This window comes from Chiloscyllium punctatum, chromosome 34, assembly GCF_047496795.1.
Source record: "Chiloscyllium punctatum isolate Juve2018m chromosome 34, sChiPun1.3, whole genome shotgun sequence".
Lineage (NCBI taxonomy): Eukaryota > Metazoa > Chordata > Chondrichthyes > Orectolobiformes > Hemiscylliidae > Chiloscyllium > Chiloscyllium punctatum.
Genome location: NC_092772.1, coordinates 57,597,782 through 57,660,991, shown reverse-complemented (window position 1 = coordinate 57,660,991; position 63,210 = coordinate 57,597,782). Strand labels below are relative to the sequence as shown.

The 63,210-nt window shown below is 43.5% G+C and overlaps 1 long non-coding RNA gene across 1 annotated transcript; it reads left to right on the top strand.

The window, feature by feature from the left end:
* Positions 1 to 46,666: 46,666 nt before the first annotated feature.
* On the top strand, positions 46,667 to 51,354 carry LOC140459023 (uncharacterized). The gene is made up of 2 exons (XR_011953823.1): positions 46,667 to 47,002; positions 50,969 to 51,354. It is a non-coding gene; the product is annotated as an uncharacterized lncRNA (long non-coding RNA).
* Positions 51,355 to 63,210: the final 11,856 nt, after the last annotated feature.

The following is a 63,210-nucleotide window of genomic DNA, read 5'->3' as shown; positions in this document are numbered from 1 at the left end:
GTCATTGAGGGTAGGGGATGGAGGAAGTTGGGGGGGAGGTGTCGTTGAGGGGTGGGGGGGCAGGAAGTGTGGGAGGGAGGTGCCGTTGAGGGTGGGAGGGGGAGGAAGTGTGGGAGGGAGGTGCTGTTGAGGGTCGGAGGGGGAAGGAAGTGTGGGGGGCAGGTGCTGTTGAGGGTGGGGGGGCAGGAAGTGTGGGAGGGAGGTGCCGTTGAGGGTGGGAGGGGGAGGAAGTGTGGGAGGTGCCATTGAGGGTCTGGCGGGCAGTGGAGGAAGCATGGGAGAGTGGTGCTGTTGAGGGTGGTAGGGAGGTGCCGTTGAGGGTGGGAGGGGAAGGAAGTGTGGGAGGGAGGTGCTGTTGAGGGTGGGGATGGAGGAAGTGTGGGGGGGGTGCTGTTGAGGGTAGGGGATGGAGGAAGTTGGGAGGGAGGTGTCGTTGAGGGTAGGAGGGTCAGGAAGTGTGGGAGGGAGGTGCCATTCAGTGTGGGGTTGGAGGAAGTGTGGGGGGGAGGTGCCGTTGAGGGTGAGAGGGGAAGGAAGTGTGGGAGGGGAGGTTCTGTTGAGGGAGGGGGATGGAGGAAGCGAAGGGGGGAGGTGCCATTGAGGGTGAGGAAGTGTGGGAGGGAGGTTCCGTTGAGGGTAGGAGGCTGGGGATGAGGGTTCAGTCCCCCGCCTTGCACCAGGAGGAAGAGGAGGAGGATTTGGTCGGTCTCGGTTTGAGGTAGTAGGTTGTATAGTTCAGAATAACACCAACAGGAGATAACTGTACAACCTGCTAGCTTTCCCTGAGGCCGGACGGTCCTCTAAACTGTTTTGGCCGCTGTACCAGCACTTCGACAGCAGAAGCATCGCACCGTTCCAGTGGGAGCTCCTGGACAAATGCTGGGAATGAACGAGTTTGATTTCTCCAAACCAGCAGCTGGTGTGGGAGTGGGAAGTGGGGCAGTTGCATGCAGTGGAGTCTGTGTGGTTGTGGGATTGGTGGCGGGGGGGGGGAGAGTGGGTATTACAATGCACGTTACTGCAGTAAATAGATGCACTTGGAACTTTACAACAGAAGGAATAGCGATCATAAAACGATGTCAGGGTCATTCGTGTCATTTTGGGAGAAAATCTTTGGCCTCCATGTGACTCCAGGCTCCACAAGCGATTGTCGACTAAATGCTCTCAAGTAGGGCCAGGCAAGTCCCTCAGTTTGAGGGCAATTAAGGACAGGCAGCTGGCCTCGTCAGTGACACCCACATCCCAGTGCACGATTAGTAGAAAGTTAGCGTGCTGCTGAAGCAAGTCATCATGAAAGTTGCGGTTCATCACCAGAAGATTCGGCAATTGAAGAGTCCGTGTCAGACCCACCATTGTGCCAAAGAAGATTCGGCGTACCCTGCCCTGAATTGAATCCAGCAAGTTCGCCAGAGCAGGTAGTCAGCCTAGTTTAGGGAAAAGTTAACTTAGTTAGTTGTGTAGGAGTTGTTTCTTTAACTTTCTACAGAGCTGAGATTGATGAGACTATCTGAGAGTGACCGCAGTGGAGCACTGACCAAGAAGGGCCATAACATTAGAGATGTTTCCTTTATTCTTCTGCCTTGATGCTCTATGTTTTGGTTTCTTTTTTCTGTCTTTAGAAGCGGTGCCAGAGAGTGGTGACACTTTTCATTTTGCAACAAAATACATGTGACGTTGCATTTAGAATACTGTGTACAGTTCTGGTCACCACATTACCAAAAGGATGTGGACGCTTTGGAGAGGGTGCAGAGAAGGTTTACGAGGATGTTGCCTGGTATGGAAGGTGCGAGCTATGAAGAGAGGTTGAGTAGGTTAGGTTTATTTTCATTAGAAAAAAGGAGATTGAGGGGGGGGACCTGATTGAGGTTTACAAAATCATGAAGGGTATAGACAGGGTGGATAGAGATAAGAATTTTCCCAGAGTGAGGGATTCAGTAACAAGAGGTCACACTTTCAAAGTGAGAGGTGGAAAGTTTAAGGGGGATACACGCGGCAAGTACCTCACACAGAGGGTGGTGAATGTTTGGAACACGTTGCCAGCAGAGGTGGTAGAGGCAGGCAAGGTAGATTCATTTAAGATGCATCTGGACAGATGCATGGGTAGGTGGGGAGCAGAGGGATACAGATCCTTAGGAATTGGGCGACAAGTTTAGACAGTACATTTGGATCGGCTCAGGCTTGGAGGGCCGAAGGGCCTGTTCCTGGGCTGTACATTTTCTTTGTTCTTTGTGCCGTAAAAGAATCAAATCAAATCTGTTGGGGTTTGAATCCAAAAGTAGGGAGGTTATTGCTTCATAGTGTTATACATGGCAGTGGTAAGATCTGGTACTGTACATTGCAATACTGGTCTCTCTATTATATAAAAAAAAAGGATGGAGTAAATGAGGTCTGCAGATGCTGGAGATCAGAGCTGAAAAATGTGTTGCTGGAAAAGCGCAGCAGGTCAGGCAGCATCCAAGGAGCAGGAGAATTGACGTTTCGGGCATAAGCCCTTCTTCAGGAATGAGGAGGGTGTGCCAAGCAGGCTAAGATAAAAGGTAGGGAGGAGGGACTTGGGGGAGGGGCGTTGGAAATGCGATAGGTGGAAGGAGGTCAAGGTGAGGGTGATAGGCTGGAGAGGGGGTGGGGGCGGAGAGGTCAGGAAGAAGATTGCAGGTCAAAAAGGCGGTGCTGAGTCCGAGGGTTGGGACTGAGACAACGTGGAGGGAGGGGAAATGAGGAAACTGGAGAAATCTGAGTTCATCCCTTGTGGTTGGAGGGTTCCTAGGCAGAAGATGAGGCGCTCATCCTCCAGGCGTTGTGTTGCCATGGTCTGGCGATGGAGGAGGCCACCAGGACAGAACCCCACTGGTCCTCACCTACCACCCCATCAACCTCCAGATACATCGTATCATCCTTCGTCATTTCCACCACCTCCAAACAAACCCCACCACCAAGGATATATTTCTCTCCCCTCCCCTATCAGCGTTCCGGAAAGACCACTCCCTCTGTGACTCCCTCGTCAGGTCCACACCCCCCACCAACCCAACCTCCACTCCCGGCACCTTCCCCTGCAACCGCAAGAAATGCAAAACTTGCGCCCACACCTCCCCCCTCACTTCCCTCCAAGGCCCCAGGGGATCCTTCCATATCCGTCACAAATTCACCTGCACCTCCACACGCATCATTTACTGCATCCGCTGCACCCGATGTGGCCTCCTCTACATTGGGGAGACAGGCCGCCTACTTGCGGAACATTTCAGAGAACACCTCTGGGATACCCGGACCAACCAACCCAACCACCCTGTGGCTGAACACTTTAACTCCCCCTCCCACTCAGCCAAGGACATGCAGGACCTTGGCCTCCTCCATCGCCAGACCATAGCAACACAACACCTGGAGGAAGAGCGCCTCATCTTCCGCCGAGGAACCCTCCAACCACAAGGGATGAATGTAGATTTCTCCAGCTTCCTCATTTCCCCTCCCCCCACCTTATCTCAGTCCCAACCCTCAGACTCAGCACCACCTTCCTAACCTGCAATCTTCTTCCTAACCTCTCCACCCCCAACCCCACTCCAGCCTATCACCCTCACCTTAACCTCCTTCCACTTATCGCATTCCCAACACCCCTCTCCCAAGTCCCTCCTCCCTACCTTTTATCTTCACCTGCTGGACACACCTTCCTCATTCCTGAAGAAGGGCTGATGCCCGAAATGTCGATTCTCCTGTTCCTTGGATGCTGCCTGACCTGCTGTGCTTTTCCAGCAACACATTTTTCAGCTTAAAAAAAAAGGATGTCAAGGCATAGGAAGTGGTTTAGGATGAAGAGGAGGTACTGTTTCAAGATCAGTTCTCTCGCATTAAACATAGAGACAGGGTGGAAAGAATTTCTATCTGAGGATGGTGTGTCTTTTGAAGACTCCCAGCAAATGTCAGAGGCAGAGCCTTCAATATGGACATGATTTGGAGATGCTGGTGTTGGACTCGGGTGTATAAAGTTAAAAATCACACAATGCCAGGTTATAGTCCAACAGGTTTATTCGGAAGCACCAGCTTTCGGATGAAGGAGCATCCGAATGAAGGGTCCACATCCCCTACAACCCAACCTCCACTCCCGGCACCTTCCCCTGCAACCGCAAGAAATGCAAAACTTGCGCCCACACCTCCCCCCTCACTTCCCTCCAAGGCCCCAAGGAATCCTTCCATATCCGTCACAAATTCACCTGCACCTCCACACTCATCATTTACTGCATCCGCTGCACCCGATGTGGCCTCCTCTACATTGGGGAGACAGGCCGCCTACTTGCGGAACGTTTCAGAGAACACTTCTGGGATACCCGGACCAACCATAACCTGGACTATAACCTGGCGTTGTGTGATTTTTAAAAAAAGTATGGACACGTACAATGGTACGGATAGATAAATATATGTCGAAACACATATGGACTGATAGAAACAGAGACATCGATGGGGGGAGGGGATATAGAGTGTGAGATACAAAAGAGAGAGGTAGAAGGGGGCAAGGGAGAGAGAGAGAGGAGGGGGAGAGAGACAGAATAAGGTGGGGGAGAGGGAGCTGTGAAGTGGCGGGGGAGGGGGGAAGAGAGGGAGGAAAAGAGAGGGGGGCAAAGTTGGGTGGGTGAGAAAGGTGCGGGGGGGGTGAGGAGGGTCAAGATGCAGGAGAGAAAGACATTGAGAGTGGAGGGGGGTGGGGGGGGGGGTTGTGGAGGGGGAGCATGAGACAGAGGCACAGAAGGTATTGTCATGAGGTAGCCTGGGCCCTGACTGTTATATTGAATCTAAAGGCAAATGGAAGGTGCCATGTTCCAAATGTGATTTGATTAATTCACCATATGGCTTCAGTCAATTCTTCCAACACTCTATTCTTCCAACACAGTAAAAATACCCGAAAGGAATGGCACAACTTCAGTGGAATAGTTAATCAACTCTTCCAGCATAGACTCCTTTTCCTAAACACACCCCTTTAGCAAAAATGCAGTTCAGTAAAACCCCCATTCTGGTTCTTATGTGCTGTCCCTCTCCAGTCCAGGGAAAGGAAACAATCTGACCCTTGTGAGTTTGAAGAGGAAACCTTCGCTATTTAAGATGCTCTAGCGGCTGGGAGCTCCAGCTTTTAATTACGGCAGAAGCTGAAAACAAAACAAATCAGCCTTCCAGGGTCTGTGTGAGCCCTCACCCCACCCAGTCTTTTATTACTTCAACCGAACACCCAGGGAGGACTCAAACTGTTACCCACCTGCCTGCCTGAATCAGACATTCCAGCACCACTGTCCAGACAGCCCACTGCAAGAGAATCAGAACAGAACACCTCTCTCTTAAAGGTACAGTACAGTCACGGAGAGGGGGAGAGGGTAGATGAGAGACAGAGAGAGAGATAGAGACTGAGAGGGGCAAAAGAGAGACTGAGGATAGAGAGAGAGGGACTGAGGTCAAAGATAGAGATAGACTGAGAGGACAGAGAGAGACACAAGCAGAGACTGAGACAGAGAGAGAGGGAGAGAGACGCACACACCGACTAAGGACAGAGAAAGAGAGACACAGAGAGTGATATACACACACAGCAGGTCGAGACGGAGACACACATACACACACAGAGCCGAGACGGACAGAGGGAGACACACAGAGAGCTGCAACGAGAGAGGGACATACACACATACACACAGAGCCAAGACGGGCAGAGGGAGACACACACACACAGTTGCAGAGAGAGGGACAGAGAGAGACACACACACGCAGAGCCGCAGAGAGACAGAGAGAGAGAGACACAGCTGTAGGGAGAGAGAGACACACACACGCAGAGCCGCAGAGAGACAGAGAGAGAGACACACAGCTGTAGGGAGAGAGAGACACACACACGCAGAGCCGCAGAGAGACAGAGAGCTGAGAGGTACAGAGAGAGAGACACACACACACAGAGCTGTAGGGAGAGAGCTGAGAGTGAGCTAAGAAAGACGGAGAGAGACGCACAGAGAGAAGCAAAGAAAGAGATACAGAAAGATGCTGAGAGGGACAGAGTGAGAAACACAGAGAGCGAGAGATACAAAGGGAGAGAGAGAGAGACGCAGACAGCTGAGCAACTGCCTCAGAGCAATACTCGGTGTTTCTGTGGGAAAAGCAATCAGCGACAGGACAACAGTCTACTTCTCTTGCAGCTTTATTAATTTATTGAGAATAACCTCCGTACGTATATCGAGGTGCTGTATTGAGGGAGGGGTGAGAGGGTTCGGGGAGGTGGTGGTGCAGAGGGAACTCGTCAGACAGTGCTGCTCTCTACATCATCGTTCCTATGAAGCTGTTGTCGTGGTAGATAAAGTACCGTCTCAGCGCCATCTTGGCGAGGGTCTTTGCCCGGCGTGGCCTCCTCCTGTGCACGCTGGCCGTGTGGCGGGTGACCCTCGGCCTCAGGCAGTTCCCTCGCTTGTTCCTGTTCCTCTTCCTGAAGTGTTTCGCGCCCTTTCGCTGACTCGGGGAGTTGTACCGGCGTGACATGACTGGTTTGGAGAGGGGGGGGGGTCACTGCTGGACGTCCGTCTGTCTGCAGGGGGGATGGGGGTGAGATGTCTTGGGGGGGGGGGGTAGTGGGGGTGGTTGGGGTGAGGTTTAGACTTCTTTGGGCACTATCTGGTCTTCTCACTCTCTCTCGCTCTCTCTCTCTCTCCTCCCTCTCTCGGCTATGTGCGGACAGAGGCAGGAATGTAATGGCAGGCAGTTGTTGGGATGGGGGGGGGGTGTGGTATTTTTGGTAGGGTGAGGGGGAGTCACACCCTCTCTGTCGCTCTCCTGGCTCCTGTGTCTGTCCTGGACTGGTACTGACCCTGTGCCCGGTGCGTTGATGGGACGGCCTATTGGACTCATTGTGACACCCTCTGCCCATGCCCTGGCCTGGCCTTATTGGGGCATCCTCTTCATCGGGGGTGGGGGGGAGGTGGGATTGTGAGGGGGGGGTGCTAGGCAGCACCCCTCCCTCGGCTGCCCCTCCCCCCCCATTGTGACAGAGCCATGATGCCACTCCCAGTCCAAGTGCCCCTGCTGTTTCCCATCGATCCTCACCCACCTCCAATACCTCATCCTGAAACTCTGCTTCCCCATCCTGCAGCCTTCTTCCAGTCCCCCCCAACCCCGCTCTCTCTCTCTCTCACCCTCACCCTCTTTTGCTCTCAATCTCTCTCACACACATTCTCACTATTTCTCACACTGTCGCTCTCAATATCTCATGAGTTCTCGCTATTTCTCACACTCGCTCTCAATCTCACATGCATTCTCGTTATTTCTCACACTGTCGCTCTCAATCTCTCTCACACTCTCGCTATTTCTCACAGTCTCCATCTCACATGCATTCTCGCTAATTCTCACATTGTTGCTCTCAATCTCGCACGCATTCTCCCTATTTCTCTCAGTCTCTCTTTCGTTCTCAATCTCTCACATGCATTCTTGCTCATTCTCACTTTCTCGCTCTCAATGTCTCTCATGCATTCTCATTGTTTCTTACACTCTCATTCTCACTCTTACTCTCACACACATTCTCGCTATTTCTCATACACTCTGTCTTTTGGGGCTTCGAGTAGTGTTGTCGAACAGAGACCTAGGGGCTCAGGTACATAACGTTTTGAAGTTTGCGTCGCATAGAGATATGACCATTAAAAAGGTGTTGAGCACATTTGGTTTCATTGCTTGGTCCTTTGAGTACAGGACGTTGTGTTGAGGTTGTACAGGACATTGGTTAGGCCCCTCTGGATTACTGTGTGCAGTTCTGGTCACCCTGTTACAGGGAGGATGTTATTAAACTGGAGAGGGTTTGGAAGAGTCATGCGTACTGCCATTCTCTGTAATATACATAGAGGCTGTTATTCTCTGTAATAAAGTTAAAAATCACATAACACCAGGTTATAGTCCAACAGGTTTATTTGGAAGCACTAGCTTTCGGAGCGCTGCTCCTTCGTCAGGTAGCTAGTCGGCAGGATTATGTGATACAGAATTTATAGTATAAGATCAAAGGGTCACAATTGATGCGATCTATTGAACAAACCTAGATTGCTGTAAGGCTTTTATCTTTTAGAATGGGTTGCAGGTTTCAATTCATGAATATGTAAATCCCAGAACTTTGTTCAAGGCACATTCCTGAGACAATTTAAGGTTTTATATTTTAAAAAAGTGACACCTCAGCTCAGACAATGCTTTAAAGGTGTGAGGTTAGAGTCTCTGTGTATTCCAAACTTGAGTCAGACTGGTTCGATTTCCAAAGTAGGAATTTATAAAATGTCACATACACTGACTGCCTATTGTGTGCTTTTTGAACACTGACACCTCAACATCATGGCTACCATCAACTTTATAATACACAGTGACTGCAAGTCTTGCTAATATACACAGGGACTGCTATTCTCTATAAAATACATAGGGACTGCTGTTATCTACAAAACAGACAATGACTACTATTGTCTACAATACACACAGGGACCGCTATTCTCCATAATACACAGAGGTCTGTTATTCTCTATTATACACACTGGGGCTGCTATTCTCCATAATACACAGAGGGACTGCATTTCTCTATAATATACACAGGGACTGCTATTCTCTATGATATACACAGGGGATGATATTCTCCGTAATATAAACAGGGACTGCAGTACTCCATAATACACACTGGGATTGTTATTCTCTATAATATACACAGGGACTGCTATTCTCTATAATATACACAGGGTCTGCTATTCTCTACAATACACACAGGGACTGCGATTCTCTATAATATACACAGGGACTGCTATTCTCCATAATATGCACAGGATTGTTATTCTCTATAATACACACAGGGAATGTTATTCTCCGTAATATACACAGGGAATGTTATTCTCCGTAATATACACAGGGAATGCTATTCTCTACAATACACACAAGGACTGCTACTCTCTACAATACACACAGGGAATGCTATTCTCTATAATACACACTGGGAATGCTATTCTCTACAATACATACAGGACAGTTATTTTCTACAAAACATACATGGAATGCTATTCTCTATACTACACACAGGGACTGCTATTCTCTATAATACACACAGGGACTGCTATTCTCTATACTACACACAGGGACTGTGAGTCTCTATAATATAAACTGGGACTGCTATTCTCTATGATCTACATGGGAATGCTAGTCTCTGTAATATACACAGGGAATGCTATTCTCTATAATACACACAGGGACTGCTATTCTCTATACTACACACAGGGACTGTGAGTCTCTATAATATAAACTGGGACTGCTATTCTCTATGATCTACATGGGAATGCTATTCTCTGTAATATACACAGGGAATGCTATTCTCTATAATATACACAGGGACTGTTATTCTCTATAATATACACAGGGACTGTTATTCTCTATAATACTCACAGGGACTGTTATTCTCTATAATATAGCCAGGGACTACTATTCTCTATAATACTCACAGGGAATGCTATTCCCCATAATACACACAGGGACTGTTATTCTCTGTAATACACACAGGGACTGTTTTTCTCCATAGTATACACAAGGACTGCTATTCTATGTAATACACACAGGGACTGCTATTCTCTATACTACACACAGGGACTGCTATTCTCTATAATATACACAGGGACTACTATTCTCCACAATACACACAGGGATTGCTATTCTCTATAACATACACAGGGGCTGATATTCTGCATAATATAAACAGAGACTGCAATACTCCATAATATACACAGGGACCGCTATTCTCCATAATACACACAGGAGCCTTTGTGCTATTCTCTATGATACACACAGGGACTGCTGTTCTCTATAATATACATAAAGACTGGTTTTCTCTGTAACAAACATAGGGACTGTTATTTGCTCTAATATGCACTGGGACTGCTATACTGTATTATATACACAGAAACTGCTATTATCTGGAAATACACAGTGACTGCTATTCTCTGTCATGTGCATAGGGACTGTGATTCTTTGTAATGAACACATTAGCTGCTATTTGCTGTTCACTATAATATACTCAGGGACCGATGTTCTCTGTAATAAACACAGGGATGTCTATTCTCTGTAAGTTACACAGGGACTGTTTTTCACCATAATATACACAGGAGCTGCTCTTAGCTGTAATATACACAGGGACGGATATTCTTTATAATATACACATGGACTGCTACTCTCTATAATACACACAGGGACTGCTGTTCTCAATAATATGCACAGATGCTTCCATTCCCTGAAATATACACAAGGACTGATGTTCTCTATAATATACACAGGGACTACTGTTCCCTATAATATATACAGGGACTGATATTCTGTATAATATACACAGGGCCTGATATTCACTGTAATATATACAAAGGCTGCTATTCTCTATAATATACACAGCGACTGATATTCTCCATAATATGCACAATGACTGCTCTTCATAAGATTCACATGGACTGCTATTCTCTATAATATGCACAGTGATTGCTACTCTCTATAATATACACAGGGACTGCTATTCTCTATAATATACATGAGAGCTGCTATTCTCTATAATGTACACAGGGACTGATATTCTGTACAATATATACGTGAGCTGCCATTCACTGTAATATACATTGAAACTGCTATTCTCTATAATGTCAATAGGGGCTGCTATTGTCTATAATATGCACTGGGACTTCTATTCACTGTAATATACACAGGGACTGCAGTTCTCTATAATATACACAAGGTTTGCTATTTTCTATTATATACTCAGGGACTGCTGTTCTCTGTAACAAATACAGGGACTGCTATTCTCTGTAATTTACGCTGGTACTCTTTTTCACCATAATATATATAGGGGTTGCTTTTCTCTACAATAAACACAGGTGCTGCTATTCCCTCTAACATAAATAGGGGCTGCTATTCTCCATATTATACAGAGGGACTGCTATTTTCAATAATATATGCAGGGATTGAAATTCTCCATAGAGGCTGGTATTCTCTCCAACATAAATAGGGGCTGCTATTCTCCATATTACACAGAGGGACTGCTATTATCTGAAGCAGACAAAGGGACTGCTATTTTCTATAATATATGCAGGGATTGCAATTCTCCATAATATACACAGAGGCTGCTATTCTGTATGATATACACAGAGACTGCGATTCTCTGCATTTAACCAAAGGAATACTATTCTCTATAGTTACACAGGAACTGATATTCTCCATAGTATACACAGGAACTGGTATTCTCCATAATATACACAGTGACTACTATTCTCTATAATGTACACAGGGACTGCTATTGTCTATAAGACACACAGGCACTGCTATTCTCTATAATATACACAGGGACTGCTATTCTCTATAATATACACAGGGATTGCTGTTCTCCATAATATACACAGGAGCTGCTATTCTGTATAACGTACACAGGGACTGATATTCTCTATAATATATACTGGAGCTGCTATTCTCTATAATGTCAATAGGGGCTGCTATTCTCTACACTGGTACTGCTATTGGCTGTAATATACACAGGGATTGCTGTTCTCTATAATACACACTCGGACTGCTGTTCTCTGTAATATACACAGGGATTGCTATTCTCTATAATATACACAGGGACTGCTGTTCTCTATAATATACACATGGACTGCTGTTCTCTATAATATACATTGGGCTACTATTCTCTATAATATACACAGACTGCTGTTCTCTATAATATACACTGGGGCTACTATTCTCTATAATATACACAGGGACTGCTATTCTCTATAATATAAACTGGGACTGCTGTTCTCTATAATATACACAGGGACTGCTGTTATCTATAATATACACTGGGGCTACTATTCTCTATAATATACACAGGGACTGCTATTCTCTATAATATAAACTGGGACTGCTGTTCTCTATAATATACACAGGGGACTGCTGTTCTCTATAATATACACAAGGACTGATATTCTCTATAATATACACAGGGACAGCTATTGTCTATCATATATACAGGGACTACTGTTCTCTATAATATACACAAGATCTGCTATTCTCTATGATATACGTAGAACTGATTTTCTCTGTAACAAACACAAGGTCTGCTATTCTCTGTAATTTACACTGGTACTCCTTTTCACCATAATATATACAGTGGCTGCCTTTCTCTATAATATACACAGGTGCTGCTATTCAGTACAATATACACAGGGGCTGGTATTCTCTCTAACATAAATAGGGGCTGCTATTCTCCATATTATACAGAGGGACTGCTATTGTCTGTAGCAGACAAAGGGACTGCTATTTTCTATAATATATGCAGGGATTGCAATTCTCCATAATATACACAGAGATTGCTATTCTCCATAATATACACAGGAACTGCTATTCTCTATAATATACTCAGGAACTGCTATTCTCCATAATATACACATGGACTGCTGTTCTCTATAATATACACTGGGACTGCTATTGTCTATAATATACACAGGGACTGCTATTCTCTATAATATGCACAGGGACTGCTATTCTCTATAATATACACTGGGGCTACTATTCTCTGTAATTTACACAGGGACTGCTATTCTCTATAATATACACAGGGACTGCTGTTCTCTATAATATACACAGGGACTGCTATTCTTTACAATATACACTGGGACTACTACTCTCTATAATATACAGTGGGACTGCTATTGTCTATAATATACACAGGGACTGCTATTCTCTAACAATACACACTGGGACTGCTATTGTCTATAATATGCACATGGACTGCTGTTCTCTATAATATATTCAGTGTAATATACACAGGGGCTGGTATTATCTCCAACATAAATAGGGGCTGCTATTCTCCATATTACACAGAGGGACTGCTATTATCTGAAGCAGACAAAGGGACTGCTATTTTCTATAATATATGCAGGGATTGCAATTCTCCATAATATACACAGAGGCTGCTATTCTGTATGATATACACAGAGACAGCGATTCTCTGCATTATACAAAAGTAATACTATTCTCTATAGTCTACACAGGGACTGATATTCTCCATAATATACACATTGAGTGCTATTCTCTGTAATATACACAGGGTCTGCTATTGTCTATAATATAGATATGGAATGCTGTTCTCTATAATATACACTGGGACTGCTGTTCTCTCTAAGATACACATGGACTATTATTCTCTATAATGTACACAGGGACTGCTATTGTCTATAATACACACAGGGACTGCAGTTCTCTATAATATACACTGGGGCTGCTATTCTCTATAATATACACAGGGACTGTTAATCTCTATAATATACACAGGGTCTGCTATTGTCTATAATATACACTGGGACTTCTATTCACTGTAATATACACAGGGACTGCTATTGTCTATAATATACACATGGACTTCTATTCACTGTAATATACACAGGGACTACTGTTCTCTATAATATACACAAGATCTGCTATTCTCTATGATATACGTAGGACTGATTTTCTCTGTAACAAACACAAGGCCTGCTATTCTCTTTATTTTACACATGTACTCCTTTTCACCATAATATATACAGTGGCTGCCTTTCTCTATAATATACACAGGTGCTGCTATTCACTACAATATACACAGGGGCTGGTATTCTCTCTAACATAAATAGGGGCTGCTATTCTCCATATTACACAGAGGGACTGCTATTGTCTGTAGCAGACAAAGGGACTGCTATTTTCTATAATATATGCAGGGATTGCAATTCTCCATAATATACACAGGGACTGCTGTTCTCTACAATACACACCGGGACTGCATTGTCTATAATATACACAGGAACTGCTATTCTCTATAATATACACAGGGACTGCTATTCCCTATAATATACACTGGGACTGCTATTCTCTATTACACACACATGGACTGCTATTCTCTATAACATCTACAGGGACTGCTATTCTCTATAATAAACACTGGGGCTGCTATTCTCTATAATATACACTGGGGCTGCTATTCTCTATAATATACACTGGGACTGCTATTCTCTATAATATACACTGGGACTGCTAATCTCTATAATATACACAGAGACTACTATTCTCTATAATATACACTGGGACTGCTATTCTCTATAATATACACAGGAACTGCTATTCTCTATGATATACACAGGAACTGGTATTCTCCATAATATAAACAGGGGCTAATGTTCTCTATAATATATACTAGGACTGCTATTGTCTATAATAAAGACAGAGACTGCTATTCCATGTAATATACACAGGTATTGCTATTCTCTATTATGTACACTGGGACTACTATTCTCTAAAATATACACAGGGACTGCTATTCTCTGTAGTATACACATGGACTGCTATTCTCTATAATATACACATTGACTCCTTTTTCTCTATTATATACAAATGGACTGCTATTCTCTATAACATCTACAGGGACTGCTATTCCCTATAATATCGACTGGGACTGCTGTTCTCTATAATATACACCGAGACTACTATTCTCTAAAATATACACAGGAACTGGTATTCTCCATAATATACACAGGGTCTAATGTTCTCTATAATATACACTGGGACTGCTATTGTCTATAATATACACAGGCACTGCTGTTCTCTACAATACCCACTGGGACTGTTATTGTCTATAAGATACACAGGGACTGCTATTCTCTGCAATATATGCACGGATTGCTATTCTCCAAACATATACAGGGAGTGCTTTTCTCTATAATATATACAGGGACTGCTAATCTCTACAGTACCCACTGGGACTGGTATTGTCCATAATATACACAGGGAGTGCTATTCTATATAATATACACTGGGACTGCTATTGTCTATAATATACACAGGGACTGCTATTCTCTATAATATACACAGGGACTGCTATTCTATATAATATACACAGGGACTGCTATTCTCTATACTATAAACAGGGACTGTTATTCTCTATAATATACACATGGACTGCTATTCTCTATAACATACACATGGATTGCTGTTTTCTACAGTACCCACTGGGAATGCTATTCTCTATAATATACACAGGGACTGCTATTCTATATAATATACACAGGGACTGCTACTCTATATAATATACACAGGGACTGCTATTCTCTATAATATACACATTTGGACTGCTATTCTCTATAATATACACAGGGACTGCTATTCTATATAATATACACAGGGACTGCTATTCTCTATAATATACACATTTGGACTGCTATTCTCTATAATATACACAGGGACTGCTATTCTATATAATATACACAGGGACTGCTACTCTATATAATATACACAGGGACTGCTATTCTATATAATATACACAGGGACTGCTACTCTATATAATATACACAGGGACTGCTATTCTCTATAATATACACATTTGGACTGCTATTCTCTATAATATACACAGGGACTGCTATTCTATATAATATACACAGGGACTGCTACTCTATATAATATACACAGGGACTGCTATTCTCTATAATATACACATTTGGACTGCTATTCTATATAACATAGACAGGGACTGCTATTCTCTATAATATAAAGAGGGACTGTTATTCTCTATAGTATACACATGGACTGCTATTCTCTATAACATATACATGGACTGCTGTTCTCTATAATATACACTGGGACTGCTATTCTCTATAATCTACACAGGCAATGCTGTTCTCTACAATACCTACTGGGACTACTATTGTCTATAATATACACAGGGACTCCTATTCTCCAGAACATACTCAGGGACTGCTATTCTCTATGATATACACTGGAGCTGCTATTGTCTATAATGTACACAGGGACTGATATTCTGTACAATATATATGGGAGCTGCCATTCACTGTTATGTACATAGGGACTGCTATTCTCTATAATGTCAATAGGGGCTACTATTCTCTATAATGTACACAGGGACTGCTGTTCTCTATAATATACACAAGGTCTGCTATTCTCTATAATATACACGGGGGCTACTATTCTCTATAATGTACACAGGGACTGCTATTCTCTATAATATACACTAGGACTGCTATTGTCTATAATATAGACAGAGACTGCTATTCCCTGTAATATACACAGGGATTGCTATTCTATTATATACACTGGGACTACTACTCTCTATAACATACACTGGGACCTCTATTCTCTATAATATACACAGGCACTGCTGTTCTCTACAATACCCACTGGGACTGATATTGTCTATAATATACACAGGGACTGCTATTCTATATAATATACACTGGGACTGCTATTCTCTATAATATACACTGGGACTGCTATTCCCTGTAATATACACAGGGAGTGCTATTCTCTATAATATACACAAGGTCTGCTATTCTCTATAATATACACTGGGGCTACTATCCTCTATAATGTACACAGGGACTGCTGTTCTCTATAATATACACAAGGTCTGCTATTCTCTATAATACACACATGGACTGGTATTCTCTGTAACATACACAGGGACAGCTATTCTCTATAATATACACATGGACTGCTGTTTCTACAATACACACTATGATTGCTATTGTCTATAATATACACAGGGATTACTATTCTCTATTATATACACGTGGACTGATGTTCTCTGTAATATGCACATGGACTGCTATTCTCTACAATACCCACTGGGACTGTTATTGTCTATAAGATACACAGGGACTGCTATTCTCTGTAGTATACACAGGGTCTGCTATTCTCTGTAATATGCACAGGGACTGCTAATCTCTACAGTACCCACTGGGACTGGTATTGTCCATAATATACACAGGGAGTGCTATTCGCCAAAATATAAACAGGGACTGTTATTCTCTATAGTATATACATGGACTGCTGTTCTCTATAATATACACTAGGAATGCTATTGTCTATAATATAGACAGAGACTGCTATTCCCTGTAATGTACACATGGATTGCTATTCTTTATTATATTCACTGGGACTAGTATTCTCTATAATATACACATGGACTGCTAATCTCTATAATACACACAGGGACTGCTATTCTCTATAATATTACGGGAGCTGCCATTCACTGTAATATACATAGAGACTGCTATTCTCTACAATGTCACTAGGGGCTGCTATTCTCTATAATATACACTGGGACTGCTATTCCCTGTAATATACACAGGGACTACTGTTCTCTATAATATACACAAGGTCTGCTATTCTCTATAATATACACTGGGATTACTATTCTCTATAATGTACACAGTGGTCTGCTGATCTCTGTAATATACATAAGGTCTGCTGTTCTGTATAATATACACTGGGGCTACTATCCTCTATAATGTACACAGGAACTGCTGTTCTCTATAATATACACCGGGACTGCAATTCTCTATAATATACACATGGACTGGTATTCTCTGTATCATACACAGGGACAGCTATTCTCTATAACATCCACAGGGACTGCTATTCTCTATAATATACACTGGGACTGCTATTCCCTGTAATATACACAGGGACTACTGTTCTCTATAATATACACAAGGTCTGCTATTCTCTATAATATACACTGGGACTACTATTCTCTATAATGTACACAGTGGACTGCTGATCTCTGTAATATACATAAGGTCTGCTGTTCTGTATAATATACACTGGGGCTACTATCCTCTATAATGTACACAGGGACTGCTGTTCTCTATAATATACACCGGGACTGCAATTCTCTATAATATACACATGGACTGGTATTCTCTGTATCATACACAGGGACAGCTATTCTCTATAACATCCACAGGGACTGCTATTCTCTATAATATACACTGGGACTGCTATTCTCTGTAATATACACGGGGACTGCTATTCTCTATAACATATACAGGGACTGCTATTCTCTGTAATATAAACATTGTCTGCTGTTTCTACAATACACACTGGGGTTGCTATTCTCTGTAATATGTACAGAGATTGCTATTCTCAATTATATACAGGTGGACTGATGTTCTCTGTAATATGCACATGGACTGCTATTCTCTACAATACCCACTGGGACTGTTATTGTCTATAAGATACACAGGGACTGCTACTCTCTGCAATATATGCACGGATTGCTATTCTCCAAACATATACAGGAACAGCTGTTCTCTATAATATACACAGGGACTGCTAATCTCTACAGTACCCACAGGGACTGCTATTCTCCATAATATGCACAGGGACTGCTAGTCTCTATAATATACACTGGGGTTGCTATTCTCTATAATAGACACATGGACTGCTATTCTAAATAATATAAATAGGGACTGTTATTCTCGATAGTATACACATGGACTGCTATTCTCTATAACATACACATGGACTGCTGTTCTCTATAATATAAATAGGGACTGTTATTCTCTATAGTATATACATGGACTGCTATTCTCTATAACATCCATAGGGACTGCTGTTCTCTATAATATACACTGGGACTGCTATTCTATATAATATACACAGAGACTGCTTTTCTATATAATATACACAGGGACTGCTATTCTCTATAATATACACATGGACTGCTATTCTCTATAACATACACAGGGACTGCTATTCTCTACAATATACACTCGGACTGCTGTTCTTTATAATATACACATGGACTCCTATTCTCTATAACATACACAGGGACTGCTATTCTCTATAATATAAACAGGGACTAGTATTCTCTATAATATACACATGGACTGCTATTCTCTATAACATACACAGGGACTGCTGTTCTATTTAATATACACATGGAGTGCTGTTTCTCCAACACACACTGCGATTGCTATTGTCTATAAGATACACAGGGACTGCTACTCTCTGTAATATACACAGGGATTGCTATTCTCTATTATATACACGTGGACTGATGTTCTCTGTAATATGCACATGGACTGCTATTCTCTACAATACCCACTGGGACTGTTATTGTCTATAATATACACAGGGACAGATATTCTCTGTAATATATGCACGGATTGCTATTCTCTGTTATATACACAGGGACTGCTAATCTCTACAGTACCCACTGGAACTGGTATTGTCCATAATATACACAGGGACTGCTATTCTCTGTAATATACACATGAACTGCTGTTGTGTATAATATACACTGGGATTACTATTCTCTATAATATACACTGGGACTGCTGTTCTCTATAATATACACAAGGACTGCTATTGTCTATAATATAGACAGAGACTGCTATTCCCTATAATATACACTGGGACTGCTATTCTCTATTATATTCACTGCGACTAGTATTCTCTATAATAGACGCAGGGACTGCAATTCTCAAGAATATACACAGGGGAGTGCTATTGTAGATAATAAACACTGGGGCTACTATTCTCTATAACATACACAGGGTCTGCTATTCTCTATAATACACACATGGACTGCAGTTCTCAATAGTATACAGAGGGACAGTTGCTCGCTATAATAAACACTGGGGCTACTATTCTCTATAATATACACAGGGACTGCTATTCCATATAATATACACAGGGACTGCTGTTCTCTATAATATACACTGGGGCTACAATTCTCTATAATATACACAGGGACTGCTATTCTCTATAATATACACAGTGATTGCTGGTCTCTATACTATACACTGGGACTGCTATTGTCTGTAATATACACTGGACTGCTATTGTCTATAATATATACTGGGAGTGCTATTCTCTGTAATGTACACATGGACTGCTAATCTGCATAATATACACTGGGATTGCTATTCTCCATAACATACTCAGGGACTGATATTCTCTATAATGTACACATGGATTGCTATTCATTATTATATAAGCAGGGCCTGTTATTCTCTATAGTATACACAGGGACTGCTATTCTCTATAACATACACAGGGACTGCTATTCTCTATAATATACACAGGGACTGCTGTTCTCTATAATATACACAGTGACTGCTGTTCTCCATAATATACGCAGGGACTGTTATTCTCTTTAATATAGACTGGGGCTGCTATTTTCTATAATATACTTAGGGACTGCCAGTCTCGATAATCGACACAGAAACTGCTATTCTCTAGAATATTTGCAGGGACTGCTATTCTCTACAATATTCACAGGGGACAGCTATTCTCTGTAAAATACATAGGGACTGCCATTTGTATAATATACAGAGGGGCTGTTATTCGTTATAATATCCACAGGGGCTACTATTCTCTATAATATACTCGGGGATTGCTATTCTCTATAATATAAACATGGACTGCTGTTCTCTATAATACACACAGGGACTGCTGTTCTTTAAAATACACACAGGGTCTGCTTTTCTCTATAATATACACAGAGACTGCAATTCTGTATAATAGACGCAGGGACTGCTATTCTCTATAATATACACAGGGACTGCAATTCTCTATAATAGACGCAGGGACTGCTATTCTCAAGAATATACACAGGGGAATGCTATTCTCTATAATATACACAGGGACTGCTATTGTCGATAATAAACACTGGGGCTACTATTCTCGATAACATACACAGGGTCTGCTATTCTCTATAATACACACATGGACTGCAGTTCTCAATAATATACACAGGGACAGTTGCTCGCTATAATAAACACTAGGGCTACTATTCTCTATAATATACACTGGGACTGCTATTCTCTATAATATACACAGTGATTGCTGGTCTCTATACTATACACTGAGACTGCTATTCTCTGTAATGTACACATGGACTGCTGTTCTCCATAATATACACAGGGACTATTATTCTCTTTAATACAGATAGGGGCTGATATTCTCTGTAGTATACACAGGGACTGCTGTTCTCTATAATATGCACAGGCACCTCTGTTCTCTATAATATGCACAAGGCCTGCTATTCTCTATAATATAAACTGGGGTTACTATTCTCTATAATATACGCAGGGACTGCTATTCTCTATAAAATACACTGGGGCTACTATTCTCTATAATATACACAAGGACTGCAATTCTCTATAATATACACTGGGGCTACTATTCTCTATAATGTACACAGGGACTGCTATTCCATATAATATACACAGGGACTGCTATTGTCGATAATAAACACTGGGGCTACTATTCTCTATAATATACACAGGGACTGCTATTCCATATAATATACACAGGGACTGCTGTTCTCTATAATATACACTGGGGCTACAATTCTCTATAATATACACAGGGACTGCTATTCTCTATAATATACACAGTGATTGCTGGTCTCTATACTATACACTGGGACTGCTGTTCTCCATAATATACGCAGGGACTGTTATTCTCTTTAATACAGACTGGGGCTGCTATTTTCTATAATATACTTAAGGACTGCCAGTCTCGATAATCAACACAGAAACTGCTATTCTCTAGAATATTTGCAGGGACTGCTATTCTCTACAATATTCACAGGGGACAGCTATTCTCTGTAAAATACATAGGGACTGCCATTTGTATAATATACAGAGGGGCTGTTATTCGTTATAATATCCACAGGGGCTACTATTCTCTATAATATACTCGGGGATTGCTATTGTCTGTAATATACACTGGACTGCTATTCTCTATAGTATATACTGCGAGTGCTATTCTCTATAATATACACAGGGACTGCTATTCTCTATAAAATACACTGGGGCTACAATTCTCTCTAAATTACACAGGGACTGCAATTCTCTATTACATACACTGGGGCTACTATTCTCTATAATATACGCAGGGACTGCTATTCCATATAATATACACAGGGACTGCTATTGTCGATAATAAACACTGGGTCAACTATTCTCTATAATATACACAGGGACTGCTATTCTCTATAAAATACACTGGGGCTACAATTCCCTCTAAATTACACAGGGACTGCAATTCTCTATAACATACACTGGGGCTACTGTTCTCTATAATGTACACAGGGACTGCTATTCCATATAATATACACAGGGACTTCTATTGTCGATAATAAACACTGGGGCTACTATTCTCTATAATATACACAAGGACTGCAATTCTCTATAATATACACTGGGGCTACTATTCTCTATAATATACACAGGGACTGGTATTCCATATAATATACATAGGGACTGCTGTTCTCTATAATATACACTGGGGCTACAATTCTCTATAATATATACTGGGGCTACTATTCTCTATAATACACACAGGGACTGCTATTCCATATAATATACATAGGGACTGCTGTTCTGTATAATATACACTGGGGCTACAATTCTCTACATTATACACAGGGACTGCTATTCTCTATAATATACACAGGGACTGCAATTGTCGATAATAAACACTGGGGCTCCTATTCTCTATAATATACACAGGGACTGCAATTCTCTATAATATACACTGGGGCTACTATTGTCTATAATATACACAGGGACTGCTGTTCTCCATAACATACTCAGGGACTGCTATTCTATATAACATACACAGGGACTGCTATTCAGTATTATATAAGCAGGGACTGTTTTCCTCTATAGTATACACAGGGACTGCTCTTCTCTATAACATACACAGGGACTGCTATTCTCTACAATATACACTGGGACTGCTATTCTCTGTAATGTACACAGGGACTGCAATTCTCTATAACATACACTGGGGCTACTATTCTCTATAATATACACAGTGACTGTGTTCTCCATAATATACACAGGGACTGTTATTCTCTTTAATACAGACAGGGGCTACTATTCTCTATAGTATACGCAAGGAACTGTTATTCACTATAATATGCACAGGGACCTCTGTTCTCTATAATATGCACATGGACTGCTATTCTCTATAATATAAACTGGGGTTACTATTCTCTATAATATACACTGGGACTACTATTCTCTATAATATAAACTGGGGCTACTATTCTCTATAATATACACAGGGACTGCAGTTCTCTATAATATACACAGGGATTGCTATTCCATATAATATACACAGGGACTGCTGTTCTCTATAATATACACTGGGGCTACTATTCTCTATAACATCCACAGGGACTGCTATTCTCTATAATCTACTCAGGGACTGCAATTCTCTACAATAGACGCAGGGACTGCTATTCTCTATAATATGCACTGGGACTGCTATTCTCTATAATAGACACATGGACTGCGATTATCTATAATATACACTGGGACTGCTGTTCTCTATAATATACACAGGGACTGCTATTCTCTGTAATATACACTGGGGCAGCTATTCTCTAGAATATACACAGACTGCTGTTCTCTATAATATACACTGGGACTGCTGTTCTCTATATTATACGCAGCGACTGCTATTCTCTATAACATACACAGGGACTGCTTTTCAGTATTATATAAGCAGGGACTGTTATTCTCTATAGTATACACAGAGACTGCTATTCTCTATAATATACACAGGGACTGCTATTCTCCATAATATACGCAGGGACTGTTATTCTCTTTAATACAGACCGGGGCTGCTATTTTCTGTAATATACTTAGGGACTGCCAGACTAGATAATTGACATAGAAGCTGCTATTCTCTAGAATATTTGCAGGGACAGCTATTCTCTACAATATAAACAAGGGACAGCTATTCTCTGTAAAATACATAGGGACTGCCATTTGTATATTATACAGAGGGGCTGTTATTCTTTATAATATACTCGGGGATTGCTATTCTCTATAATATAAACATGGACTACTATTCTCTATAATATACACAGGGACTGCTATTCTCTATAATAGACACATGGACTGCGATTATCTATAATATACACAGGGACTGCTGTTCTCTATAATATACACATGGACTGGTATTCTCTATAATATACACAGGGGCTACTATTCTCTATAATATACACAGGGACTGCTATTCTCTACAATATACACATGGACTGCTATTATCTATAATATACACAGGGACTGCTGTTCTCTATAATATACACATGGACTGGTATTCTCTATAATATACACAGGGGCGACTATTCTCTATAATATACACAGGGACTGCTATTCTCTATAATATACACTGGGACTACTATTCTCTATAATATACACAGGGACTGCTATTCTCTATAATATACACATGGACTGCTATTATCTATAATATACACAGGGACTGCTGTTCTCTATAATATACACATGGACTGGTATTCTCTAAAATAAACACAGGGGCTACTATTCTCTATAATATCCACTGGGGCTACTATTCTCTATAATATACACAGGGACTGCTATTCTCTATAATATACACTGGGACTACTATTATCTATAATATACACAGGGACTGCTGTTCTCTATAATATACACATGGACTACTATTCTCTATAATATGCACAGGGACTGCTGTTCTCTATAATATACACAGGGACTGCTATTCTCTATAATATACACTGGGACTACTATTATTTATAATATACACAAGGACTGCTGTTCTCTATAATATACACAGGGGCTACTATTCTCTATAATATACACAGGGACTGCTATTCCCTATAATATCGACATCAGACTGATATTCTCTACAATATACACTGGGGCTACTATTCTCTATAATATACGCAGCGACTTATGATATCTATAATATACACTGGAAATGTTATTCTTTATAATATACACAGGGGCTACTGTTCTCTATAATATACACAGGGACTGCTATTCTGCATAACGTACACAGGGACTGCTATTCTATATAATATACACAGGGACTGCTATTCTCTATAATATACACTGGGACTGCTATTTTCTATAATGAACACTGGGACTACTATTCTTTATAATATACGCAGGGACTGCTATTCTCTATAATATACACTGGGAATGTTATTCTCTATAATATACAGTGGGATTGCTATTCTCTATAATGTACACAGCGACTGCTATTATCTATAATATACACAGGGACTGCTATTCTCTATAATATGCCCATGGACTGATTTTCTCTATAATATACACATGGACTGCTATTCTCTATAATATCCACAGGGATTGCTATTCTCTATAATATACACATGGACTGCTGTTCTGTATAATATACACAAGGACTGCTATTATCTATAATATACACAGGGACTGCTGTTCTCTATAATATACACATGGACTGCTTTTCTCTATAATATACACATGGACTGGTATTATCTATAATATACACAGGGACTGCTGTTCTTTATAATATACACATGGACTGCTATTCTCTATAATATACACTGGGACTACTATTCTCTATAATATACACAGGGACTGCTGTTCTCGATAATATACACTGGGGCTACTATTCTCCATAATATACACAGGGACTGCTGTTCTCTATAATATACACTGGGGCTACGATTCTCAATAATATACACTGGGACTGGTATTCTCTATAATATACACTGGGTCTGCTATTCTTTATAATATACACTGGGGATACTATTCTCTATAATATACAGAAGGACTGCTATTCTCTATCATATACACAGGGACATCTGTTCTCTATAATATACACAAGGACTGCTATTATCTATAATATACACAGGGATTGCTGTTCTCTATAATATACACATGGACTGGTATTCTCTGTAATATACACAGGGGCTACTATTCTCTATAATATACACAGGGACTGCAATTCTCTATAATATCCACTGGGTCTACTATTCTCTATAATATACACTGGGACTGCTATTCCCTATAATCTCCACATGAGACTGATATTCTCTGCAATATACACTGGGGCTACTATTGTCTATAATATACGCAGCGACTGCTGTTATCTATAGTATACACTGGGGCTACTATTCTCTATAATATACACAGGGACTGCTTTTCTCTATAATATACACATGGACTGTTATTATCTATGATATCTACAGGGACTACTATCCTCTATAATATACACAGGGACTGCTATTGTCTATAATATACACTGGGACTTCTATTCTCTATAATATCCAGAGGGACTGCTATTCTCTATAATATACACTGGGACTGCTGTTCTCTATAATATACACAAGGACTGCTATTATCTATAATATACACATGGACTGCTATTATCTATAATATACACATGGACTGCTATTATCTATAATATACACATAGACTGCTGTTCTCTATAATATACACAGGGACTGCTATTCCCTATAATCTGCACGAGACTGATATTCTCTACAATATACACTGGGGCTACTATTCTCGATAATATCCGCAGCGACTGCTGTTCTCCATAATAAACACTGGGGCTACTATTCTCTATAATATACACTGGGACTGCTATTCTCTATAATATACGCAGCGACTGCTGTTCTCTACAATATACACTGGGGCTACTATTCTCTATAATATACACAGGGACTGCAATTCTCTATAACATACACTGGGGCTACTATTCTCTATAATATACACAGCGACTGCTGTTCTCTATAATATACACATGGTCTGCTATTCTCTATAATAAACGCTGGGACTACTATTATCTATAATTTACACAGGGACTGCTGTTCTCTATAATCTACACATGGACTGCTATTCTCTATAATATACACAGGGACTGCTGTTCTCTATAATATACACATGGACTGCTATTCTCTATAATATACACTGCGACTACTATTATTTATAATATACACAGGGACTGCTGTTCTCTATAATATACACAGGGGCTACTATTCTCTATAATATACACTGGGGCTACTATTCTCTATAATATACGCTGCGACTGCTGTTCTCTATAATAAACACAGGGACTGCTGTTCTCTATAATATACACAGGGACTGCAATTCTCTATAATATACACTGGGGATACTATTCTCTATAATATACACTGGGACTGGTATTCTCTATAATATACACTGGGGATACTATTCCCTATAATATACACAGGGACTGCTATTCTCTATAATAGACACATGGACTGCGATTATCTATAATATACACAGGGACTGCTGTTCTCTATAATATACACATGGACTGGTATTCTCTATAATATACACAGGGGCTACTATTCTCTATAATATACACAGGGACTGCTATTCTCTATAATATACACATGGACTGCTATTATCTATAATATACACAGGGACTGCTGTTCTCTATAATATACACATGGACTGGTATTCTCTATAATATACACAGGGGCTACTATTCTCTATAATATACACAGGGACTGCTATTCTCTATAATATACACTGGGACTACTATTCTCTATAATATACACAGGGACTGCTATTCTCTATAATATACACATGGACTGCTATTATCTATAATATACACAGGGACTGCTGTTCTCTATAATATACACATGGACTGGTATTCTCTAAAATAAACACAGGGGCTACTATTCTCTATAATATCCACTGGGGCTACTATTCTCTATAATATACACAGGGACTGCTATTCTCTATAATATACACTGGGACTACTATTATCTATAATATACACAGGGACTGCTGTTCTCTATAATATACACATGGACTACTATTCTCTATAATATACACTGGGACTACTATTATTTATAATATACACAAGGACTGCTGTTCTCTATAATATACACATGGACTGCTATTCTCTATAATATACACTGGGACTACTATTATCTGTAATATACACAGGGATTGCTGTTGTCTATAATATACACATGGACTGGTATGCTCTATAATATACACAGGGGCTACTATTCTCTATAATATCCACAGGGACTTCTATTCTCTATAATATACACAGGGACTGCAATTCTCTCTAATATCCACTGGGGCTACTATTCTCTATAATATACACAGGGACTGCTGTTATCTATAATATACACTGAGGCAACTATTCTCTATAATATACACAGGGACTGCTGTTATCTATAATATACACTGGGGCAACTATTCTCTATAATATACACAGGGACTGCTGTTCTCTATAATATACACATGGACTGCTGTTCTCTATAATATACAGAAGGATTGCTATTATCTATAATATACACATGGACTGCTTTTCTCTATAATATACACATGGACTGCTATTATCTATAATATACACAGGGACTGCTGTTATCTATAATATACACAGGGACTGCTGTTCTTTATAATGTACACATGGACTGCTATTCTCTATAATATACACTGGGACTACTATTCTCTATAATATACACAGGAACTGCTATTCTCCATAATATACACAGGGGCTACTATTCTCTATCATATCCACTGGGGCTACTATTCTCTATAATATATGCAGCGACTGCTGTTCTCTATAATATACACTGGAGCTCCTATTCTCCATAATATACACAGGGACTGCTGTTATCTATAATATACACTGAGGCAACTATTCTCTATAATATACACAGGGACTGCTGTTCTCCATAATATACACTGGGGCTACTATTCTCTATAATATACACAGGGACTGCTGTTATCTATAATATACACTGGGGCAACTATTCTCTATAATATACACAGGGACTGCTGTTCTCCATAATATACAGTGGGGCTACTATTCTCTATAATATACACAGGGACTGCTGTTCTCTATAATATGCACATGGACTGCTTTTCTCTATAATATACACATGGACTGCTGTTCTCTACAATATACACAAGGACTGGTATTCTCGAAATATACACTGGGACTACTATTCTCCATAATATACACAGGGACTGCTAGTCTCTATAATATACACATGGACGGCTATTCTCTATAATATACACAGGGGCTACTATTCTCTATAATATACACAGGGACTGGTATTCCCTATAATCTCCACGAGACTGATATTCTCAACAATATCCACTGGGGCTACTATTCTCTATAATATATGCAGCAACTGCTGTTCTCCATAATAAACACTGGGACTACATATTCTCTATAATATACGCAGGGACTGCTGTTCTCTATAATATTCACAGCGACTGCAATTCTCTATAATATACACTGGGGCTACTATTCTCTATAATATACACTGGGACTGGTATTCTCTATAATATACAGAGAATATATATAGTCTCTGGGACTGGTATTCTCGATAATATACACTGGGACTGCTATTCTGTATAATATACACTGGGGATACTATTCTCTATAATATACAAAGGACTGCTATTCTCTATAATATACACAGGGACTGCTGTTCTCTATAATAAACACTGGGACTGCTATTGTCTATAATATACACAGCGACTGCTGTTCTCTATAATATACACAAGGACTGCTGTTCTCTATAATATACACAGGGACTGCTGTTCTCTATAATATATACTGGGACTGCTATTATCTATAATATACACAGGGACTGCTGTTCTCTATAAGATACACATGGACTGCTTTTCTCTATAATATACACATGGACTGCTATTATCTATAATATACACAGGGACTGCTGTTCACTATAATATACACAGGGACTGCTGTTCTCTATAATATACACATGGACTGCTATTCTCTGTAATCTACACTGGGACTGCTGTTCTCTATAATATACACATGGACTGCTATTCTCTATAATATACACTGCGACTACAATTATTTATAATATACACAGGGACTGCTGTTCTCTATAATATACACAGGGACTGCAATTCTCTATAATATACACTGGGGATACTATTCTCTATAATATACACTGGGACTGGTATTCTCTATAATATACACTGGGGATACTATTCCCTATAATATACAGAAGGACTGCTATTCTCTATAATATACACATGGACTGCTATTCTCTATAATATACACTGGGACTACTATTATCTGTAATATACACAGTGATTGCTGTTGTCTATAATATACACATGGACTGGTATGCTCTATAATATACACAGGGGCTACTATTCTCTATAATATCCACTGGGGCTACTATTCTCTATAATATACACAGGGACTGCTGTTCTCTATAATATACACATGGACTGCTATTCTCTATAATATACACAGGGACTGCTGTTCTCCATAATATACACTGGGGCTACTATTCTCTATAATATACACAGGGACTGCTGTTCTCTATAATATACACATGGACTGCTGTTATCTATAATATACACTGGGGCAACTATTCTCTATAATATACACAGGGACTGCCATTCTCTATAGTATACACAGAGACTGCTATTCTGTGTTGTATACACAGGGACTGCTGTTCTCTATAATATACACAGGGACTGCTATTCTCTATAATATACACAGGACTGCAGTTCTCTATAATATACACATGGACTGCTGTTCTCTATAATGTGCACAGGGACTGCTATTCTCTATAATATACACAGGGACTGCTATTCTGTATCATATACACAGGGACGGCTGTTCTCTATAATATACACAGGGACTGCTATTCTCTATCATATACACAGGGACTGCAGTTCTCTATAATATACACGTGGACTGCTATTCTCTATAATCAACACTGGGGCTACTTTTCTCTATAATATACACAGGGACTGCTGTTCTCTATAATATACACATGGACTGCTGTTCTCTATAATATACAGAAGGATTGCTATTATCTATAATATACACATGGACTGCTTTTCTCTATAATATACACATGGACTGCTATTATCTATAATATACACAGGGACTGCTGTTATCTATAATATACACAGGGACTGCTGTTCTTTATAATGTACACATGGACTGCTATTCTCTATAATATACACTGGGACTACTATTCTCTATAATATACACAGGAACTGCTATTCTCTATAATATACACAGGGGCTACTATTCTCTATAATATCCACAGAGACTGCCATTCTCCATAATATACACAGGGACTGCAATTCTCTATAATATCCACTGGGGCTACTATTCTCTATAATATATGCAGCGGCTGCTGTTCTCGATAATATACACTGGTTCTACTATTCTCTATAATATACACAGGGACTGCTATTCCCTATAATCTCCACGAGACTGCAATTCTCTGTAATATACACTGGGGCTACTATTCTCTATAATATACACTGGGACTGGTATTCTCTATAATGTACACTGGGTCTGCTATTCTTTATAATATACACTGGGGATACTATTCTCTATAATATACAGAAGGACTGCTGTTCTCTATAATATACACTCGGACTGCTATTGTCCACAATATACACAGCGACTGCTGTTCTCTATAATATACACAAGGACTGCTGTTATCTATAATATACACAGGGACTGCTATTGTCTATAATATACACAGGGACTGCTGTTCTCGAGAAGATACACATGGACTGCTTTTCTCTCTAATATACACATGGACTGCTATTATCTATAATATACACAGGGACTGCTGTTCTGTATAATATACACATGGACTGCTGTTCTCTATAATATACACTGGGACGACTATTATCTATAATATACACAGGGACTGCTGTTCTCTATAATATCCACAGGGACTGCTATTCTCTATAATATACACAGGGACTGTAATTCTCTATAATATCCACTGGGGCTACTATTCTCTATAATATACACAGGGACTACTATTCTCTATAATATACACAGGGACTGCTGTTCTCTATAATATACACTGGGACGACTATTATCTATAATATACACAGGGACTGCTGTTCTCTATAATATCCACAGGGACTGCTATTCTCTATAATATACACAGGGACTGTAATTCTCTATAATATCCACTGGGGCTACTATTCTCTATAATATACACAGGGACTACTATTCTCTATAATATAAACAGAGACTGCTATTCCCAATAATCTCCACATGAGACTGATATTCTCTGCAATATCCACTGGGGCTACTATTGTCTATAATATACGCAGCGACTGCTGTTATCTATAATATACACTGGGGCTACGATTCTCTGTAATATACACAGGGACTGCTGTTCTCTAAAATATACACTGGGGCTACTATTCTCTGTAATATACACAGGGACTGCTGTTCTCTATAATATACACATGGACTGCTATTATCTATAATATATACAGGGACAGCTGTGCTCTATAATATACACATGGACTGCTATTCTGTATAATATACACTTTGACTACTATTCTCTGTAATATACACAGGGACTGCTATTCTCTATAATATACACAGGGACTGCAATTCTCTATAATATCCACTGGGGCTACTATTCTCTATAATATACACAGGAACTGCTATTCCCTATAATCTCCACGAGACTGATATTCTCTGCAATATACACTGGGGCTACTATTCTCTATAATATACACAGGGACTGCTATTCTCTATAATATACACATGGACTGCTATTATCTATAATATACACAGGGACTGCTGTTCTCTATAATATACACTGGGGCGACTATTCTCGATAATATACACAGGGACAGCTGTTCTCTATAATATACACATGGACTGCTATTCTCTATAATATACACTGGGGCTACTATTCTCTATGATATACACAGGGACTGCTATTATCCATGATATACACAGGGACTGCTGTTCTCTTAAATATACACATGGACTGCTATTATCTATAATATACACAGGGACTGCTGTTCTCTATAATATACACATGGGCTGCTATTCTCTATAATATACGCTGGGACTGCTATTTTCTATAATAAACACTGGGACTACTATTCTTTATAATATACACAGGGACTTCTATTCTCTATAATATACACCGAGACTGTTATTCTCGATAATATACAGTGGTATTGCTATTCTCTATAATATACACATGGTCTGCTATTCTCTATAATATACACAGGGACTGCTGTTCTCTATAATATACACATGGACTGGTATTCTCTATAATATACGCAGGGGCTACTATTCTCTATTATATCCACAGAGACTGCTATTCTCTATAATATAAACAAAGACTGCAATTCTCTATAATATCCACTGTCGCTACTATTCTCTATTATATACACAGGGACTGCTGTTATCTATAATATACACTGGGGCTACTATTCTCTATAATATACACAGGGACTGCTGTTCTCTATAATATACACATGGACTGCTATTATCTATAATATACACAGGGACAGCTGTTCTCTATAATATACACTGGGGCTACTATTCTCTATAATATACACAGGGACTGCTGTTCTCCATAATATACACATGGACTGCTATTATCTATAATATACACAGGGATAGCTGTTCTCTATAATATACACAGGGACTGCTATTCTCTATAATATACACAGGGACTGCTGTTCTCCATAATATACACATGGACTGCTATTATCTATAATATACACAGGGATAGCTGTTCTCTATAATATACACATGGACTGCTATTATCTATAATATACACTGGGACAGCTGTTCTCTATAATATATACATGGACTGCTATTCTCTATAATATACACTGGGGCTACTATTCTCTATAATATACACAGGGACTGCTATTATCTATGATATACACAGGGACTGCTGTTCTCTATAATATACACATGGACTGCTTTTCTCTATAATATGCAGATGGACTGCTATTATCTATATTATACACAGGGACAGCTGTTATCTATAATATACACATGGACTGCTATTCTCTATAATATACACTGGGACTACTATTGTCTATAATATTCACAGGGACTGCTATTCTCTATAATATACACTGGGACTGCTATTTTCTACAATATACAGTGGGATTGCTATTCTCTATAATATACACAGGGACTGCAATTGTGTATAATATACACAGGGACTGCTGTTCTCTATAATATGAACATGGACTGCTTTTCTCTATAATATACACATGGACTGCTATTATCTATAATATATACAGGGACTACTATTCTCTATAATATAAACAGGGACTGCTATTCTCTATAATATACACATGGACTGCTATTCTCTATAATATACACATGGACTGCTGTTCTCTATAATATACACAAGGACTGCTATTATCTATAATATACACAAGGACTGCTGTTCTCTATAATATACACATGGACTGCTATTCTCTATAATATACACTGGGAGTAATATTCTATATAATATACAGAAGGACTGCAATTCTCTGTAATATACACAGGCACTGCTGTTCTCTATAATATACACATGGACTACTATTCTCTATAATATACACAGGGGCTACTATTCTCTATAATATCCACAGGGACTGCTATTCTCCATAATATACACAGGGACTGCAAATCTCTATAATATCCACTGGGGCTACTATTCTCTATAATATACACTGGGACTGGTATTCTCTATAATATACACTGGTTCTGTTATTCTTTATAATATACACTGGGGATGCTATTCTCTATAATATACATAAGGACTGCTATTCTCTATAATATACACAGGGACTGCTGTTCCCTATAATATATACAAGGACTGCTGTTATCTATAATATACACAGGGACTGCTATTATCTATAATATACACTGGGACTACTATTATCTATAATATACACCGGGACTGCCATTCTCTATGATATACACAGGGACGGCAATTCTCTATAATATCCACTGGGGCTTCTATTCTCTATAATATACACAGGGACTGCTGTTCTCTATAAGATACACATGGACTGCTTTTCTCTATAATATACACATGGACTGCTATTATCTATAATATACACTGGGGCTACTATTCTCTATAATATACGCAGCGACTGCTGTTATCTATAATATACACTGGGGCTACTATTCTCTATAATATACACATGGACTGCTATTCTCTATAATATACACAGGGACAGCAATTCTCTATAATATCCACTGGGGCTACTATTCTCTATAATATACACTGAGACTGCTGTTCTCTATAATATACACTGGGGCTACTATTCTCTATAATATACACAGGGACTGCTGTTCTCTATAATATACACTGGGGCTACTATTCTCTATAATGTACAAAGGGACTGCAATTCTCTATAATATACACTGGGGCTACTATTCTTTATAATATACACTGGGACTGGTATTCTGTATAATATACACTGAGACTGCTATTTTTTATAATATACACTGGGGATACTATTCTCTATAGTATACAGAAGGACTGCTATTCTATATAATATACACAGGGACTGCTGTTCTCTATAATATACACTGGGACTGCTATTGTCTATAATATACACGGGGACTGCTGTTATCTATAATATACACTGGGGCTACTATTCTCGCTCATATACGCAGGGACTGTTATCCTCTTTAATACAGACTGGGGCTGCTATTTTCTATAATATACTTAGGGACTGCCAGTCTAGATAATTGACTCAGAAGCTGCTATTCTCTGGAATAGTTGCAGGGACTGCTATTCTCTACAATATTCACAGGGGACAGCTATTCTCTGTAAAATACGTAGGGGCTGCCATTTGTATATTATACAGAGGGGCTGTTATTCTTTATAATATCCACAGGGGCTACTATTCTCTATAATATAAACATGGATTGCTGTGTCTCTCTAATATACACAGGGACTGCTATTCTCTATAATATACACAGGGACTGCAATTCTCTACAATAGACGCAAGGACTGCTATTCTCTGTAATATACACTGGGGCTGCTATTCTCAAGAATATACGCAGGGGAGTGCTATTCTCTATAATATACACGGGGACTGCTATTCCATATATTATACACAGGGACTGCTGTTCTCGATAATATACACTGGGGCTACTATTCTCTATAATATACGCAGCGACTGCTGTTCTCTATAATAAACACTGGGCCCACTATTCTCTTTCATATACAAAGGGACTGCTGTTCTCGATAATATACACTGGGGCTACTATTCTCTATAATATACGCAGCGACTGCTGTTCTCTATAATAAGCACTGGGGCTACTATTTTCTATAATATACACTGGGACTGGTATTCTCTATAATATACACTGGGGCTACTATTCTTTCTAATATACACTGGGAATACTATTCACTATAATATACAGAAGGACTGCTATTCTCCCGAAGAAACGCAGGGACTGTTATTCTCTTTAATACAGACTAGGGCTGCTATTTTCTATAATATACTTAGGGACTGCCAGTCTAGATAATCGACAAAGAAGCTGCTATTCTCTAGAATATTTGCAGGGACTGCTATTCTTTACAATATAAACAGGGGACAGCTATTCTGTATAAAAGACATAGGGACTGCCATTTGTATATTATACAGAGGGGCTGTTATTCTTTATAATATCCACAGGGGCTACTATTCTCTATAATATACTCAGGGATTGCTATTCTCTACAATATAAACATAGACTGCTGTTCTCTATAATACACACAGGGACTGCTGTTCTCTGTAATATACACTGGGGCTACTATTCTCTATAATATACACAGGGACTGTTGTTCTCTATAATACACACAGGGACTGCTGTTCTCTATAATATACACAGGGACTGCTATTATCTATAATATACACAGGGGCTACTATTCTCTATAATATACACAGGGACTGCTATTCTTTATAATATACACAGGGACTGCTGTTCTCTATAATATACACTGGGGCTACTATTCTCTATAACATACACAGGGACTGCTAATCTCTATAATATACACAGGGACTGCTATTCTCTATAATATACACATGGACTGGTATTATCTATAATATACACAGGGACTGCTGTTCTTTATAATATACACATGGACTGCTATTCTCTATAATATACACTGGGACTACTATTCTCTATAATATACACAGGGACTGCTGTTCTCGATAATATACACTGGGGCTACTATTCTCCATAATATACACAGGGACTGCTGTTCTCTATAATATACACTGGGGCTACGATTCTCTATAATATACACTGGGACTGGTATTCTCTATAATATACACAGGGACTGCTGTTCTCTATAATACACACAGGGACTGCTATTCTCTATAATATACACAGGGACTGCTGTTCTCTATAATATACACAGGGACTGCAATTCTCTATAATAGACGCAAGGACTGCTATTCTCTGTAATATACACTGGGGCTGCTATTCTCAAGAATATACACAGGGGAGTGCTATTCTCTATAGTATACACAGGGACTGCTGTTCTCTATAATATACAAAGGGACTGCTATTCCATATAATATACACAGGGACTGCTGTTCTCTATAATATACACTGGGGCTACTATTCTCTATAATATACACAGGGACTGCTATTCTCTGTAATATACACTGGGGCTACTATTCTCTATAATATACACAGGGACTGCTGTTCTCGATAATATACACTGGGGCTACTATTCTCTATAATATACACAGCGACTGCTGTTCTCTATAATAAACACTGGGACTACTATTCTCCATAATATACAAAGGGACTGATATTCTCTGTAACATACACAGGGACTGCTACTGTCGATAATAAACACTGGGGCTACTATTCTCTATAATATACACAGGGACTGCAATTCTCTATAATAAACACTGGGGCTACTGTTCTCTATAATATACACTGGGACAGGTCTTCTCTAAATTACACACAGGCACTGTTGTTCTATATAATATACACAGGGACTGCTATTCTCTATAACATACACTGGGACTGCTATTCTCTATAATATACACAGGGACTGCTATTCTCTATAACATACACTGGGACTGCTATTCTCTATAATATACACAGGGAATGCTGTTCTCTATAATATACACAAGGACTGCTATTATCTATAATATACACAGGGACTGCTGTTCTCTATAATATACACAGGGACTGCTGTTCTCTATAATATACACAGGGACTGCTGTTCTCTATAATATACACAGGGACTGCTATTCTCTATAATATACAGTGGGATTGCTATTCTCTATAATATACACAGGGACTGCTGTTCTCTATAATATACACAGGGACTGCTATTGTCTATAATATACACATGGACTGCTTTTCTCTATAATATACACTGGGGCTACTATTCTCTATAATACAAACAGGGATGGCTATTCTCTATAATATACACAGGGATGGTTATTCTCTATAATATACACAGAGACTGCTATTCTGTGTTATATACACAAGGACTGCTGTTCTCTATAATATACACAGGGACTGCTATTCTCTATAATATACACAGGACTGCAGTTCTCTATAATATACACATGGACTGCTGTTCTCTATAATGTGCACAGGGACTGCTATTCTCTATAATATACACAGGGACTGCTATTCTGTATCATATACACAGGGACGGCTGTTCTCTATAATATACACAGGGACTGCTATTCTCTATCATATACACAGGGACTGCAGTTCTCTATAATATACACGTGGACTGCTATTCTCTATAATCAACACTGGGGCTACTTTTCTCTATAATATACACAGGGACTGCAATTCTCTATAATATACACTGGGGCTAATATTCTCTATAATATACGCAGGGACTGTTGTTCTCTATAATATACACAGGGGCTACTATCCTCTATAATATACACATGGACTGCTGTTCTCTATAATATACACAGGGACTGCAATTCTCTATAATCGACAGTGGGACTGCTGTTCTCTGTAATATCCACAGGGACAACAATTCTCTATAATATATAGTGGGACTGCTGTTCTCTAAAATATACACAGGGACTGCTGTTCTCTATAATATACACTGGGGCTAATATTCTCTATAATATACACAGTGACTGCTATTCTCTATAATAAACACTGGGGCTACTATTCTCTATAATATACAGTGGCATTGATATTCTCTATAATATACACAGGGACTGCTATTCTCTATAATGTACCCTGTGGCTACTATTCTCTATAATATACACAGGGACTGTTGTTCTCTACAATATACACATGGACTGCTATTCTCTATAATATACACTGGGACTACTATTCTCTATAATATACAGTGGTTGCTATTCTCTATAATATACACAGGGGCTACTATCCTCTATAATATACACATGGACTGCTGTTCTCTATAATATACACAGGGACTGCAATTCTCTATAATCGACAGTGGGACTGCTGTTCTCTGTAATATCCACAGGGACAACAATTCTCTATAATATATAGTGGGACTGCTGTTCTCTAAAATATACACAGGGACTGCTGTTCTCTATAATATACACTGGGACTACTATTCTCTATAATATACAGTGGTTGCTATTCTCTATAATATACACATTTGGACTGCTATTCTCTATAATATACACAGGACTGCTGTTCTCTATAATATACACATGGACAGCTGTTCTCTATAATATACACAGGCACTGCTGTTCTCTATAATATACACTGGGGCTACTATTCTCTATAATATACACAGGGACTGCTATTCTCTATAATCAACACTAGCACTGCTATTCTCTATAATATACACAGGGACTGCTGTTCTCTATAATATACACTGGGGCTACTATTCTCTATAATATATACAGGGACTGCTATTCTCTATAATATACACATGGACTGCTGTTCTCTATAATATACACAGAGACTGCTATTCTCTATAATATACACTGGGGCTACTATTCTCTATAATATACACAGGGTATGCTATTCTCTATAATATATACAGGGACTACTTTTCCCTATAATATTCACAGGGACTACTATTCTCCATAATATACACAGGGACTGCTATTCAGTATAATATACACAGGGAATGCTGTTCTCTATTATACACACCAGGACTGCTATTCTCTATAATATACACAGAGACTGCTATTCTCTCTAATATACACAGAGACTGCTATTCTCTATAATATACACTGGGACTGCTATTCTCTATAATATACACAAGGACTGCTATTATCTATAATATACACAGGGACTGCTGTTCTCTATAATATACACATGGACTGCTGTTCTCTATAATATATACTGGGGCTACTATTCTCTATAATACAAACAGGGATGGCTATTGTCTCTAACGTGCACAGGGACTGCTATTCTGTGTCATATACACAGGGACTGCTGTTCTCTATAATATACACAGGGACTGCTATTCTCTATAATATACACGTGGACTGCTATTCTGTGTCATATACACAGGGACGGCTGTTCTCTATAATATACACAGGGTCTGCAATTCTCTATAATATACACTGGGGCTAATATTCTCTATAATATACACAGGGACTGCTGTTCTCTATAATATACACTGGGGCTACTATTCTCTATAATATACACGTGGACTGCTATTCTCTATAATCAACACTGGGGCTACTTTTCTCTATAATATACACAGGGACTGCAATTCTCTATAATATACACTGGGGCTAATATTCTCTATAATATACGCAGGGACTGTTGTTCTCTATAATATACACAGGGGCTACTATCCTCTATAATATACACATGGACTGCTGTTCTCTATAATATACACAGGGACTGCAATTCTCTATAATCGACAGTGGGACTGCTGTTCTCTGTAATATCCACAGGGACAACAATTCTCTATAATATATAGTGGGACTGCTGTTCTCTAAAATATACACAGGGACTGCTGTTCTCTATAATATACACTGGGGCTAATATTCTCTATAATATACACAGTGACTGCTATTCTCTATAATAAACACTGGGGCTACTATTCTCTATAATATACAGTGGCATTGATATTCTCTATAATATACACAGGGACTGCTATTCTCTATAATGTACCCTGTGGCTACTATTCTCTATAATATACACAGGGACTGTTGTTCTCTACAATATACACATGGACTGCTATTCTCTATAATATACACTGGGACTACTATTCTCTATAATATACAGTGGTTGCTATTCTCTATAATATACACAGGGGCTACTATCCTCTATAATATACACATGGACTGCTGTTCTCTATAATATACACAGGGACTGCAATTCTCTATAATCGACAGTGGGACTGCTGTTCTCTGTAATATCCACAGGGACAACAATTCTCTATAATATATAGTGGGACTGCTGTTCTCTAAAATATACACAGGGACTGCTGTTCTCTATAATATACACTGGGACTACTATTCTCTATAATATACAGTGGTTGCTATTCTCTATAATATACACATTTGGACTGCTATTCTCTATAATATACACAGGACTGCTGTTCTCTATAATATACACATGGACAGCTGTTCTCTATAATATACACAGGCACTGCTGTTCTCTATAATATACACTGGGGCTACTATTCTCTATAATATACACAGGGACTGCTATTCTCTATAATCAACACTAGCACTGCTATTCTCTATAATATACACAGGGACTGCTGTTCTCTATAATATACACTGGGGCTACTATTCTCTATAATATATACAGGGACTGCTATTCTCTATAATATACACATGGACTGCTGTTCTCTATAATATACACAGAGACTGCTATTCTCTATAATATACACTGGGGCTACTATTCTCTATAATATACACAGGGTATGCTATTCTCTATAATATATACAGGGACTACTTTTCCCTATAATATTCACAGGGACTACTATTCTCCATAATATACACAGGGACTGCTATTCAGTATAATATACACAGGGAATGCTGTTCTCTATTATACACACCAGGACTGCTATTCTCTATAATATACACAGAGACTGCTATTCTCTCTAATATACACAGAGACTGCTATTCTCTATAATATACACTGGGACTGCTATTCTCTATAATATACACAAGGACTGCTATTATCTATAATATACACAGGGACTGCTGTTCTCTATAATATATACTGGGGCTACTATTCTCTATAATACAAACAGGGATGGCTATTGTCTCTAACGTGCACAGGGACTGCTATTCTCTATAATATACACAGAGACTGCTATTCTGTGTCATATACACAGGGACTGCTGTTCTCTATAATATACACAGGGACTGCTATTCTCTATAATATACACGTGGACTGCTATTCTGTGTCATATACACAGGGACGGCTGTTCTCTATAATATACACAGGGTCTGCAATTCTCTATAATATACACTGGGGCTAATATTCTCTATAATATACACAGGGACTGCTGTTCTCTATAATATACACTGGGAATGTTATTCTCTATAATATACACAGGGACTGCCGTTCTCTATAATATACAGTGGGATTGCTGTTCTCTATAATAAACACTGGGGCTGCTATTCTCTACAATATACACAGGGACTGCTATTTTCTACAATATACACAGGGACTGCTATTCCCTATAATATACACAGGGATGGCTATTCTCTATAATATACACTGGGAATGTTATTCTCTATAATATACACAGGGACTGCCGTTCTCTATAATATACAGTGGGATTGCTGTTCTCTATAATAAACACTGGGGCTGCTATTCTCTACAATGTACACAGGGATGGCTATTCTCTGTAATATACACAGGGACTGCTATTCTCTATAATTTACACAGAACTGCTGTTCTCTGTAATATACACATGGACTGCTACTCTCTATAATTTACACAGGACTGCTCTTCTCTATAATATACACATAGACTGCTATTCTCTATAATATACTCGGGGATTGCTATTCTCTACAATATAAACATGGACTGCTGTTCTCTATAATATACACAGGGACTGCTATTCTCTATAATACACACAGGGACTGCTATTCTCTATAATATACACAGGGACTGCTGTTCTCTATAATATACACATCGACTGCTATTCTCTATAACATACACAGGGACTGCAATTCTCTATAATACACGCAAGGACTGCTATTCTCTGTGATATACACTGGGGCTGCTATTCTCAAGAATATACACAGGGGAGTGCTATTCTCTATAGTATACACAGGGACTGCTATTCTCTATAATATACAAAGGGACTGCTATTCCATACAATATACACAGGGACTGCTGTTCTCTATAATATACACTGGGGCTACTATTCTCTATAATATACGCAGCGACTGCTGTTCTGTATAATATACACTGGGGCTACTATTCTCTATAATATACACAGCGACTGCTGTTCTCTATAATAAACACTGGGACTACTATTCTCCATAATATACAAAGGGACTGATATTCTCTGTAACATACACAGGGACTGCTACTATCCATAATAAACACTGGGGCTACTATTCTCTATAATATACACAGGGACTGCAATTCTCTATAATAAACACTGGGGCTACTATTCTCTATAATATACACTGGGACTGCTATTCTCTATAATATACACAGGGACTGGTCTTCTCTATAATATGCACAGGGACTGCTGTTCTCTATAATATACACAGGGACTGCTATTCTCTATAATATACACAGGGACTGCTGTTCTCTTTAATATACACATGGACTGCTATTCTCTATAATATACACAGGGACTGCTGTTCTATATAATATACACATGGACTGCTATTCTCTATAATATACACAGGACTGCTGTTCTCTATAATAAACACTGGGGCTACTATTCTCTATAATATACACAGGGACTGCTATTCGCTATAATATCCAATGGGGCTACTATTCTCTATAATATATGCAGCGACTGCTGTTCTCTACAATATACACGTGGACTGCTATTCTGTATCATATACACAGGGACGGCTGTTCTCTATAATATACACAGGGACTGCAATTCTCTATAATATACACTGGGGCTAATATTCTCTATAATATACACAGGGACTGCTGTTCTCTATAATATACACTGGGAATGTTATTCTCTATAATATACACAGGGACTGCCGTTCTCTATAATATACAGTGGGATTGCTGTTCTCTATAATAAACACTTGCACTGCTATTCTCTACAATATACACAGGGACGGCTATTCTCTATAATATACACAGGGATGGCTATTCTCTACAATATACACAGGGACTGCTATTCTCTATAATATACACAGGGATGGCTATTCTCTATAATATACACAGGGACTGCGATTCTCTATAATTTACACAGAACTGCTGTTCTCTGTAATATACACATGGACTGCTACTCTCTATAATTTACACAGGACTGCTCTACTCTATAATATACACATAGACTGCTATTCTCTATAATATACTCGGGGATTGCTATTCTCTACAATATACACAGGGACTGCAGTTCTCTATAATATACACGTGGACTGCTGTTCTCTATAATATACACATCGACTGCTATTCTCTATAACATACACAGGGACTGCAATTCTCTATAATATACACTGGGGCTAATATTCTCTATAATATACACAGGGACTGCTGTTCTCTATAATATACACTGGGAATGTTATTCTCTATAATATACACAGGGACTGCCGTTCTCTATAATATACAGTGGGATTGCTGTTCTCTATAATAAACACTGGGGCTGCTATTCTCTACAATATACACAGGGACTGCTATTCTCTATAATATACACAGGGATGGCTATTCTCTATAATATACACAGGGACTGCAATTCTCTATAATATACACTGGGGCTAATATTCTCTATAATATACACAGGGACTGCTGTTCTCTATAATATACACTGGGAATGTTATTCTCTATAATATACACAGGGACTGCCGTTCTCTATAATATACAGTGGGATTGCTGTTCTCTATAATAAACACTGGGGCTGCTATTCTCTACAATATACACAGGGACTGCTATTCTCTATAATATACACAGGGATGGCTATTCTCTATAATATACACATAGACTGCTATTCTCTATAATATACTCGGGGATTGCTATTCTCGACAATATAAACATGGACTGCTGTTCTCTATAATATACACAGGGACTGCAATTCTCTATAATACACGCAAGGACTGCTATTCTCTGTGATATACACTGGGGCTGCTATTCTCAAGAATATACACAGGGGAGTGCTATTCTCTATAGTATACACAGGGACTGCTATTCTCTATAATATACAAAGGGACTGCTATTCCATACAATATACACAGGGACTGCTGTTCTGTATAATATACACTGGGGCTACTATTCTCTATAATATACGCAGCGACTGCTGTTCTGTATAATATACACTGGGGCTACTATTCTCTATAATATACACAGCGACTGCTGTTCTCTATAATAAACACTGGGACTACTATTCTCCATAATATACAAAGGGACTGATATTCTCTGTAACATACACAGGGACTGCTACTATCCATAATAAACACTGGGGCTACTATTCTCTATAATATACACAGGGACTGCTGTTCTCTTTAATATACACATGGACTGCTATTCTCTATAATATACACAGGGACTGCTGTTCTATATAATATACACATGGACTGCTATTCTCTATAATATACACAGGACTGCTGTTCTCTATAATAAACACTGGGGCTACTATTCTCTATAATATACACAGGGACTGCTATTCGCTATAATATCCAATGGGGCTACTATTCTCTATAATATATGCAGCGACTGCTGTTCTCTACAATATACACGTGGACTGCTATTCTGTATCATACACACAGGGACTTCTATTCTCTATAATATACACAGGGACTGCTGTTCTCTATAATATACACTGGGACTGCTATTCTCCATAATATACACAGGGACTGCTATTCTCTATAACATACACTGGGACTGCTATTCTCTATAATATACACAGGGACTGCTGTTCTCTCTAATATACACTGGGGCTGCTATTCTCTATAATATATACAGGGACTGCTATTCTCTATAATATACACTAGCACTGCTATTCTCTATAATATACACATGGACTGCTGTTCTCTATAATATACACAGGGACTGCTGTTCTCTATAATATACACTGGGGCTACTATTCTCTATAATATATATAGGGACTGCTATTCTCTATAATATACACAGGGACTGCTGTTCTCTATAATATACACAGAGACTGCTATTCTCTATAATATACACTGGGGCTACTATTCTCTATAATATACACAGGGTATGCTATTCTCTATAATATATACAGGGACTACTTTTCCCTATAATATTCACAGGGACTACTATTCTCCATAATATACACAGGGACTGCTATTCAGTATAATATACACAGGGAATGCTGTTCTCTATTATACACACCAGGACTGCTATTCTCTATAATATACACAGAGACTGCTATTCTGTATCATATAAACAGGGACGGCTGTTCTCTATAATATACACAGGGACTGCAGTTCTCTATAATATACACGTGGACTGCTATTCTCTATAATCAACACTGGGGCTACTTTGCTCTATAATATACACAGGGACTGCTATTCTCTATAATATACACAGAGACTGCTATTGTCTCTAATATACACAGGGACTGCAATTCTCTATAATATATGCAAGAACTGCTGTTATCTCTAATATACACTGGGGCTACTATTCTCTATAATATACACAGGGACTGCTGTTATCTCTAATATACACTGGGGCTACTATTCTCTATAATATACACAGGGACTGCTATTCTGTATAATAAACACTGGGGCTACTATTCTCTATAATATACACTGGGACTGCTATTCTCTATAATATAAACAGTGACTGCTATTCTCTATAATATACACGGGGACTGCTGTTCTCTATCATATACCCTGTGGCTACTATTCTCTATAATATACACAGGGACTGCTATTCTCTATAATATACACTGGGACTGCTATTCTCTATAATATTCACAGGGACTGCTATTCTCTATAATATACCCTGTGTCTACTATTGTCTATAATATACAGTGGGATTGCTGTTCTCCATAATACACACAGAGACTGCTATTCTCTGTAACTCGGGCCTGTGAAGATGCAGTACCGTTCGGTTATCAGACTGTGTCCATTGGAGAGGTTGTGACATTTTGTGGAGTTGTTAACTTCGTTCCCCAGATCCACCTGTGATCTTGTGTTCATGGTGCAGACTTCAAATCTGTTGACTGTGTTTCTCTTTCTGAACAGAGAGCCCTGCTGGGGGTAATCGGAGATGGAGAGAGACTTTCCCACAGGAGCTGATGTCTGCTATCGAATCGGCGATGGAAGCTGTTCCGTGCGATCCCCTCCGGTCAGGGGACCTGGCCCTGACCCAGCGCTGGTTACCTTTCTCCCACCTTGTCTTTGACCTGTTGCCCATTTGTGTCTTGCACATTGACACTCAGTGTCCTGATCGACAGCACAAGGCATCACATCGCAGTCAGGCTGTTCAGGCTGTGAGGATACTGCAGGATAGGAACCGTGGGCTCGGTACATCGTGGGCAGTTCGATAGGGCCTGGACAGGCATCATTGTCAGCACGCCTGGGTATGAGATTCTCTTGGGCTGGAGGGGGTTACAGAGATAGGGAGGGGTGTAGGGGATGGAGGGGGTTACAGAGATAGGGAGGGGGTGTAGGGGCTGGAGGGGGTTACAGAGATAGGGAGGGGGTGTAGGGGCTGGAGAGGGTTACAGAGATAGGGAGGGGGTGTAGGGGCTGGAGGGGGTTACAGAGATAGGGAGGGGGTGTAGGGGCTGGAGGGGGTTACAGAGATAGGGAGGGGGTGTAGGGGCTGGAGGGGGTTACAGAGATAGGGAGGGGGTGTAGGGGCTGGAGGGGGTTACAGAGATAGGGAGGGGTGTAGGGGCTGGAGGGGGTTACAGAGATAGGGAGGGGTGTAGGGGCTGGAGGGGGTTACAGAGATAGGGAGGGGGTGTCGGGGCTGGAGGGGGTTACAGAGATAGGGAGGGGTGTAGGGGCTGGAGGGGGTTACAGAGATAGGGAGGGGGTGTAGGGGCTGGAGGGGGTTACAGAGATAGGGAGGGGGGTGTAGGGGCTGGAGGGGGTTACAGAGATAGGGAGGGGGTGTAGGGGCTGGAGGGGGTTACAGAGATAGGGAGGGATGTAGGGGCTGGAGGGGGTTACAGAGATAGGGAGGGGGTGTAGGGGCTGGAGGGGGTTACAGAGATAGGGAGGGGGTGTAGGGGCTGGAGGGGGTTACAGAGATAGGGAGGGATGTAGGGGCTGGAGGGGGTTACAGAGATAGGGAGGGGGTGTAGTGGCTGGGGTGGGTAACAGAGATAGGGAGGGGTGTAGGGGCTGGAGGGGTTGTATAGCAGGGAAGGTGATCCTGAGTTGGGGAGTGGAGATGTGCAGGTGAAAGTGAGTGATAAGTCGATGAAGATGTTGTTCTCGTGGAGACTGAGGCATTTTCGTGATCTGGGGTCAGAGTGCAAACACTCACCCACCTCCCGCCCCTCCACATGCCCCGGGAGGTGGGTGAGGGGTGGGTATGTGGCAAACCGGACGTGTCCCTTTGACACCCACGCTGCCCTGATCGCCGTCCGACGAAGAGTTCAGCCCGTCCAGGAGCACCCAAGGGTGCCGAGCGAGCGCGGGTCACACGGTCCCTGAGACCCTAACCTGTGACAGACACCGAGTTCATGGGTCAGCTTCTCGGGAGCTGGGTGGCCTAGCAGGAACCTCCGGGGGTGGGGCCTGACGGGGGTGGGGGTTAACAACCAGCCTCTTCGACACCAGCGACAAGCTTCATTCATCTAGCGCCTCCAATCACAGAGCGACAGCACACATCACCCTCCTTCCAACGAAACCGCAAACCGCAGCGTGCGGCCCAGCCTGAAGGGGGAGACACGTCGTCCATATCCTCAGTCGGACAGGACAGTCTGTAGGGACCATCCCCAAGAAGGACAGGAGGGGGAGGTGGAGAGATAGGGAGGGGGTGTAGGGGCTGGAGGGGGTTAAAGAGATAGGGAGGGGGTTAAAGAGATAGGGAGGGGGTGTAGGGGCTGGAGGGGGTTACAGAGATAGGGAGGGGGTGTAGGGGCTGGAGGGGGTTACAGTGATAGGGAGGGAGTGTAGGGGCTGGAGGGGGTTACAGTGATAGGGAGGGAGTGTAGGGGCTGGAGGGGGTTACAGAGATAGGGAGGGGGTGTAGGGGCTGGAGGGGTTACAGTGATAGGGAGGGAGTGTAGGGGCTGGAGGGGGTTACAGTGATAGGGAGGGAGTGTAGGGGCTGGAGGGGGTTACAGTGATAGGGAGGGAGTGTAGGGGCTGGAGGGGGTTACAGAGATAGGGAGGGGGTGTAGGGGCTGGAGGGGGTTACAGAGATAGGGAGGGGGTGTAGGGGCTGGAGGGGGTTACAGTGATAGGGAGGGAGTGTAGGGGCTGGAGGGGGTTACAGTGATAGGGAGGGAGTGTAGGGGCTGGAGGGGGTTACAGAGATAGGGAGGGAGTGTAGGGGCTGGAGGGGGTTACAGTGATAGGGAGGGGGTGTAGGGACTGGAGGGGGTTACAGTGATAGGGAGGGGTGTAGGGGCTGGAGGGGGTTACAGAGATAGGGAGGGGGTGTAGGGGCTGGAGGGGGTGTAGGGGCTGGAGGGGTTACAGAGATAGGGAGGGGGTGTAGGGGCTGGAGGGGGTTACAGAGATAGGGACGGGGTGTAGGGACTGGAGGGGGTTACAGTGATAGGGAGGGGTGTAGGGGCTGGAGGGGGTTACAGAGATAGGGAGGGGGTGTAGGGGCTGGAGGGGGTGTAGGGGCTGGAGGGGTTACAGAGATAGGGAGGGGGTGTAGGGGCTGGAGGGGGTTACAGAGATAGGGAGGGGGTGTAGGGGCTGGAGGGGGTTACAGAGATAGGGAGGGGGTGTAGGGGCTGGAGGGGGTTACAGAGATAGGGAGGGGGTGTAGGGGCTGGAGGGGGTTACAGAGATAGGGAGGGGGTGTAGGGGCTGGAGGGGGTTACAGAGATAGGGAGGGGGTGTAGGGGCTGGAGGGGGTTACAGAGATAGGGAGGGGGTGTAGGGGCTGGAGGGGGTTACAGAGATAGGGAGGGGGTGTAGGGGCTGGAGGGGGTTACAGAGATAGGGAGGGGGTGTAGGGGCTGGAGGGGGTTACAGAGATAGGGAGGGGGTGTAGGGGCTGGAGGGGGTTACAGAGATAGGGAGGGGGTGTAGGGGCTGGAGGGGGTTACAGAGATAGGGAGGGGGTGTAGGGGCTGGAGGGGGTGTAGGGGCTGGAGGGGTTACAGAGATAGGGAGGGGGTGTAGGGGCTGGAGGGGGTGTAGGGGCTGGAGGGGTTACAGAGATAGGGAGGGGGAGTGTAGGGGCTGGAGGGGGAGTGTAGGGTCTGGAGGGGGTTACAGAGATAGGGAGGGGTGTAGTGGCTGGAGGGGGTTACAGAGATAGGGAGGGGGTGTAGGGGCTGGAGGGGGTTACAGAGATAGGGAGGGGTGTAGTGGCTGGAGGGGGTTACAGAGATAGGGAGGGGGTGTAGGGACTGGAGGGGGTTACAGAGATAGGATGGGGGTGTGGGGGCTGGAGGGGTTTACAGGGATAGGGAGGGGGTGTAGGGGCTGGAGGGGGTTACAGAGATAGGGAGGGGGTGTAGGGGCTGGAGGGGGTTACAGAGATAGGGAGGGGGTGTAGGGGCTGGAGGGGGTTACAGAGATAGGGAGGGGGTGTAGGGGCTGGAGGGGGTTACAGAGATAGGGAGCGGGTGTAGGGGCTGGAGGGGGTTACAGAGATAGGGAGGGGGTGTAGGGGCTGGAGGGGGTTACAGAGATAGGGAGGGGGTGTAGGGGCTGGAGGGGGTTACAGAGATAGGGAGGGGGTGTAGGGGCTGGAGGGGGTTACAGAGATAGGGAGCGGGTGTAGGGGCTGGAGGGGGTTACAGAGATAGGGAGGGGCTGGAGGGGGTTACAGAGATAGGGAGCGGGTGTAGGGGCTGGAGGGGGTTACAGAGATAGGATGGGGGTGTTGAGGCTGGAGGGGGTTACAGAGATAGGGAGGGGGTGTAGGGGCTGGATGATCTCTGAGGTAGAGTGGAATTATCATTGATCTGTTAATCCAGAGGTCTGGGTATTGTCCTGGAGATACGGGTCCGAACCCTGCCAAGGCCGATGGTCCAATTTGGAATCAATAATGGAAAATCCCAGAGTTAACAACCTCCTGACGGTAAGGTCGGGGAAAGCTCAGTGCATTCGGAGATTTCCTTCGGGGGTGGACGCTGCCAGACTCACCACGTCTGAGGTCCATGTGACCCCCGACCTCGACCAACATGGCCGACAAAGTGACTGCGGCAGCCGCTGAGTTGTGTCATTCGACTGCAGCAGTTCAAGAAAGTCGTTCCTCTCCAGCGGCAGCTGGGGGATTAGACAAGGCCCCAGCCCCTGTGACACCCACCCACCCACCCCCGCCCGCCCGTGATGAATGGTCAGCCTTGCACAGCGAGGCCAAATGGCCTCTCTCTCTCTCTCTCTCTCTCCACCTGTAGGGAGCCCCTGAGGTGAGTCTGAACGAGATGGGGGACAGGCTTCGATCAGGGAGACCAAGGGAAGCTGTTTCCATTCTCTGATGAGGCACATGGAGCAAGTTGAAGATTCCAGCCGGGATTTACGGAACAGTTGGAGGGGGTCCGATTTGCCCAGGCGGTGGGGGAGTGGTCCCAAACGGACACTCGAAGGGCACTGAGGGAAACGAACTCACCCCAAAAACAGGAAGGGAGAGGAGCATTGCGTCTGACTGGATTGCTCTCCGGAGAGAGATAGTATGGAGAGAATGGGCCGAATGGGCTTCCTGTACACTTTCGAGGCTTCGGTGGGCAGGGAGGACCTTGAATGTAACCCAGGAGAAATGTTTTAATAAAGGAATTTAACTGTTCTCTCCCTCCCCCTTTCTATTGTTATTCACTGTCTATTTGCTCATTTTAATGCAAGGTGTTTGATTTCTGCATAGCACACGGACAGGTTTCGAAAACGCGATAAGGATTGTTGTCCGGATAGACTGGGTGAGAAAGCCGAGGTTGTGAAAAGGGAGGGTTAACATGGAAATGAACCTCTCGAATCCTCGGTTCGAAATCAGAAGGTCCCTGTGGTGAGTAACTCCCCTCCTCACTCTCCCCCCCCCGCCAAAGCCTGTCCCACCATCGACAAGGCACGAGTCAGGAGGGTGAGGGAATACTCCCCACTTGCCCCTGGATGGGGGCAGCTCCAACAACACTCGAGAGGCTGAAAGCCTTATAAACTCTGTCAGTGACCATGCAGAGGTTTATAAAATCGTGAGGCGCATAGAAAGGGTAAATGGACAAGGTGGGGTCGGGGAGTCCAGAACGAGAGGGGCATGGGTTTAGGGGGAGAGGGGAAAGATATAAAAGGGACCTAAGGGGCAGCTTTTTCACGCAGAGGGTGGTACATGGATGGAATGAGCTGCCAGAGGATGTGGTGGAGGCTGGTACAATTGCAACATATCAGAGGCATTTGGATGGGTATATGAATAGGAAGGGTTTGGAGGGATATGGGCCGGGGGCTGGAGTTGGGATTGGGGGATGTGTGTGATGTGGGGAGTGGGGAGTGGGGATTGGGGGATGTGTGTGATGTGGGGAGTGGGGATTGGGGGATGTGTGTGATGTGAGGAGTGGGGATTGGGGGATGTGTGTGATGTGGGGAGTGGGGATTGGGGGATGAATGTGATGTGGGGAGTGGGGATTGGGGGATGTGTGTGATGTGGGGAGTTAGAATTGGGGGATGTGTGTGATGTGGGGAGTGGGGATTGGGGGATGTGTGTGATGTGGGGAGTGGGGATTGGGGGATGTGTGTGATGTGGGGAGTGGGGATTGGGGGATGTGTGTGATGTGGGGAGTTAGGATTGGGGATCTGTGTGATGTGGGGATTGGGGGATGTGTGTGATGTGGGGAGTTAGGATTGGGGATCTGTGTGATGTGGGGAGTGGGGATGGGGGATGTGTGTGATGTGGGGAGTCAGGATTGGGGATCTGTGTGATGTGGGGAGTCGGGATTGGGGAATGTGTGTGATGTGGGGAGTGGGGATTGGGGGATGTGTGTGATGTGGGGAGTGGGGATTGGGGGATGTGTGTGATGTGGGGAGTGGGGATTGGGGGATGTGTGTGATGTGGGGAGTTAGGATTGGGGGATGTGTGTGATGTGGGGAGTCAGGATTGGGGGATGTGTGTGATGTGGGGAGTGGGGATTGGGGGATGTGTGTGATGTGGGGAGTAAGGATTGGGGGATCTGTGTGATGTGGGGAGTCAGGATTGGGGGATGTGTGTGATGTGGGGAGTCGGGATTGGGGGATGTGTGTGATGTGGGGAGTTAGGATTGGGGGATGTGTGTGATGTGGGGATTGGGGGATGTGTGTGATGTGGGGATTGGGGGATGTGTGTGATGTGGGGAGTTAGGATTGGGGGATGTGTGTGATGTGGGGAGTGGGGATTCGGGAATGTGTGTGATGTGGGGAGTTAGGACTGGGGATGTGTGTGATGTGGGGAGTGGGGATTGGGGGATGTGTGTGATGTGGGGAGTGGGGATTGGGGGATGTGTGTGATGTGGGGAGTTAGGATTGGGGATCTGTGTGATGTGGGGAGTCAGGATTGGGGATCTGTGTGATGTGGGGAGTCAGGATTGGGGGATGTGTGTGATGTGGGGAGTCGGGATTGGGGGATGTGTGTGATGTGGGGAGTTAGGATTGGGGGATGTGTGTGATGTGGGGATTGGGGGATGTGTGTGATGTGGGGAGTTAGGATTGGGGGATGTGTGTGATGTGGGGATTGGGGGATGTGTGTGATGTGGGGAGTTAGGATTGGGGGATGTGTGTGATGTGGGGAGTTAGGATTGGGGGATGTGTGTGATGTGGGGATTGGGGGATGTGTGTGATGTGGGGAGTGGGGATTCGGGAATGTGTGTGATGTGGGGAGTTAGGACTGGGGATGTGTGTGGTGTGAGGAGTGGGGATTGGGGGATGTGTGTGATGTGGGGAATCAGATTGGGGGATGTGTGTGATGTGGAGAGTGGGGATTGGGGGATGTGTGTGTTTTGTAGCGAGTGGTGATTGGGGGATGTGTATGACATGGGGAGTCAGATTGGGGGATGTGTGTGGTGTGGGGTGTTGGGATTAGGGGATGTGTGTGAGGTGGGGAGTGGGGATTGGGGGATGTGTGTGAGGTGGGGAGTGGGGATTGGGGGATGTGTGTGGTGTGGGGATTGGGGGATGTGTGTGATTTGGGGTGTTGGGATTAGGGGATGTGTGTGAGGTGGGGAGTGGGGATTGGGGGATGTGTGTGACGTGGGGTTGGGGATTGGGGAATGTGTGTGATGTGGGGAGTAAGGATTGGGGATGTATGTGACGTGGGGGTGGGGAATGGGGGATGTGTGTGATGTGGGAGTTAGGATTGGGGGATGTGTGTGATGTGGGGAGTAAGGATTGGGGGATGTGTGTGATGTGGCGAGTGGGGATTGGGGGATGTGTGTGACGTGGGGTTGGGGATTGGGGAATGTGTGTGATGTGGGGAGTAAGGATTGGGGGATGTGTGTGATGTGGGGAGTGGAGATTGGGGGATGTGTGTGATGTGGGGATTGGGGGATGTGTGTGATGTGGGGATTGGGGGATATGTGTGATGTGGGGATTGGGGGATGTGTGTGATGTGGGGAGTAAGGATTGGGGGATGTGTGTGATGTGGGGAGTGGAGATTGGGGGATGTGTGTGATGTGGGGAGTGGAGATTGGGGGATGTGTGTGATGTGGGGAGTGGAGATTGGGGGATGTGTGTGATGTGGGGAGTGGGGATTGGGGGATGTGTGTGATGTGGGGAGTGGAGATTGGGGGATGTGTGTGATGTGGGGAGTGGAGATTGGGGGATGTGTGTGATGTGGGGAGTGGAGATTGGGGGATGTGTGTGATGTGGGGATTGGGGGATATGTGTGATGTGGGGAGTGGGGATTGGGGGATGTGTGTGACGTGGGGAGTGGGGATTGGGGGATGTGTGTGATGTGGGGAGTCGGGATTGGGGGATGTGTGTGATGTGGGGAGTGGGGATTGGGGGATGTGTGTGATGTGGGGAGTCGGGATTGGGGGATGTGTGCAATATGGGGAGTGGGGATTGGGGGATGTGTGTGACGTGGGGAGTCGGAGTTCGGGCATGTGTGTGATGTGGGGGTGGGGAATGGGGGATGAGTGCGATGTGGGGAGTGGGAATTGGGGGATGTGTGTGATGTGGGGAGTTAGGATTGGGGATGTGTGTGGTGTGGGGAGTCAGGATTGGGGATGTGTGTCGTGTGGGGAGTCGGCATTGGAGGATGTGTGTGACATGGGGAATTAGGATTGGGGAATGTGTACGATGTGGATAATCAGGATTGGGGGATGTATGTGACGTGGGGAGTGGGGGATGTGTGTGATGTGGGGAGTGGGTCTTGGGGGATATGTGTGACGTGGGGATTGGGGGATGTGTGTGATGTGGCGAGTGGGGATTGGGGGATGTGTGTGATGTGGGGAATTAGGATTGGGGGATGTGTGTGATGTGGGGAGTCGGGATTGGGGGATGTGTGTGATGTGGGGAGTCGGGATTGGGGGATGTGTGCAATATGGGGAGTCGGGATTGGGGGATGTGTGTGATGTGGGGAGTGGGGATTGGGGGATGTGTGTGATGTAGGGAGTCGGGATTGGGGGATGTGTGTGATGTGGGGAGTCGGGATTGGGGGATGTGTGTGATGTGGGGAGTCGGGATTGGGGGATGTGTGTGATGTGGGGAGTCGGGATTGGGGGATGTGTGTGATGTGGGGAGTCGGGATTGGGGGGATGTGTGTGACGTGGGGAATTAGGATTGGGGGATGTGTGTGACGTGGGGAGTGGGGATTGGGGATTGGGGGATGTGTGTGATGTGGGGAGTGGGGATTGGGGTATGTGTGTGATGTGGGGAGTGGGGATTGGGGATTGGGGGATGTGTGTGATGTGGGGAGTCGGGATTGGGGGATGTGTGTGATGTGGGGAGTGGGGATTGGGGGATGTGTGTGATGTGGGGAGTGGGGATTGGGGGATGTGTGTGATGTGGGGAGTCGGGATTGGGGGATGTGTGTGATGTGGGGAGTGGGGATTGGGGGATGTGTGTGACGTGGGGAGTTGGAATTCGGGCATGTGTGTGATGTTGGGGTGGGGAATGGGGGATGAGTGTGATGTGGGAGTGGGGATTGGGGGATATGTGTGATGTGGGGAGTTAGGATTGGGGGATGTGTGTGATGTGGGGAGTCGGGATTGGGGGGATGTGTGTGACGTGGGGAATTAGGATTGGGGGATGTGTGTGACGTGGGGAGTGGGGATTGGGGATTGGGGGATGTGTGTGATGTGGGGAGTCGGGATTGGGGGATGTGTGTGATGTGGGGAGTCGGGATTGGGGGGATGTGTGTGACGTGGGGAATTAGGATTGGGGGATGTGTGTGACGTGGGGAGTGGGGATTGGGGATTGGGGGATGTGTGTGATGTGGGGAGTCGGGATTGGGGGATGTGTGTGATGTGGGGAGTCGGGATTGGGGGATGTGTGTGATGTGGGGAATTAGGATTGGGGGATGTGTGTGACGTGGGGAGTGGGGATTGGGGATTGGGGGATGTGTGTGATGTGGGGAGTCGGGATTGGGGGATGTGTGTGATGTGGGGAGTGGAGATTGGGGGATGTGTGTGATGTGGGGATTGGGGGATGTGTGTGATGTGGGGATTGGGGGATGTGTGTGATGTGGGGATTGGGGGATATGTGTGATGTGGGGAGTAAGGATTGGGGGATGTGTGTGATGTGGGGAGTGGAGATTGGGGGATGTGTGTGATGTGGGGAGTGGAGATTGGGGGATGTGTGTGATGTGGGGATTGGGGGATATGTGTGATGTGGGGAGTGGGGATTGGGGGATGTGTGTGACGTGGGGAGTGGGGATTGGGGGATGTGTGTGATGTGGGGAGTCGGGATTGGGGGATGTGTGTGATGTGGGGAGTGGGGATTGGGGGATGTGTGTGATGTGGGGAGTCGGGATTGGGGGATGTGTGCAATATGGGGAGTGGGGATTGGGGGATGTGTGTGACGTGGGGAGTCGGAGTTCGGGCATGTGTGTGATGTGGGGGTGGGGAATGGGGGATGAGTGTGATGTGGGGAGTGGGAATTGGGGGATGTGTGTGATGTGGGGAGTTAGGATTGGGGATGTGTGTGGTGTGGGGAGTCAGGATTGGGGATGTGTGTCGTGTGGGGAGTCGGCATTGGAGGATGTGTGTGACATGGGGAATTAGGATTGGGGAATGTGTACGATGTGGATAATCAGGATTGGGGGATGTATGTGACGTGGGGAGTGGGGGATGTGTGTGATGTGGGGAGTGGGTCTTGGGGGATATGTGTGACGTGGGGATTGGGGGATGTGTGTGATGTGGCGAGTGGGGATTGGGGGATGTGTGTGATGTGGGGAATTAGGATTGGGGGATGTGTGTGATGTGGGGAGTCGGGATTGGGGGATGTGTGTGATGTGGGGAGTCGGGATTGGGGGATGTGTGCAATATGGGGAGTCGGGATTGGGGGATGTGTGTGATGTGGGGAGTGGGGATTGGGGGATGTGTGTGATGTAGGGAGTCGGGATTGGGGGATGTGTGTGATGTGGGGTGTTGGGATTAGGGGATGTGTGTGATGTGGGGAGTCGGGATTGGGGGGATGTGTGTGACGTGGGGAATTAGGATTGGGGGATGTGTGTGACGTGGGGAGTGGGGATTGGGGATTGGGGGATGTGTGTGATGTGGGGAGTGGGGATTGGGGGATGTGTGTGATGTGGGGAGTGGGGATTGGGGATTGGGGGATGTGTGTGATGTGGGGAGTCGGGATTGGGGGATGTGTGTGATGTGGGGAGTGGGGATTGGGGGATGTGTGTGATGTGGGGAGTGGGGATTGGGGGATGTGTGTGATGTGGGGAGTCGGGATTGGGGGATGTGTGTGATGTGGGGAGTCGGGATTGGGGGGATGTGTGTGACGTGGGGAATTAGGATTGGGGGATGTGTGTGACGTGGGGAGTGGGGATTGGGGATTGGGGGATGTGTGTGATGTGGGGAGTCGGGATTGGGGGATGTGTGTGATGTGGGGAGTCGGGATTGGGGGATGTGTGTGATGTGGGGAATTAGGATTGGGGGATGTGTGTGACGTGGGGAGTGGGGATTGGGGATTGGGGGATGTGTGTGATGTGGGGAGTCGGGATTGGGGGATGTGTGTGATGTGGGGAGTGGGGATTGGGGATTGGGGGATGTGTGTGACGTGGGGAGTGGGGATTGGGGATTGGGGGATGTGTGTGATGTGGGGAGTCGGGATTGGGGGATGTGTGTGATGTGGGGAGTCGGGATTGGGGGATGTGTGTGATGTGGGGAGTGGGGATTGGGGGATGTGTGTGACGTGGGGAGTTGGAATTCGGGCATGTGTGTGATGTGGGGGTGGGGAATGGGGGATGAGTGTGATGTGGGAGTGGGGATTGGGGGATATGTGTGATGTGGGGAGTGGAGATTGAGGAATGTGTGTGATGTGGGGAGTGGAGATTGAGGAATGTGTGTGATGTGGGGAGTTAGGATTGGGGGATGTGTGTGATGTGGGGAGTTAGGATTGGGGGATGTGTGTGATGTGGGGAGTTAGGATTGGGGGATGTGTGTGATGTGGGGAGTTAGGATTGGGGGATGTGTGTGATGTGGGGAGTGGAGATTGGGGGATGTGTGTGATGTGGGGAGTGGAGATTGGGGGATGTGTGTGACGTGGGGAGTTAGGATTGGGGGATGTGTGTGATGTGGGGAGTCGGGATTGGGGGATGTGTGTGACTTGGGGAGTGGGGCTTGGGGGATGTATGGGATTTGGGGAGTTGGGATTGGGGGATGTGTGTGATGTGGGGAATTAGGATTGGTGGATGTGTGTGATGTGGGGAGTGGGGATTGGAGGATGTGTGTGACATGGGGAGTGGGGATTGGAGGATGTGTGTGATGTGGGAAGTCGGGATTGGGGGATGTGTGTGATGTAGCGTGTGGGGATTGGGGGATGTGGCTCGGAGGAAGATGCCCCCCAAATCTATCACATCTAGGGGCGAGGGTACCGGGACTCTCAAATTGTGATTGCAAAAAGGTCAACGCAGTGTTTTGGGGAGTTTTTCTCTGAAGTAATATCAGTTGAGGTGAAGATGGAGACCTTTTTTTTAAGAACTTGGACTTACCAAGTGTACCTTCAGAGTAGGAGGACCTTTGGAATGTCCCTCTGACGATGTTAGCGATACAGGAGGCAGTGAGTACAGCTCCAGAGTGGTAAAGTGTCCGGCCCAGATAGATTTCCAAGCGCGTTTTCTAGGGAATTTGTAAATATGTTAGCTGGGCCAATGTTGGACATGCACAATTATTTGTACAGTCAGAACTGCCTCCCGTTCTCTATGGGAGAAGCTAATATCTGCCTTACTCACAAGAGATGGAAAACCCCAGATGATTGTGCCTCATGCAGTCCCATTAGCAGGGCTGCCTCCCAGCACCAGAGACCCGGGTTCGATTCCAGCCTCAGGCGACTGACTGTGTGGAGTTTGCACGTTCTCCGCGTGTCTGTGTGGGTTTCCTCTGGGTGCTCCGGTTTCCTCCCACAGTCCAAAGATGTGCAGGTTAGGGTGAATTGGCCGATGTGTCAGGTATATTAGTCAGAGGGAAATGGGTGGGTTACTCTTCGGCGGGACGGTGTGGACTTGTTGGGCTGAAGGGCCTGTTTCCACACTGTAGGGAATCGAATCTACTCTCGCTGCTAAAAGTGGATTTTAAAATTCTCTGGAGGTGGGAGCTCGGTGGGGCGATAATGTTCTTCTTTTCCGATCTAACCCGACAATACCCGTGCGCTGTTTAACACAACATCTCAACTGAGTTGGCTCTTTCTCGGGGTATAAGATCAATGTTTTGCAATCAGAGGACGTGGCTGCAGCAGATGGGCGGGGGGGGGGGGGGGGAGGAGGAGTGGGGGGGGGGGGGAGGAGGAGTCGGGGGGGGGGGGAGGAGGAGTCGGGGGGGGGGGGGGAGGGAGGAGGAGTGGGAGGGGGGGGGGGGGGGGAGGAGGAGTCGGGGGGGGGAGCTCTTGAGGGAGGAGTACCCGATCTCGAAGGTGGGATCCGATTCCCCTTCAGGTGGCCTTCATTCTTGCTCCTGCCTTTGGTCAATTATACAAGGCCCAATGTTGTGCAGATAAGGCAGGACCTTCAGTGTTGGGTGGTTCTCCCAATATCTTGGTTGGGTAGGGATAGCTCTGGGTACAAATGAATGTTCTTCATCGCTTATTATATCCCGAGTGAACACTCCCTCTGAGGCAAGCGATGCAGGGACTTAACGGCTGGTTTGATTTTTTTTTTCATCTGGCGCTGCAGGTGACCTCTTATTAAGCAACATTGCAGCTTCCACAGGGAATGGGGGGGTGCTAGAATTCCCAGATTTCAAGAGATATCAAATGAGTTCCCTATTATCCCGACGTGAATGATTGGGCTAGTCAGGACCCGAGGTCAGTATGGCTGGACATTGAGGCCTCCCAGGCAAAATGCCCCCTCCCTTTATTAATTTGCCGTCTATGGAGAGGATGAGGACCACCATGGAGCACGATTGGCGTTAACACGGTCGAAACATGGAGAATGATGTGACAAAACAAAGGCAACAAATATAAGACCTTCCTTTTCACTCCCATAGCAGAGATGCCAGGATTTCCGAATTCTGGCTTTAGGTTCTGGGAGTCTTAGATTCGATTCCCTACAGTGTGGAAACAGGCCCTTCGGCCCAACCAGTCCACACCGACCCTCCGAAGAGTGACCTACCCAGACCCATTTCCCTCTGACTAATGTACCTGACACTATGGGTAATTTAACATGGCCAACTCACCCTAACCTGCACATCTTTGGACTGTGGGAGGAAACCAGAGCACCCGGAGGAAACCCACGCAGACACGGGGAGAACGCACAAACTCCACACAGTCGCCCCAGGATGGAATCGAACCTGGGATCCTGGTGCTGTGAGGCAGCAGTGCTAACCACTGAGCCACCGGGTCACCTGTTAAGTCTTGAAGAGTCTCCCAGACCTATTTGAGGGGGAGATCATGATGTCTTTCGATCAGCTGAGCCAGAAATAAGAATTGTCCAGTAAGGATCTCTTGCGTTATTTTCAGATTAGGGACGTCATGCAGAAAAAAAGACCACACTATTGGTTAATCCCTGTAAGTCTGGTGTGGACAGCAGAGTGTTTCAGTCCTGAGGTGTTCTCTCGATCAGTACCCTCTACTGGGAGACGGTGCCTCAAAAGATATTGAAGGGCTCTGCGGGGTCTGGGGTCAAGTGGAGATCTCGTCAGAGGTGCGGGAGGACATTTGGGGAGAGCATGAGAAAGGTCTCAATCTGTAACAGAACGCGGCCTTTGCAACTGCAGGTTCTCCACAGGGACTATTTGGCCCCAGAGCGAAATTTAACAAAAGGAATGTCTCCAATGTGCCCCAAATGCAAAATACACATTAATAATCTCACCCAGTGGCCGTGCCACAAGCTCCTCGGGTATTGGGGCACTCCAGCAAATGTTTTGGAGGGGATCTTGGGAAGGTCGATCTGATATCTTGGGGCCTGTCGCATCTGCCCCTCCGTAGAGATGCCTGGGAAGAAACAGTTAAAGATTCCTACATACCGTGGGAGGAAGAACATTCTGGATCTCGGGCCTATCAGGATGGCACAGGTCAGTTATGGGACGTGTCCCCATTGTGAGAAGCAGAAACTCACTCACAAATCAATCAGCCTGAGACAAAGCCTTGGAAACGAGAGCAATTTATTACAGCCTTGCAAGGACCGGACGCCTCTGCAATCAAGCAGAAATGCGCGCGAAAACAGAGCATGTTAGCATTCTTATTTAGTTTACAAGTTGTGGAATCGTGCCGCCCTTTTCCCATCCTATCATAAGCCGATTACCTCACTGGTTAGTTATTTTCTGATCTGGCCATCCTGCTGTGTCCTGGTCTGCATTCTTTGTTCCTGGTTTGTTACAGCTTGTTCTATTATCCAGTTTCTCTTATCATACTATAAGCTTTATTGTGAAATGCCCCTCGCTGCTTCTTTTTGTGGTCAGCTACAACACTTTAAAGTTATTTCCTAGCTTAAAACTATTTTCTTCAAAAGACCCTCGATATTCATTAAAATCTTTAGCCTTAAGTATGCTACGTGCTACAAGAATTCCGGGACCGTTTGTTCCCCTTCCCCTCCCCCCACTACACCCCCCCTCACCCATCTGCAAAAACAACATTTCTAATCTCCCACACCATAGACTTCCTCACAAGTATGGTGCACCAGAAAACGGAACTTTTTTAAGAGGACGTGGCGGTCCTTTCTGAATTGTATAGAAGCAGACTTGTCGGTCATACTGTTTAGGGCCTTTATAAAGCCAGGAGGAATCAATCTGGCAGGCCAGGTGCCTGAGGGACAGAATCCCGAATAAATATGGGGATGATAACTGACGCTCCTGATGATGAGAAGTTTTGGTGCGGTTGCGCTGAGCTCTGTAATTTAATTTAATTCATTTTGTTTAATTATTTATTGAACTGTACCATGGCTAAGTTTCTTTGGTCTGTTTTGTAAAGCAGAATGGTAATTAGTTTATTGTTACTGTTACATTGGAAGGTTTGTTAGACCATTTTGATTGTAATTTTTGTAAAAAGCCTTCTTCAAAAATGAAAAGTGTAAAAAGCCTCTGCTCAGAAGGAACCGAACCCAGGTGAAACATCGCAATTCGAGGGACACGGACGCATCCTGCCCCCTCTACTTTCGAGAGAATCTTCAGTTCACCCAAGTCTTCTGTTTCCACTCGATCCACAGCAGAGTGGTCACAGACTCAGAGCTGCAGTGTGGTGTTTCAAAGCCGGGGGGGGGGGGGCAGAATGGGGTCCCACTGATGATCTGACTGCACACTGCAGACTCTGCAAACCTGAGGTTGCAAGTGGCTGAAGAGCAGAGAGCGTTTTAACACCAAGTTCCCACTTTGCAAACACCCTGCAAAACTTCACACCATCACCTCCACGTCACACTGTCTTGATGTGGATTGGCCGTGCTAAATTGTCCCATAGTGCCCAGGGATGTGTAGGTTAGGGTGGATTGGCCATGCTCAATTGTCCCATAGTGCCCAGGGATGTGTAGGTTAGGGTGGATTGGCCATGCTAAATTGTCCCATAGTGTTCAGGGATGTGCAGGTTAGGGTGGATTGGCCATGCTAAATTGTCCCACAGTGCCCAGGGATGTGCAGGTTAGGGTGGGTTGGCCATGCTAAATTGTCCCACAGTGCCCAGGGATGTGTAGGTTAGGGGTGGATTGGCCATGCTAAATTGTCCCACAGTGTCCAGGGATGTGCAGGTTAGGGTGGATTGGCCATGCTAAATTGTCCCATAGTGCCCAGGGATGTGCAGGTTAGGGTGGATTGGCCATGCTAAATTGTCCCATAGTCAGTTTAGGGTGGATTGGCCATGCTAAATTGTCCCATAGTGCCCAGGGATGTGCAGGTTAGGGTGGATTGGCCATGCTAAATTGTCCATAGTGCCCAGGGATGTGCAGGTTAGGGTGGATTGGCCATGCTAAATTGTCCCATAGTGTCCAGGGATGTGTAGGTTAGGGTGGATTGGCCATGCTAAATTGTCCACAGTGTTCAGGGATGTGCAGGTTCGGGTGGATTGGCCATGGGAAATGCAGTGTTACAGGGATAGGGTG